This window comes from Elaeis guineensis, chromosome 8, assembly GCF_000442705.2.
Source record: "Elaeis guineensis isolate ETL-2024a chromosome 8, EG11, whole genome shotgun sequence".
NCBI classification, from domain to species: domain Eukaryota; kingdom Viridiplantae; phylum Streptophyta; class Magnoliopsida; order Arecales; family Arecaceae; genus Elaeis; species Elaeis guineensis.
Genome location: NC_026000.2, coordinates 13,478,037 through 13,550,125, shown reverse-complemented (window position 1 = coordinate 13,550,125; position 72,089 = coordinate 13,478,037). Strand labels below are relative to the sequence as shown.

Below are 72,089 nucleotides of genomic sequence, written 5' to 3'. Positions count from 1 at the left end.
GTATGATTTTATAGTAGTACAAGCCTTTATTGGTAATGAACGTCATCTTCTCCTCATCTTCTGATGCTATCCGGATCTGATTATAGTCAAAAAAGATGTCTATGAAGCTGAATAGCTCATGGTTTGACGTGGCATCAACCAATTGCTCAATTAGGGATAGTGGAAAGCTATCCTTCGGATAAGCTTTACTCAAGTCGGTGTAGTCGATGCATATCTGCCACTTACCACTAGCTTTCTTGACCATCACAGCATTCGTGAGCCAATCTAGATAGGTCATCTCATGGATGAAGTTGACTGCTATCAATCTATCGAGCTCCTTGTCGATGGCCTTCTATCGCTCAAGAGTGAAATTTCTTTTTTTTTGTCTCACCGACTTGTGCTTGGTGCCAATATTTAATCGATGAACAATCACATCAGGTGGAATGCTCGACATATCTGAGGCAGATCAGATGAAGACATTTGCATTTTTTCTCAAAAAGTTGATCATCTTCTTCCTCAATTCATCGCTTAAGGAAGATCCGATCTGAACAGTTCTGATCGGGTCCTCCTCATTGAGGGGCATCAAGGTGAGTCGCTCTGTGGGTTCTCCTCAATTTTTTTTCTTTCTTTAGTTCAGTCCATCATCGATGGAAAGAGCTTCAGCTAGCTTCTTTCCTTTGACTATGGTTAAATAGCATTGTCGGACCAGCTGTTGATCTTCTCTCATCTCATCATTTTTTTTTTGTCGGAAAGCGCACGAGCAAGTGGTACGTTGAGATGATTACTCAGAGCACTTCAGCCCAAATCATTCTAGGATAACATTGTAGGTGGAAAGAACTCAGACTATAAAAAAATTGAGTTGCACGGTCGATTGCCAAGGTGATCGTCTGACAGTAACAGAAAGTTTTATCTCCCCTTCTCTTTGATCGAGTCACCAGTGAAATCGGTTAAGGGAGCATTGATTGGTTTAAGTCGATCAATAGAAAGTCACATTTAAGAAAAATAATTGTAGAAAATTACGTCGGCTGTGCTTCCATTATCAATAAGACATCATTTTACATCATAATTGGCTATCGTCATTGATACAACAACAGTATTATTATGAGGAGTTTGGACTCCTTGCAGATCTCCCTCGGAGAAGATGATGTCATCGTTTAATCATCGATGTTTGAGGATGCTTTTCAAGTTGTCGGCTCTCCGAAGTTTTGGTCCTGTTGAGATCACATTGATCATGCCTGCCATAGGTTGAGTGTGAGCTTCCTCGTTGAGGTGCGACTGAGGTTGAAAGTCACCCGATAGCTACATAGGTCGGTCCTGTACGTACTTCCAGAGGTATCTCCATCGTATTAGGTCCTTTATCTCATTTTTCAATGCAATGTACCTCTCAATGTCATGGCCGTAGTCGCGATGGAACTGACAGTAGCACCTCCGATTACGAAACACTGCTCTTGTCTTCATCAGCTGGGGTCGTCGAAGGTAGTCCTCTCCCTCTATCTTCATAAGGATCTATACACAAGGAGTGGTTAGAGGGGTGTAGGAATTATACCTAAGATCGAAGTTCTTTGGCGTCGGGCTTGGCTGGGAAGGTAGGGCCTCCCTCTCAGTGCAGGCTCGATCGGATCCCATGGAGGCTCCTTCTTTCTTAGTCTTCTTCTTCGGATCCTTGCCCTCAGATCTGTTGAGAATTATGTCTTAAAGCCAATCGTTTAATAATTGTGCTAATTATAAATGTATATGAATTGATAAATAAAAAAAATTATTTAGATTTTTTATCACAAGGATATATCTTCTAACGAACTCCTATGTTGTGATGAAGTCCTTAGGGCTACTTTGATCGATAAAAAAAGATTTATCATGTAGTCCTTAAATTGATTTGCGATCAAACGATACGCTATTACTAGGATGATAGCAATATTAAGTGTAAGTCGTTGTGTGCCATATGTGTTGGTTGTCCTCATAACCAAATAATATGAAAATACTGGTATGGCATGTAGGTGAGATGTAGAAATACATCATCACTGAACATAACCAACTACAGAGTACTCTGCTGTCAAGGATAGCTCGCGAAGGATATGGGTATAAGTATCCCTCCGACCTGAGATCAGCACGATGACTTACAAACAACTCACTATACTTTGATGCCGGACTAACTAAGTTTTTAATTCAGTGATGAAAGATTTTTAGGTATAGTCAAGTACTTATCAAGTCGGTGGATGAGTCAAGATGGGATTGATTCCTCCGAATTAGTAAGAGATATGCATTAGTGTATTTCAATTTAGCAAAATCTGAGTCCGAATAATCCATGTGATGGATTTGAAAAAGATTAAAATATAATATGGATGACTTATTTAAGATTGATAGTTAAATTCTAGATCATCCTCGACCATAAGGATCAAAGGGATGAATTATATAGTAACCATACGCCAATAGATTCTTGAATGTTGCTTCACCTTCATTCGATCTATCTAGACATCGGGTCATCATTGCTAGATGGTTACATCGATTAATTCAGAAAGGTATTTCTGTGCTACCAACTTAGGTTCGAACCTATGGAGTCACACTCAAAAAAAATTTCTGACTGATCATATGGCTGACCAACGATTGAGAATCGTTCAAGGACTTAATTGTCAATTCGATTGATAGTTAACCTTATACAAAAATTATAATAAATTAATTCATCAAGTATTAATAAATTAATAAAAAATTAATTAGCAATTAGATTATTGATTAGCTCAATTTAATTGAGTAAAAAGAATTAAATAAAATCTAATTAAATTAGATTCAATTAGGTTTGATCCGATTAGATTATGAGATGATCTAATCGTTAAGGGAGAATTATCCCTGATTTGATCAGGACTTTGGTTCAAATAATTTTTAATTTGATTAGAATTTGATTAAAAATTTATGAATTTAATTAGATTGAATTTTATATATTTTATTTGGACTAAACCAGATGTGATTTGATTTGGATCCAAATAAGGAAACTTAGAGTCCTTATTGGAATAGGACTCTTCTCCCTGCACCAACTCAGATTGCATACCATATATCTCCACACACAAAATTATTTTGTGTGAGATTTTTTTATACCAAAGAGTTTTTTCTCTTTTCTATCTCATGTCTAAATCTGATTTGATTTTGATAAAAGAAAGATTCTGAAATTAGATTTCAAAATATTTTTTATCAGAAGAATCTGTTCTCATCTAGGTCAACCTCTCCACGCTAATAAATTTTTTTCTCCTTATATGTATGACATTTTGAGGAGATTTTTTATGAGAGATAGTTGGAGAATTGATTTATCATGAAAAAATATGAGAATGGGCATCCCATATTTTTTTAATATATTTTTGGATGTGGAATTGTGAAAGGAGGCAGAATCCTGTAAGAGTCTAGGATCATTAGGACTCTTCACCCTACCTCCTTACATACCTATAAAAGGGACTTTTGTGGTTTCTTTTATGTGTACAAGATACGAGAAGAGAGATCTTCACATGATAGAAATTTGGGCATAGTTCATAGTGTGAAAAATAGAGAGGAGGGTCCTCTCTCTTGGGGTGTGCACAAAAACCTAAATTTCATATTTTTGGTTCTAAAAGTTTGGGAGGAGAAAATAAATTAGAAAAAAATTATTTTCTTCTCTATCTTTTTTTTACCTCTTCATCTCCTCTAAAAGTCCATCTTCAATCTCTGAAAAGATTTTAGAGATTTGAAGAAAGGATCCAGATCAGTCAAGAAAAAAAATTTTCGTGAGAGCTAGCACTCTCAAGAAGATCGATCAGATCGGAGCTTCGAGTAGATTTCTCATAGAGACCGGATGCATGTGCGGCTGCGAGCAACAAGCAAAGGTTCTCTCCATCATATCTCTTAGTAGTGAAGATCATCGACCCGTGATCAGGTATGGAGTTCTGAAGTCATATTAGAAATAGATGTGATCTACTGCTTATATACATGCATGCTGATTTTATTTTCAAATTATTTCAAATTTTATATGCAACATAACATGTCATAGATTCTAAAGTAGATTGATTTGATGATTAGATCATATGTATATTAGATTAATTTGTTTAATCTAGTTATCTTTCACTGTAATTTTTTTGAAAAAATTTTGAAATACATGCATGAAATTGCCTATGCATCCCAACAGTAGTATCAGAGCCAAGTTCGTTATGACATAATTTATATGCATATTAAATCTAAATTTTAATTTTATTTAGATCTAATATATAATATTTTGATCTAAATTTAATTAATGATTGATCGCGCAAATTGACATAAGGTTGTCCTACTGTAGGGTTTATTCCTTACGGTGAAAAGATTGTCCTAGTTTGTGCTAATTCTTGATAAAATCTGATTTTATATCATGCATGTGATGTTTGTGATCTAATTTAGATATGATCTAAGATTATAATCAGATCTAATATAATTTAGACTAGATCTAAATTCATGCATATATGATATGTGATTAGATTAGATGATCTGATTTGCAAGTACTTGGATTGGATTGATCACCAGACCGTCCGGTCATAAGAGCAAGAAGGGTTTAAGGACCTTCTCTTCCTATTGGATGAGGTGCTCTTATGGTGTGTAGGGATACCATGTAATTAGATCCCATGAAGAAGAAAGCGAAAAAAGAAAATTTACTTTCTTGCAAAATCTTAGATCTTGAAACCTTAGGTATTGTTGTATGTGATGCAAGTTACGAAGAAATTAGTTACATCTAATCTTGTTTAATCAAAATTATTTTGATTTAAAATCATAAAAAATTTAGATTTAATCTAAAAGATTTTATGATTTACTTGTAAAAATTATTTTCAAAATCTTAACCATGTTGATGCAGAACTTAATTGAGAATTAAGGGTAGAATCGATTAGATCTAGAATTATGAATTTAACATCTAATGTCATTCGCATAAAACATGGAGGCATGGGTTAGCTCAAATCAGGTCCTCTTAATTGGGTTGGACCTAAGGTTAGAATCAAAGAGTTAATAGACTAACTAGAGAAATTGATTACATCTAACCAAATATTGAATTAGATTAAAATCAGGATTTCTCTAGAACCAATACAATAGTTGTAGATGGTCAAGTCTATGTCTTTGATTAGATGAAATAGATCTTGATTATGGCTCAATGGTTGAACCCGATTCATTAGGTTGATCAAATCGAAACTAATTAATCAATTAATATCTAAGATAAGTTCGATATTTCAATCGGTGGTTTTTAATTGAGAGCAGTTTATCTGATCATTTCGATGATGTCTAAGGCAAGCTTAGCAAACTCTCCTATCCATCTCACTTACCTGATCAATTTGGTGGATTATATCTTGATTAGACTGCTAAGTGATTCGAATTGACCCATGTCATTAAGGTTTATCAGTGTGATTGATCTAAGTGCCAGTTCAACCAGCATGGCCCTAATCCAATTCAATAACTTAGTGAAGTCAGTGGGAGGATTGTGGTTTACTGATTAATCTCTTCTCATCTCTTCTCTAAATTGATTAAATCTTCTAAATTATTAGATCCATAAAGTGAGCTAGTTATGGGGATAACTAGATCATTGTCTTCCATTAAGATGAATGATAATGGATCCATTATTTTTGATTGACATTGCAGACGCCATCTGTCTGGTGTTCTCTCTGAATAATGGAATTATTATTCATCATATGATGACTCTGTTGTACTATCTGATGATGGTTGGGTTGATCGAGCCATCTTCGGACTTGAACATTCATTAGTTAGAAATACTGAGTAGGTTCATGTTAATGCTTTGACCTAATCGAAACTTTCAGTGAAGATCCATCGCCTACTGAAATAAAATCTGAAGCAAAATTAATTACTAAAAATTATTTAAAAAAATAATTGATTGAGAACCTACCCATAGATGCATATAGATTGACCGAGCCATCCTCAGACTTGTATGCAGTCTGTGTGGATTCCAGTATCTGTTAAAGAATTAAAATAATTTCTCGGATTGGAGGTAGAGACTACCAATTTGACTAAAATAGTGGAAGAACCTTTAGACTAAAGTTCAAATCTTTAGGCTTAATCAATTCATAAATATAGAGGTCTTGTATTTTCTTTTCAGTTATGGCTAGATGTACGTTGCTCCATTCACTGTTTGACAATGACTAATTTATAGGATCCAACTTCGACAATTGGTATCGAAAGTTGCAAATAGTTCTAGAGCATGAATAGATCTTAAATATGATTATGGATCCAGCACCTGATGTTTTCTACATCCAACACACATGATGCAATCAAAGATACTTGTCAGAAGTGGTCAAATGATCATATCACTGTGTGGGATTTTTGATAGTAGTGAAGAACACAAATTTAGTTGTAAATTCGTTAATACTCAGTGGAAGAAAAGTTTTCAAAGATTGAAGGAGTTCTTTCGCACCTCTAAAGATATGTCTTCAGTTAAAAAATAATCCTTTGAGAAAAAAAAAGAAGATGCAAAAGAATCATGCTTGGGCTAATGAGCCCGAACTGACAAAAGAGTCTAAGATTAACTTAGTTTGGCAGTCTCTTGATCTGAATAGGCAAAGAAAAAAAAATCAGCAAAAGATTACTGAATAAGATACTTATATGATAACACCTTGTGATTTCTCTATCTATGACACTACTATCTGGATATTGGATATTAAAAGTCTATGCAAATTGTTGTAATGACTTCAGTTTAGTAGAAAGTTTGAAAACTATAAGAGATTTCTAAGTATTGAAGTTGAAAGTTATGTTCCAATCCTAGTTTTAGAAATTCTCGAGCTTATTTCTAACAATGTCATTTTAGTGATTGTCACTACTGTCTAATGATTTTGTGATATTATTATAAATGATGTCAAAATCATGTGAAAAATTAAAAAATAATATTTATAAATAGTCACAGTCTGTTAATGTATTGTACACAATCAAATAAACTTTCTAAAGTAGATAATGTCGTGAAAGCTTATCTTTGATAATTTAAGCTCGATCATATAAATAAGAATAAGATCAATAGAAGATAATTCTTGAGGTCAATGATTGTGAATTATTGTCAACCTGTCAATCCTATCTCCTTAATAAGATGATCAAGTAATTTTTTGTTGAAAAAGATGAACGAACCAATGTGTTCTGAATCTGATACATACTGATGTATTGAATCTACGAATATATTTGTCATAAATTTAGATTATTTAAAATATTCAAATAAATCCATAATAAGGTAGAGAAACAAACTGGGAGAGCATTGAAATTCTTTGATCAGACCAAAGAGGAGAATACCCTTTCGGTGAGTTTTTGACAAATCTAGAAGAGAATAAGGATTCTCTCTTATTGGAATCAATTTTGTTAGATATAGTTCGATCCATGATGGGATTTGCAAGTCTGCCAGTCTCCTTTTAAGATTATACTCTTAAGACTATTTATCATGTTCTAAATTGGATTTTGAACTAATCAATCGTAAGAACTCCATATGAAAAATGGACTAGGCGTAAGTCGATATTTTCTTATCTTAAGGTGTGAAAGTATTTATTTTATGTCAAGCATTTACAGACCGATTAGCTTGAATCTTGATCCTATATATATTATTCTATAGGATGACCCCAAAGAATCTAGGGGATATAACTTCTACCATGCTAAAGAACAAGAGTTGTTCGGTATTCCTTTTAGAAAGAAAGTACCTTGGTGAAGGTATTGATGCCTTTAATGTGAAACTTATGAAGTTCGACAGGTAGAAGAACCAACACAATCTAGTGAACCCATAGAATCAGATTTGAGATCAAACCTGAAATTCATTGTAAAGGCACCATTAAGGAGATCCGATAGAGTACCGCATCTGTCGAATAGATATTTTAATTTCAAGTTTCAGAACGTGATCCTGTTAAACTCAATAAGAACAACAAGGATCTGATCACCTACATAGATACCATGCAGAGGTTCGACTCTGAATAATGGCTTGGAGCCATAGATCCGAAATGGAGTCCATAAAAGTCAACGGTGCATGGGCACTCGTTGATCCACTCGAAGGGGTAATGCATATAGAGTGTAAGTGAATCTCCAATAGGATCAGAGTAGCGCAGATGAGAAAGTGGAGATCTACAAAGCTCATCTGGTTGTTTAAAAATATTATCAATATTATAGTATTGACCATAACAAGATATTTTTTCTTGTGGCAATGCTAAATATTTTAACATTAAAATGTGTAATTTGATAAGTGATCAAAATGCATGACTTTGTTGAGAACGAAGAAGAACCCTATAAATACAAATGGGTTAATAGTACTATGAGCGTATTTTTTGTCTTGTATGTGAATGAAATTTTCTTAATCGAGAATGATATTCTTTACATTACAAAAAATAAAGATTTTACTGTTATTATTATTCTCCATAAAGGACTTTGAGAAAAGCATCTCTCATCCTAGTGATGAAGATCTATAGAGATAGATCTAAGAGACTACTTGAGTTTTTCTAGTCCAACATACATAGGGTGTTTATGAGTAGAATTTGTTCTATCATATACACCATGTATGAGAACTGGATATGGTATACTTACTAGGATAGTGAGTGAATACCTGTAAGATCCGAATGAGAATCACTGGAATGTCATTCTTAAGTATTTGAGAAATACTAAGGACCGGAGACTCGATTATAGAGAATTTGACTTAAAACTTATGGAGTAGGACTCTAATTTTTAGTTGGATATAATAATAGCAAGAATATGTCGGAATACATTCTTATCCTAAATAATGGAGCAATCTGCTGAAAAAGTTTCAAGCAGAAAAATATAGCCAAATTCAAATTGCAAGGCAAAATGCATTGCAGCATTCGATGCTTACAAGGAAGCTATATGATTGTACAGGTTCACTGACAAGGTAGGAGAGGCACACCCTTCGATGATGGTCCTGCTGCATTGTGCAGCACTGGAGCCATAGCTCATGCCAAAGAGCCGAAGTCCCATTAGCTTACCAGGCATTCTGCATCGCTACCATCTTATTCAGAAAAATCTGTTAAGGTAACATCAATATTTAGAAGATCGACAAAAAAGAGAATGTGACCAATCCATTTACTAAAAGCCTCAATATCTAAGAGTTCTGAGATGATAAATCGAAGATGGGTATGTGATACTATACTGATTGGCTTTAGTCCAAGTAGGAGTTGTTGGGAATTGTGTCCTAAAGTTAATCGTTTGACGATTATGCTAATTATAAATATATATGAATTGATAAATAATAAAAATTATTTAATATTTTTCATCATAAGGATACATCTTCTAATGAACTCCTATATTGTGATGAAGTCCTTAAGACTACTTTGATCGATAAAGAAAGATTTATCGTGTAGTCCTTAAATTGATTTGCGACCAAACGATATGCTATTACTAGGACGATAGCGATATCAAGTGTAGGTCGTTGTGTGCCATATGCGTTGGTTGTCTTCGTAACCAAATGATATAGAGATACTGGTATGGCATGCAGGTGAGATGTAGGAGTACATCGTCACTGAACGTGATCAACTGCGTAGTACTTTGCGGTCAAGGATAGCTCACGAAGGGTATGGGTATAAGTATCCCTCCGACCTTAGATCACCACGGTGACTTGCAAGCAACTTACTATACTTTAGTGTCAGACAAACTGAGTTTTTAATTCAGTGATGAAAGATTTCTGGGTATAGTCAAGTACTTGTCAAGTCGGTACGTGAGTCAAGATGGGATTGAACCTTCCGAATTAGTAGGAGATATGCATCAGTATATTTCAATTTAGCAAAATCTAGGTCCGGATAATCTATGTGATGGATTTGAAAAAGATTAAAATATAATGTGAATAACTTATCTAGGATTGATAGTTAAATCTTAGGTCGTCCTCGAGCATTAGGATTAAAGGGATGAATTATACAGTAACCATACGTCAATAGGTTCTTGAATGTTGCTTCGCCATCATTCGACCTATCCAGATGTCGGGTCATCATTGCTAGATAGTTACATCGATTTGTTCAGAAAGGTATTCTTATGCTACTAGTTTAAGTTTGAACCTATGGGGCCACACTCAAAAGAAGTTTCTGACTGATCATGTGGTTGAACAATGATTGAGAATCATTCAAGGGCTTATTCGTCAATTCAATTGATGGTTAACCTTATGCAAAAATTATAATAAATTAATTCATCAAGTATTAGTGAATTAATGAAAGATTAATTAGCAATTAGATTACTGATTAGCTTAATTTGATTGAGCAAAGAGGATTAAATAAAATCTAATTGAATTGGATTCAATTAGATTTAACCCAATTAGATTATGAGATGATCTAATCGCTAAGGGAGAGTTGTCCCTGATTTGATCAGAACTTTGGTTCAATCAATTTTTAATTTGATTAAAATTTAATTTAAAATTTATAAACCTAATTATATTAAATTTTATATATTTTATTTGGGCTAAACCAGATGTGATTTGGTTTGGATCCAAATAAGAAAACTTAGAGTCTTTATTGGAATAGGACTCTTCTCCCTGCACCAACCCAGATTGCACATCATATATCTCCACACATAAAATTATTTTATGTGAGATTTTTTCACACCAAAGAGTCTTTTCCCTTGTCTATCTCATATCCAAATCTGATTTAGTTTTGATAAAAGAAAGGTTCTAAAATTAGATTTTAAAATGTTCCTTATCAAGAGAATCTATTCTCATCCAGATCAACCTCTCCACGCTAATAAATTTCTTTCTCCTTAGATGTATGATATTTTGAGGTAATTTTTTGTGATAGATTAGTTGGAGAACTAATTTACCATAAAAAAATATGAAAAAGAATGTCCCATATTTTTTTTGATATATTTTTGGATATAAAATTTTAAAGGGAGGCAGAATCTTATAAGAGTCCAGGATCATTAGGACTCTTCACCCTACCTCTTTACATACCTGTAAAAGGGGTTTTTGTGGTTTCTTTTAAGTGTGCAAGATATTAGAAGAGAGCTCTTCACATGGTAGAAGTTTGGCTATGGTTTATAGCGTAAAAAATAGAGAGGAGGGTCCTTTCTCTTGGGCTGTACGTAAAAATTTGAATTTCAGATTTTTGGTCTAAGGATTTGGGAGGAGAAAATAAATAAGAAAAAAATTATTTTCTTCTCCATCTTTCTTCACCTCTTCATCTCTTCTAGAAGTCCATCTTCAACCTCTGAAAAAATTTTAGAGATTTGAAGAAAAGATTCAGATCAACAAGAAGAAGGTCTTCATGAGAACTAGCACTCCCGAGAAGATCGATCAGATCGGAGCTTCGAGTGGATTTCCCATAGAGGCCGGACGTGTGTGCGGCTACGAGCAACAAGCAAGGATCCTCTCCATCATATCTCTTAGTAGCAAAAATCATCGATCTGTGATCAGGTATGGAGTTCTAAACCCATATTAGAAGTAGATGTGATCTACTGCTTATATGCATGCATGCTGATTTTGTCTTCGGATTATTTCAGATTTTATATGCAACATAACATGTCATAGATCTTAGAGTAAGTTGATTTGATGATTAAATCATATATATATTAGATTAATTAGATTAATCTAGTTATCTTTCACTATAATTTTTTCGAAAAAATTTCGAAATACATGCATGAAATCACCTACCCATCCCAACAAGATCGACGTCAGTCCTTCTCGTCCTCCTCAGCTCGGATGTACTTCTGTGCGAGCTCGAGAAGTTTGATAAACATCCAAGGAAGCATCTTACCCAGAGAATAGGTGAACTGAAAGCTGCATTATCTCCGCTTCATGGCCGTAATGGCCATCGATTCGTCGAGGTCCTGAACCTTCAGGGTGGCAATGTTGAAGCATGCTACAAAGTCTTATAGAGACTCTCCATCTTGCTGTCTGACGAAGAAAAGACTGTTAGATATCTGCGGTGCCTTCTGATTGGTACTGAAATGCACCAAGAAGAGCTATCCGAGCTGGTCGAGTAAATGGATACTCTCTGATTGAAGTTTGAAGTACCATATTCAAGCGATCTTCTTGAGGGTGACCGAAAAGACGATGCAAAGGAGGGTGTCGGATGCTCTCTGAAGACGCATGAGAACTTTGTAGCTCTCAAGGTTGTCGAGCAGATCAATGGAGCCATTGTACGGTTCCACCTGTGCAATCCTGAACCAACCTAGAATCAGTTTGTCTAGAATCCATCGAGAGAAGGATGGACGGGAGCTGACGTCGAGCTCACCGATAAGATCTCGATTGTTCGCTTGGAGCTGATTCAAGCGACGATCAAACTCCTTCAGCTTGAGGTCATATTCATCCAGCCGCTGCTAAGATTCATCGAGATGCTTGGAATTTTCGAGGGTAAAATCTTCCCCGAAAGAAAATCTTGACGGAGATCGTGGCCTCTTCCCCTTGTGTGAAGCTCGTCGAGGGGAGGGAGACTGGCAATCATCAGAAGCGGCACGTAAAGTGCATCGAGAGTCAGCTTGTGGCAACCATCGAACGAGTTGAGAAGCCGTCTGGTGGAATCATCGAGATGAGTGGCAGGATGGAGAATGGGGCAGGGACTCTGCCTAGAGGGTGCATCCCACTAAACCGAATCCTCTATCTGCCATTGTTGCTGTTCCTGCTGCTCCACAGTCTGCTGGAGACTATGGACAGCCTCCGTCAATGCTTTAACTTGCTGCACCAAGATGGCAAGTTGTTGCTGGTTTGCTGTTTCCTCCGATCGTGAGGCACTCGGCTCCCTGAAACTCGTCGGGAGTGCGTCACGCCGTGATGAGCATCGAGCGAAGCTAGGAGAAGCATTTTGCGCTTTCGTCTTGGCCATTATAACTCTTGGAAGGATGTTTCTCCTCCCTCCTACTTGGTGCGCCAAACTATTACAGCTTGTCTCTAATGGGGTAGTTGGATTGTCATGCCTGAGTGTCGAACGGTTGAGAACCGATGGAGAAGGATCGCTTGTCGGAGAGAAGGCATGGTCGAGAGGATCGAGAATGAGAGTGAGGGCTTACGGTGCACTGAACAGAAGTAGGGTTACCTCAGACTGGATGGAAAGAATGGTCGACGATGTTCGATGACAGTAGAGATACCTGCAAGAAAAGCCTACGTCGGAGTTGGCTCCAGTGAAGATCCTCCGACGCTCAAGTCAGTTCTCAGCTCAACAGATGGAGGAGCGAGTGAGGCAGAGTTTTGGGCTCTGAGTATTGGAATGTGCGTACCTCCTGAGGGTCTTTTCTTACCTTCATTTATAAAAAGAGCATGATGAAAGAGGAAAGGATAGAAATGTACTCTAATAATGTCCTGTCATATGAAGCCGCATGGGGGCATCCTTAAATGGTCTCGTCAGTGGGCATACCTTTTGTCCGATGCACTGGTGGTCGCGACTGTGGGCCTTATCATGCACACGTGACACAATTAATGATTTTGCGGTGTCTTATCATGATACAGAGCAGACCGCTTAGGGTACAACCTCAGGATGATGCGACTTGATATGACTCGATGTGACTGCATGGCCGTCGTACTTGACCACCAGCTGTTTGGCCAATGTCGATGTTCAAGTTGGCCACTAGCCGAAGAAAGATAAAAGAGATTGGAAGCAGTCCGAGGTGAATACCCTGCATGCCAGCAATTCCGAGCTCACCGAGTAGGATTGGAAAGTTAGATCGGTATATGACTGACAAGTATCAGTCACTGTTGGCAGCTGAAGAATCCGATCTCCAGATCAGGACTGTCGCGACAGACAAATACATTAGTTTCTCATCGATGCCACTAGAGAAACAGGTTGGTCGATGGCCGATGTAATCTTCAACTCGGACTGTCGTCACATCCAGGTAATGTTGAGGTCGAACTTTCACCGACTTCAATTTTTAGACAAGATCGACCTCCTGGTGAGACCAACTTTTTAGGAACCACAGTCTTCCAATGATGTTGGCTTTTATCGAGATAAGCCTCCTGTTGAGGTTGATTAAGTAACGAGGATCTATCCCAACAGAATATATTTTATTTATTTTTATGTAGCTAAACAATTTAAAACAGTCATTCAAAGGGCTTAAATCATCTGTTCTTGGTTTTATCATATATTTATATTATTTGAAAATGATCAGTATTTGATTTATATGGTATTTATAATATAATTTTATATTAACATTTTAAAAATATATGGAGTTGAAATTTAAAGTATTATTATAATTATGATATTTTAATTTCTTAATGATACTGTTTTATAATGATTCTCATAATTTGAAACTGTAATTATTACGAATGTTGATTTATTATAAATATTATTTTATTCATATAAAATTATGTTCAAAGATAGATTGCGCCAATAATGTTCCTGGCAACTTGTATCTTTCTCACTCCAGAATTAATTTTCTTATCTCCGTGCCACTTATTGCAGAGAAAGTAACATTTATAATGGTAGCCAACTAGTTTGTTTACTATCATTTTAAGTCTTCCGCTCCTTCCTCAAACATTATATATCATACACACATATGTGGAAAATCAAAGTACCATCCATCATTTAGCAATATTCTGGCTATCATATAACTATTATATTATTTTTAAATATTTATTTTCTTTGCACCAAATCAAATTTGAAATACAATCTTATATATCAATCCCTTGGTTATTGAACGAAGCAAAATTTGATTTACCTTTATCAATTGATCCTTATCAAAATTGTCATTGTAATAATTATAATAGTAAATATTTGTCCAATCCGCGAGTGATGAGCGAGAAGGGGAAAAATATTGTTAGGGTTTCCTCAGATCCCTCGTGTGGGGGAGAAGGGGGGCCTGGGGAAGAAGCGAAAGCTTCCGGACGATCTCGGCTTCACGGCGACTCATCTGGGCAGCCTCATGGACCAGAGACGGAGCCGATGCGAGCTGATATGGGAGGTCCGGCGGGAAGAAGCGGACCGATGGCGGATTCTGGGCGGACCTGGGCGCAGGTGCTGCAGGGTGCTCGGCGTTTTCGATGGGAGCCGACGAGAGCTACAGAGGTGAATATAGCTGCTTTGGAAGAGCGATTTTTCCGGGTGATCGCTTTCTCCTCTGATGAGGTTAGTCATGCCCGATCTAAACTTAAATCTGCTCTGTTAGCTAGGTTTTTGGGAAGGGGATTTCCCCTAGAGTTTATCCAAAGAGAGCTTAAGTTCAGGTGGAGTTTAAACGGGGATTTGCAAATCTCTTCCTTATCTGAAGGGATTTTGTTGTTCTGCTTGCAATCTGAGGAGGAGAAAGAGAGGGTTTTAATCAATGGACCATGGTCACTTGCTGGTCAATTGCTGGCTCTGGAAGAGTGAAGACCGAACTTTAAGCCCGTTCGGGATGGTGTTCGACAGTTCAGGATATGAATGCGCATGCCTGATCTACCGATGGAACTTTGGGAGAAAGGTAAAATCCTCAATATAGCAGCAGCTGCGGGCAAGCCTTTGTTCCTTGATGAGTGGACGGAAAAGACCACCCGTATGGGATTTGCCCGGGTCTGTGTGCTCATCGATACCTCCTGTCCAGGGACTAAAATCATGGTCGATGAAGATGTCTTATGGCAAGAGTTCATTTACGAGGAATTACCTGAGATCTGCTATATCTGTGGCAGAATAATCCATGACTCTGAGACCTGTAGTTGTCTGAAAGTTTTTGAACATCTCCGGTCAAAATCAATTTATGGTCCCTGGATTAGAGCAACTAGAGTGCCTGTTCAAAACCAGCAATCGGGCAACTCTAGAATATCACCGACTCCTCTGAATCATGGAGGGCAACGTCAACGACAACAGGGGCAACAAAAGAAACAATCAAACTCAGAGTCACCCCCAAAAGAAAAATCAACTGGAAATGTTGAACAAGAAACGGGGTCCCGTTTCGCCCCTCTTGTGCAGCACGAAGAAGAATCAACAGCACCAATGGAGTATAGCTCATCTTCGTCTGCAAAAGCTGATTCTGTTGTTTCTGGTCCTATGAAGGAAAAGAGGAAACGGTCTCCAACAAAAACATCTTCCAAGGGAAGCTCTCCTGCATCTGACTCTTCTCCACAATCGAAGGTGGTGCTAATTCGCGAAGGAGGGTCTCAACCCAGGCTTACAAGTTGTTATCTATACTCCTAAGCAAGCAAAAAATATGCCAAATGTACGGGAGGTATGGAGACCAGTAGGGGGTTCAGATGCAAAACGAGAAGGTAATGGAATTGGATGTTTCTCAATCATCTTCTTCAAAAGGAGAGATGCATCAAGCTGGGGATTCAGGTACATGTTACCTTTATGTATCTCATTTAAAACAAGTATTAAAGCATTCTATGCATGGAGGGAGTTCTACTTTAGAGCCAGAGAATGCATCTCTAGTTGAACTACCAATTAGACAATCTACTGGGCATTCAGGACCTTCTCTGGATGATACAGGAGGGTCTTTTCCTCGACCTAATCCCCAATGAAAGTTTTTATGTGGAACTTTCGGGGGCCTGCAAAGCCACCTTTTGTTAATTATCTTAAAAAATATGATGCGACAGTATCAACCTGATATTTGCTGTTTTTTGGAAACTCGTTTGTCTATAGAAGCTATTGACCGTGTTAGGAGGGTGATGGGTCCTTTATGGGGGATTTATATGATTCCTTCTAATGGACTCTCAGGAGGCATCATTATTGCATGGAAACTTGTCTTGGGGCAAGTTGACTTTTTGCACACAAATAGGCAAGTAGCCTTTGGAATTATTTCATCCGGCACTGGTCAAGCTTGAATGATAGCTGTGGTCTATGCTAGCACATGTGGCATAGAGAGACGAACTCTTTGGGATCAACTGATGTCAGCACTTTCAGAAGGTTTGCCTCTAATTATGATAGGGGATTTCAACTACATATTAAATAAGGAGGATAAAAAAGGGGGTAAGCACTTTCAGGTTAATCGAGACATCTGAGAATTTCATAATTATATTGGATTATCTGAGCTTGTGGATTTGGAGTACAATGGGGCTTCTTTTACCTGGTGCAATAATAGGCTTGGAGGAGCAAGAGTATGGGAAAGGTTGGATCGGGCATTTGCCAATCAAAGTTAGATTGATTTATTTTCAAATTCAAAAATTCAGCATCTAACTAGATTTGCCTCCGCTCATTGCCCTTTGTTATTGACCATATCTACTTATCATAGGAAGGGTCCAATCCCTTTCAGATTTGAAAAAACATGGTTGCGCTGTGATGGTATACGGCAAACCATTCTCAAGGCTTGGCAAAGTAATGTATCTGGTTTACCTCCCAATAAATTATCTAAACTATTATTCAAAACTAAATTAGTAATTAAAATATGGAAAAAGTCGCTTGGGAATATTTTTCTGAAAGGCCAGCAGTTAAATATTGATGATATTACAAGCTTCAAAAGAAAGAGGGAAGCTCGGATGGGCTATCAGAACAGGAACATATTCAATTATTCTGTTTGCTTAGGCAATACCACAAAAATCTGCATGCTCAAGAAATATTTAGGAGGCAAAAATCATGAATTACTTGGCTAAGGATGGGGATGCAAATACAAAGTTTTTCCACCGCTCTTCTATACTACGAAGGAGACAAAATAGAATTCATCATATTACTGATCATGCTGGGAATGATGTTTGCGAAGAGGATGACATAAGGCAGATTCTTTTCAATCATTTTCAGCAAAGATGGCAAAATCAGGAGGTTGAGGAGATAAATTTGGTGTCTACACCTATGTCAATGGTATCTGAAGCTCAAAATAATAATATAATTAAACCTGTGACTGAGGAAGAGGTGACAGCAATTGTAAGAGAGATGAGTTCAGATAAAGCCCCGGGACCTGATGGATTTCAAGCCTTATTCTTTCAAAACTTTTGGTATATAGTACACAAGGAGGTGGTGGAGGCTGCTATGTATGTATTAAATCAAGGAACTATGCCGGTTTGTTGGAAGATGACCTTTATTGCTCTAATTCCTCGAAAAATTAATCCATCCAATGTAACTGACTTTTGACCTATAAGTTTGTGTAACACTATTATAAAGTGGGGGCAAAGATTTTAGCCAATCGATTAAAGCCATTGCTGCCTAATTTGGTCTCATTCGAACAAGGAGCTTTTGTTCAAGGGAGGAGCATTGCAGAAAATATTTTAATTTGGCAAGAGGTTATGCATTCTCTTATGTCTGCACCGATGAAGAGAAGCTTAATGACAATTAGGATTGATATGGAAAAGGCGTATGATCGTCTTCATTGGAATTTTCTATTGTGAGTTTTACAGCATCCTGGTTTTCATCAGAAATTCATTGATTGGGTGACTTTATGTATATCTAATTTTCAACATGCTCTGCTAACCAATGGTACTCCAACTGATTTGATTTCTCCTGCTAGAGGACTTAGACAAGGATGTCCATTGTCCCTTTATCTATTTATTTTATGTTCTAATATCCTTTCTAAATTTATAAATTTTGCTGTGCAGCACCATCTTTTAAGAGTATATCAGCTAGGCAGATGATCTGCTTTTAATAGCTAGAGCAACAATTAGAGATGGGGTTTGTCTTCAAGCCATTCTTGATGCTTTTTGGAATCTGTCTGGTCAAGCTATAAACTTTTCAAAATCATCCACCCCATGGTTCATTGGTCGAGCTATATGTTTTGTGCTTCATGTGCAGGAAAAAAGGGGAACTTGGAAATATTTGGGGGTACCTTTGTCTTGCAATAAGTTGGAAAGGAACAACTTTACATATCTTCTCGAGGCATTGATAGCTGAACTAGATGGTTGGAAATGGAAAGCATTGTCCTTTGCTGGACGATTGACTCTTCTTCATTCGGTTTTGGTAGCTATGCCTAATTATTGTATGTCTGTTATTAGTTTGCCAAACTTCATTTTGGAAAAACTAGAAAGAGAATACAAAGCCTTCTTATGGGGTCATCCTGTTGAAAGAAGGGGCATGCATTTAGTCTCTTGGAAGGACATTTGTACTCCTAAGCAATTTGGGGGACTTGGCATTATTTCCTTATTCGACCGAAGAGAAGCATTATGTGGTAAATTGGATGCTCAACTAGTTTTGAACCCTAATTCTCTTTAGGCAAAAATAATATATGCAAAGTATAGATTCACTGGTACTTGTTTTCGATACAAAAAACCTAGCAAGTGCTCAAATATTGGGTCAAAAATTGTGGCGCAAGGTACAATGCTGAAATTCCAATTTATGTGGACGATAGGGGTTGGTGAGAAGATCACTGTATTGAATGATCCTTGGCTCTCACAGCTTCCTCTCCTTGCCTGGCCCACTTTTATTAATATGAACATTAATATAGATGATTGGAAAGTTCAAAATTTAATTACTGCAGAGAGAACTTGGGATGTTAATTTATTAGAGGATCTGTTCCCCAATGAAATGGTAAGCCATGTTCTGCCTATCCCTTTGCCAGTAGGCTCTTGGTCTGTTCAATTATGCTGGGCTTCTTCTAAACATAACAAAGTTGTTATGAAGGATCTGTAACGAATTAGGCGGCCCTTGCAACAGCAAAATTGCTCTTTTAATTGGCTTTGGAAAATGCAAGTTCCTATGAGAATAAAAACTTTCTGGTGGAAACTTGTGAGGTGTACACTGCTGTGTAAACAGCTTCTTTGTAACAGATGAGTGCTTCAACCGGATCAAATGTTTTGTGATCTCTGTGATACTCAAATTGAAGACTGTGCCCATATTATAATTAATTGTCCTTTCGCCCAAGGATTGTTGGCAACTTACGTAGTCTAAGTTTTCTGAAAATATTCACTTTTGTTCTCTATCAGAGCTACAGTTATTATTGTCTAATGCTCAGGTTGAGGGCTGTATCAAACAAATCCTCGTTTATACAGCATGGTTCATTTGGAAGGCCCGAAATGAAAGGTTATTTCAGCATACATTCATGACTCCTACAAATCTAGTTAGATGTGCCTTTATCAATTATTCATTGAACAGACAGCCAGCAAATGAAAATGCATTTGAGAACCAATCATGGAACTGGGAGGTCTCTAATCCTATTCAACATCATACTTGTCAACCTAAGCTTGTTTGTTGGGTTCCCCCACCCATGGGTGTTCTTAAATTAAATTTTGATGCCTCTGTTACTTCTACAAGTGCATCAATTGCTTATATCATTCGAGATTGCCATGGAGTCCTAATCCGGGCAGGAGGTAAAAGAATATCTCATACTATTGTTCCTTATGCTGAATTGATTGCTGCCTGGACTGGGGTGAAAGTGGCCTTAGTTGATATGAAAATCATGGACTTACTGGTGGAAGGGCTCTTCAACAGTCATTAAATGGCTGAATATGAAATCAAACAGCTCATCATTGGTGCCTCCTTGACATTCTCTCATGGAGGCCTAATTTTCATTCAATATGCTTTACACTTATATTTCAAGAGGCCAATCGAGTTGCGGATTTTCTTGCATCTATGGCGAGGCAAGGGTCTTTTGATATACAATCTCAAGATCCTATACCCCCTTTTCTTGGCTGATATACTGTGGGCTGACTTTTATGGCATCATATTTGAACGATGATGTGGCTGATTTTATACTTAATGAGCTATCAGCTCTTAAAAAGTACGGTTCCTTTGATCAGTGGCCCAATTCTGTTGGCACGCTGATATGGTGGAGGCTTTTAAGTTGCTTCAGCCCCGAGTTCAGTTCTTGCATTTGTCTATTATTTTGCACTTGCTGGTTCTGTTTATCTTCTAAGGCCCAGGTTTTATATATATATATATATATATATATATATATATATATATATATATATATATATATATATATTCTTCTTCAGGTACTTGTCCTATGGAGTCAAAACTGTGTTGGTCAAACAGCTGAGACACTACGGGACGTCAATCCTTCTAATCTGGCATCACTGCTTCAACTTTTCCGTATCTTTTTCTGCTTTTTTGTCTTATCCTGGTTCTCTGATCCAAGTTTTCACTTGTTCTTCTAGGCAATCTGATCTACTGTGTTTCATTAGTGTTTGCAAAGGCATCCATCGCTTTTCTTCTAAGCCTGGGCACTTTCCTAAATTATGCTTCACAATTCAAAGGTTCTGATGAGATCTATGGTACGTGATCTTACAAAGGCGGACTCTTACTCTTAAATACTGGCACAAGAAGCATGAATCCTGACGTGATCGATATCAAATGTTTATCTGCTGGCCTGTCTAAATTTCTAAATAATGTTTCTGACCTGATGGATACAGATGGGAAGGGTAAGAATGAAATCCACTCCACATGTTATTATGGTTGTCAACACTTAATCTTGCAGGTTGTGGCTGAGGAATCCTTTAATTTGGACGCTGGTGGAAAGGACTTTATTGGTCCTTGTGCCCGTTCAATCACACTTCCACATGATGTTTTAAAAATGGTTGCTTCTGATGGGGAATTATGTAGCTCTGTCTTCTATTTTCTGCAACTTCTTACAAGGCTACTGCTCTTTATTTTTCACCCTGACCCCGTATGATGTTATACTTGCTGATGGGAATGAATTTAACCACTCAGAGGCTGGAACATTGCAAAACAAATGTGTGAGATATTATTTGGTCTTCTTCAATGCAATATGGGGCTCTACCAGAGGGAGTATGTTTCTTTTTGAATCTTTTTTGTTCTTGCTTGCAAAAACTGTGACACATTCTTTTCCCTACTTACGAGTATTATTTGATAATACTTTGAAATCGAAGCTGATTCTACTTAACCCTCTGCTATATGGATTTCTTGAAAGCATGATATCCAGTCATATCAAGGACTCTTTGGTTTTCTATCCTACTTATTGTTATAAGTGGCACATGATTAATCTCCAATTTATAATGAAGGATGGATATGATCATATGTTCTTTTTTCAGCTAATTACAATCAGGGAGTTTCAGCATGATTTTTTACAGTCGTTGGATATTGATGGTTGCCTAATTTCAATGGATGTGAATCACAAACAGTTCTTTTCTCAAGATGGTTGCCACTTGTTAATCTTGTATGATGTTCTAATGTTGGAAGGTACTGATGGAATCCAGGATTCTAAAGCAGCTCTTAAATGGAAGTTGCTGGGAAGGATCTTATATTTTCTTGGCCCCAGTCATTCTCATTCCCAGATGATGTTTCAAAAATCATGGTTTCTGATGGGAATTACGGTAACTGGTTCTTCATTTTAAGTACCATTTTACAACGTCTTTACTCCCTTTCATCAATTAATATCCCATATGTTGTACCACCTACTGATGGGAATGAGTTTATTCAAGATTTGTTAATTGCTTTGGACAGAGATATTTTTCAAGGTTGTTTTATTTCTGTGTCTGCTATGTGCAATCTCAAATATGTAAGCTTCGTATTGTTAGAAGGTGGGCTGCCTTTCCCTCTCTATTTGGCATTTTACCATATTATGGTCTTCACCCGTGTTGCTGTAATTAGTTGGTCTGTCTATGTTTTTGGGTCAGGATGTAACTGTTTAGTTTTTAAATGTTCAAAGACTTTATAGAACCTTTTAAGATTTATGTTAATGAGGCTGCAGCTTCCTGTCTTATCAAACAAAAATATATATATATTTGTCAAGTCCATCCAGATTCATATCAATCTATTTCTAAAAGAATAGTTTATAATGGCCATTATTCATCATCATAGTTGAAAAAAAATAAATAACAAAAAAAATCCTTGCCTATTGATTGAGTTTACTAATTAGTGATCAAATGAGAAAAAATATTTTTGAAATGATACAAAAAGGTTAAGTTATTGTCATTTATTACTTGTCTGAGCAAAGTTAGATAACATTAACTATTTCTATAAAGATTATTTTATATATTAGCACACTAATCCAAAATCATCCTAATTTTGACCGCACGATGAAATATAGTGAAAAACAAGGATCGAAGGAATCTATTATCCCATTATAATGGGCTCTTACCAAAAAAAAAAAAAATTTAGTCACTTTAATGGCCATTTTTGGTCTTTATAATGGAAGGCAATGATTTTTCAGTCGGAGAAGAAATTAGTGGTGGAAAGTTGCATAATAGTTAGTTAGCCGTTGTTTTTGTTACGCTATTACATTGTAACAATAGCTAATTAATGACTATTCTTTATTATAAAATATTAACATATAAATCAACATGTCCCCACCAAAATCGGTATGATGGCTGAAATTTTTACAACATGCTGAAAATGTCATAACAATTAACAACCGTTGTCCTTTTCCTTGTGGATATCCCAATGGAGTGTCCGAAATCGTGGTACCGGCCTGAAACCATAATATAGTTATGAAGAGAGAGATAAAAAAAAAAAAAAAAAGCTTTGCCACCGCCACGCTGAACGGTGAAATGGACAGAGCATCATCGAGGAGCCAGTAAGGCCAATAGTGGAGCAAAGGCAACGGGAATTGTTTTTTTTTTTTTTTTAAGGTAAAAGCAGCGGGAATAATTTGCTATTGTAATATTGTAATATCTTTAAATTTTAAAAATAATTAAAAAATATTATTATAATATTGCATAACTGAATTGTTATAAATATAATTATAAATGAGTAAATTATAAAAATTTATCTTTTTTTTCTAAAAAATCTATACTTATTCTTTCTAAGATTTATTTTTTATCCAATACTTTAATTCATGACTTAATGGTACACTAGTCAAACTATTAACCTTAAATAATATCTAAATATAATGAAAGAAATTTAAAAAATAATCAAAATAGTTTTAAATAATATAATAGCTATCAAGAATGTAAGAAAATGCATGTATCCTCCTTCTCATTTGAGGACAATTTTAATTTTTCATATGGGTCAATGAGTTCACTAACATTGTTAAGTTAACTACATGTGAATGTAATTTTTACAAATTATTGAGTATATGTGTAATAAATATGAATTTTAAGAAAATTTTTATAATTTATTTATTTTAAATACGAGGGTGGGCATGTAGGCTGAAAATGACTTACATGTATCTATACTTACATCTGGTCCAATAGCCGCCATCGAAAAGGGACAAACAACTATACCATACAAAGTGCATGTTGTTTGGTAGACATCTATTTTTTGATGGTGGCCATAAAAAATTGCATGACACCCTGCGGTGCACTGCGTGCACCATGGGAGGGTCTTGATTGTATGGAGGAACCAGGAGAAATAACAATAAGGAGCTTGTGATCGTGGGGGCTTGACGTGGCAACGACAAGGCCGAGGTAACCAAGACCATTGTGCTCGTCATTCACCGTATAAGCTTCAGTGGCTCATGATATTAATACCATCATCCGCACCATGAATTGCTTTCGAGCCTCTTTCAATAATCTGGGCGCATGTATTGCCACCACCACCGCCATGAATTCTCGATTGGAGTCCAAACTGGCACGTCTTTGGAATGACGATCAAAGCTCCTAGGCTTTTTTTTTCTCTAACATCAATAAAAAAGTGCTTGATGGGGGGGGGGGGGGGGGGGGACGGAGGTTTGAAATAAAAAGTAGAATGAGTGACTCCTATTCTAACCATTTAGTCGAAGAGAATTCTATTCAGATTTCGATTTCAAGATAAAATGGGAATGGCTCAATTTATCTAAAACTCAATCTCCATTTTTTTCTATGGATTCAAATTTCGATTTCGATTCTGATTTCGATCATGAAGCGAACGCTTCAAAAAATTTGATCATTCCGATTTTCATTTCGATTTTAATTTTGATTTCGATCACGAATGAAGCATCCTCTGAAAACTTACAATGTTGCTGCTGAGGATTACATGTGAGATTTAGTTTAATATTAAATATTAAATAAATAGTAGATGAAATGATACAGATGATTGAGCTCAGTGGTTTCGGCTTTCAAGTTGGACTCGAATTCTCTGCTTTTTATAAGGTGAATTAGGTTCTGAGTTGTACATCAAAATCTTTTTTGGTTGGATACTCGCTGCTTGCATCTCTCCCACCAACAACTCCATAGGAAAGGTATCATGATAGAACTCCCAATGATGACTCTGGGTGAGAAGAGGAGCCTCAACGGCGATGTCTTTGAGACGAGAAAAGAGTTGAGAATGATACTGGGGTGAAGGTCTCAGGTAGAGAGAGAGAGTGATTGCAATTCAGGTGAGATTTTTTTTTTTGATAAAAAGATATTTAACCAGTTGGATTAGTAACCTATCACTTGATCGGAATTTAGTTCCACCATATTTAACACTTAAGGGGCATTTGGTGACCCTACTGGAATCACCACGGTAATTTAAGTCTTAAAATCATCCATGATCCAAATACTGGAGTGATCTAATCTCTAATGATTTAAGCATTATATTTGGTTGGCCATAGTGCAGTGATTAAAGATCCCAAATATGTATAACTAACTTGTTTAGTATGCCATGAGAATCCAAGATTATTGACTATATAATGCCAAAAATGCCTCTGATATATCTCATATGGAAAGAAAAAAAAAATGATATAGGAGAGATGGAAGAAAAAAAGTCTCAGATTATCGTAATTGGGTTAAGAAAATAAAATCACCGTTTCGAGTCACCCTCTTAACAAAATTTTGGGAATTGGGATTGAGGATTGGATAAAGAAAATTTTAGAAAAATATCTCATAAATTTTTCTTCTTCCTAATCACCATTGCAAAAAAAAAGAAAAGATTCCTTCTCTTCTCTGTGGATCCACCTCAACATGCATAAAGAATGTGCAAAAACATATCATGGCAAAAAAAAATAGGTTTCCTCTTTCAGAAAGTCTCTCAATTATAAGGGTATCTTAATTATATATTTTAATATAAGATCATCGTAATAAAGTGATATTGGATATCTGTCTTGAAGAATGGATTTTCTATTATCGTGTTGGATAATGATTTGAGAAGCGGAGGTGATTTGAAATTACTGTCATATAAGATCACCATAATGCAATCAAATATAGTGATCTTATCACTTCCACTCTCATCATCCTTAATTTTGGATGGATCACCCTATACCAAATGGTCCCTTACAAAGCCGATAGATCTTTTTTTGATCTGCACGCATGCATGTAGGTCTAGCATTGCTCTATAAATATTTAGCTTATAAAAATAATTCTTTAATGGAAAACATCATATTCATAGATGATAGGCTGTTAGCTACTTCACCTATTCAGATCTGGCATCAATTAGTATATTCAAGAACAAGTTATAAATGCTAAAAAAAATTATAAAAAGATGTCATATCAATGGAGGGCTCTCATTAGATGGATGAGAGTTTACATAATATGGATCACAATGACCTAGAATAACAATTCTTTGATAAATACATTCTAAAACTCATTATATCACTAAGTTACTAAATAGTAAATGAAATTAATTTATAGTACATGTGAGAAAAAGATGGTTGGAATTTAACATGATCGATAATTTCATAAATAGATTCTCGCCATATAAAAGAAAGAAAAAATTACAGCGATATCCCTTAAACTTTTATCCATTTATACTTAAATCCCAAAAGAAAAAAATTTCAAATAGACCCCAAACTTTAAAAATACTGCAAAGAACCTCAACTATTTGTCTTCATTAGATTATGTTATGACATGAGGATCACCTTAAAGGTTAAATCTTATGAAATATCATAAATATCAATCTCAGAGTTCGTTGGTTTTGGTACGAAGTAGAATGGAGGAAAAGAAGAGTTACGTGACTCTCATGTGACCATCCTCTTTTCTTTTTTTGGCCGTACTTTTTGTTCTCCATCCATGACATAAAAGTGGAAAATAAGAGGAAGGGAGTGAAAGAAGCATCAGATGAAAAAAAAAGAAACATACAGAAGGTAGAAAAGATAGCATAGATCAAAAGAAGAGAGGAGAATCTGAACCATAATGGCTTCGATCACTAGTAGTCATACCTCCATCCAATGCTCCAGACAAAACATCATAATATATTATGATTGTGGGTTAAGGGCATCCATGAAAACCTCATAAACCACTGCTAATCCTAGTCAAAGATTCTTTGGCTACTCCATTTGTTAGGTAACCCTCTTAATTCCTCTTTGATTTTTCATCACCCATAACTCATCCATTTCTTCAATTTTTTGATACAGAAAAGAAGAGGATGTGAGTTTTTTCAATAGATGATTCCTCACCATCATCACATATAAGAGCTCTCATGAACAAACTGATAAAAAAAAAAAAAGAACCTAGAGGCTGAGCTTTGTGTCTATAGAGGAAGAAAAATCTATTTGATATTTTTACTTGCTTTATGTATATTTGCTGGCGCTTTGTTTGCACTGAAGTGGAATACTAAGGACAAGGATGTGAAGTAATTCACTCTATAGATATAGCTATGAGGGAGTGGCAAACTATAATATTTGAAAACTCTTAGGGCCTAGTTTTCTTTTTGATAACTTTTGGGGGCTTAATGTCTATAATCAAAATTTTTGGAGTCTTTATGTAATGAGATTTATTAAGTCATGAAGGAATATATTTATTATTCAATACTTTAAATATCCTAATATGTTCCTTTTATGGTCAATAATGATACTGGATGATATGTTTGAGCAGATGTCACAATAGTGAATAATCTAGCTATGCAATAGGAAAAATGTACACATCATACAATCATTGATATCAAGTATTCATTTGTACACATCCATGTATATTGATCTCTCCCTAATAGTCAATATTTGAAGCACCATCTTGATCAATAAACAGAGGCTTTAGTCCCTCTTCCAAAGACTGCCGGAGAATTATATAGTACGGCTGTTTTATCTTTTGGTAGCTAAGCTTCTTTGTGAGATTTTCCAACTCTATATAACTTATTAAGTCAAAATCATAATTATCAAAGTAATTGATCGAGTTACCAATATGTTATATGCTGGGGAAGAAATGAAGATATCCCCCATGATGGATTTCTAGTATAAATAAGTCATTCATTCTGCGTACATATATAAAATCATTGTCAATATAATATTGTTATGTGATGACCATGTTATCTAACTTAATTAACATTCAATATTGTTGTCTAACTTATCTCAACATAGAACATTGTTTAAATATAACAATACAGTAAATAATACAGTGACTAATTGATTTTCACTAAGATAAACAATTAGTAAACAATCATTTTTTTCTAATATAGTATATCTCACTTTTAACTATTAATTCAAAAGTATCTCTACTCCTAATCCTTTAAAACCTCTTCCCTTTCTTAATATTATAGTCTAACAATTTTATTATCAGCATTTGCTCAAAAAGGATCATCTAAGTAACAAGATAGTGGGGGTTCAATTCTTTGGTGTTAGCTCCCTAAGGATGGAGTCAGTACAGAAAAGCTAATATCAAAAAATATATATAAAAAAATAGGTTCAATAATGCTAAAATCCTTTATTCTATAAAAATCTAGTATATTTTGAGTTTTTTAATTTAGTTTATTCATTAACTCTATATTTGGTTGTAGAGTAACACCAATAGAATATTTTTTCCTATAATTAAGTTATTCTATATATTAAATGATTCTTTTAAATTAGTTTAGTCTTTCATATCTAAGATCAATTTTGGTTAGAAAACATGGAAAAAAGAGGTAATATATTATCCCTATAATCAATATTTTTGTTTAATGATGTAATATATTTTTTCATATTTAAAGTCATAATATCTTGAATTCTTTTGACTATAACTATAGTAATACTTAACTCAGATAATAATGCTATTTTTATTACATAATGATTATTTTAAATAATATGCATTATGTAATGTTCATACCAACAAAAAAAATACAAATAATAAATTTCAAATTTTCACTCATAGTTATCATTTATGTTAAAAAATAATTTAAGATCAATATAAAATTAATAAATAGAAATTATAATATACAAAATATTAGAAATTGAATAAAAGTATATTAAACATGTATGAACTATATTAAATATAAAGTTAATAGTCTACATGAGTTTTACAGTGGCCCACTACAATTTAACTGCTCTAACAATCCACGGGGATATGGATTGCTACTTTCCTATGGTATCTAAGTTTTAGAATTTAGAATGGTGTAGTGGTTCTCTCCCTTTACCACTTCTAAATTCTTTAAGTCCACTATCTCTTTATACTAAGATAGCAAATGCCTTCTAATACATTTAAATTGTGGCCTCTAAAAAAAAGGTGCCAATTTTGATGGAGTAGAATCCCAAAAATTTTTGACAAAAATAATTTCATATAATCTCCAAGTCGGAACTGACTATAAAACCCAAGAAATCTATCACATTAACAAATACAAAAAATTTGGAAGTATGAAAACACAAGATATCCACTATTATCAAGCACAAACAAGTTTAAACGGCAACGAAATCCTTTTCAAATATAAACACAAAAAAATTTCAAAATCTACCTCTTCAAATCAGCGAATCCATTGAGAAAATCACACCAATGAATTAGTGGCTAGTAAGGATTCCGACTACATCGAATATCTCGATAGTCTCGAAGATGAAATTGGATGATCACCATTGATTAAGGCAGGGAAGGTAATGGAATTAGAAAAAGCTTCGATGGCTTTTTTTTTCTCTAAAAAACAATTCTTTCGGTTGGTTAAAAAAATTGAGGGTATTTTGGTCATTAATTTTTTCGTTAACACTATTAAAACAGAAACAAATGATTTGGGCTCCTTACAATATTTTTAAACTTTTGGAGTCTATTTAATTTTTTTTTTAAATTTAAATATAAATAGATTAAAATTTAAGAAATATCACTGTAATTTTTTTTAAAAGCACATATTAGGTGGGTGCCAATATGTTGGTAGCACATGGAACAAAGCTTTTTTTTTTTTTTTTTAACTTGAAGATTCTTCGCAAGAAAAGTATCTGATGAAAGCATTGACACACTTTTATAAAAAAAAAAAAAAAAAAAAAGAAAGAAAGCATTGACACATAATACATTTTTTTGCTAATTAAATAATAAAATTTTATTTCATCAACGTGATTAAATAGACACAACCAAACAAGAAGTTTGCTATTTAAGATGTGAATGAGCGTCTAACTCAATTGACCCATGCATCATGCCCAGCCATGCAAATGCGGGGATTATTTTCCATGTAATTAAATATGTTGTACATCTACTAAATCCGTTTAACACCATCTTAACAAACAATCTATTTATTGTTTTTTTCCAACGTGTCAAAATACTCACTCTTGTACGTTCCCACTCCACCGCCCAACTCCATGATAAATAATCTTTACACTTGAGTTGGCATCTTCCAGCAGTGGTGTGTGATGAGGTTGATCAACAAGGCGCACGGCCATTCAACCGAGAATAATAGGATCCTCTTTTCCTTTTTTTTTTTTTTATAAAATAAAAATTTTATTTATATCAATCCAGAAAAAATATACCCATATCCATCTGCAAATAAAATATATGAAAACCAATATACCATTGCTGAAAATAATTTTAACATAATTAACCATATATCATCATCCAAGTTACAATATTATAAGATTTTTTAAAAATTAATAAAATCTTTTTTCGCTGGAACCAATTGATCTCTTTCCATTTCAGTCTTAATACGCTACAAATTATCAATAACCGACGTTCGAAATTGACTCGCCATGCCTTCGTGTTAATCCATCAAAGAAAGGCATAAATTTCCTTTTACCAAAAAAAAGGGGTGTAAATTTCCTACCAAAAAAAATGGGGTTACCGAATTGAGCACAAGTGCCTTCGCTGTAGATGACGTTGCCAGTGTGATCCTACGTGTGGTTCATTCAAGCATATCTTGTACCATTAAAGTTTAAAACAAAAGAAAGATAAATTAGGCGTTGGCAACAACTATTTTTGTTGATTTTGGTCAGCATAACGTTAATTTGGAGCAGAATACTTTGGCTCCACCAGTACACATTGAGACAAGAAAGTGTCACATTCCTCTCACGTGTCACCCACCTGCTCTCACAAACGCTGCTGGCCCAGGTGGCCGGGTAGCGGTCATTTCCACGCCCCACAACAACCCCGAGCAAGGCGCATTTATTTTGCTTCGGCTTGTCGTCAGGGAAAAGCCAAACCGCCGGGCACTCCCGTAATTTCTCCTGATCTCCATGCCTTGTTTAATGACGAAAAGGCCTCGACCGTCTTAAAAGCCCCTTGGGGAGGACAGGACACGAGGAGAAGAACAAAAGATACCCCTTTCCAGATCGAAATCCAGACGGCCCAATCCCGTTTCCCCGGAGAGTCGCTCGCCCGAGGAGCCATGAAGAGGCGTTCGATCGACGGTTCCGACGGCGGGGGTCCCCCGATCGCCGCGGAAGAGGCGAACAAGAAGCAGAAGAGCGAGAAGGGGGCGGATGCGGAGGAGGAGGTGGTGGCGGCGGACCTGGGGGAGGACCTGGTTTTCGAGGTGCTGAAACGGGCGGACGCGAGGACGCTGGCGGCGGCGGCGTGCGTGAGCCGGCGGTGGCGGATGCTGGCGGGGGATGAGCGGCTCTGGGAGGCGGTCTGCGTCCGCCACTGGGCCAGCATCGGGTGCGGCAACCAGCAGCTCCGGTCGGTGGTGCTCGCCCTGGGGGGGTTCCGCCGTCTCCACTCCCTCTACCTTCTCCCCCTCCTTAAGCCTTCCCTCCGCCGCCCGGCCGCCCTTCCCTCACTACCTCTCCCCGCCACCGCCGGCGGCGGCGGCGGCGGCGGGGGGCGGCCGGTGCGGTGGGGGAAGGACGAGGTCCAGCTTTCCCTCTCCCTCTTCTCCATCGGCTACTTCGAGAAGATGAACCCCAACTGCAAGCGGGGCGGAGGCGGGTCTTGACGAAGACCGCGGTCCAGCCACCGGATCTCGTGGCCACCTCCATCCCTGTTTTAAACCCACCCCCTTTTTTTTAATTTCTTCTTCTTCTAATTTCTAATTTTCGATTTTTTTATTTTTATTTTAATTATCTGCTGTTGTTGTTGTGGTTTGCTCCAGAGGTGTGCTCGCTTTGTTTCTAAATTCTGTGTAAAACTTATGGACCGATGAATGGAACTTCTTCCACATTTTCTCTTCCATTGTGTGAATTTTACTGCCTGATTTGATTTGAGTTCTGGCCTTTGGGGAGGTGGGTTATCTGGGGAGAAGAATAATTGGGGGTACGGAAAGGGGAGCGGAAGATGCCGAAGGGCAGGTGGGAGTTAGTCCTGGGTTAAAGGCGGGCCTTCCCAACCTTGTTTTTTTTTTCTTTTAATTGGACAGTTTACTAAATGTGGATTGGTTTCCATCGTAGCTGTTGGATTTTTTCTGGTTGTAAGGACAGAGAGGGACAAGTTGATTTTTTCTGAAGTGCTTTCGGCGAGAGAGGGTTTGTGGAATTATCAATGTGAAGTATTTTGTTTTTTTGGTAAAAACAGAGATATAGCCATATTATTCAATGAACGTAGAAATGTATTTGGAGTTTCCCTCTGACTCTAGTATTGGATTATCTACTTCCAATTTGAGAGTTTTTGTTTTTTTTTTATTTGAAGGTGGGTTTAATTAATTCATTTGTATGCTAATTGCATCTTCATGGGATTTGATTGGTTATAGTTAGTCATAAATAGCGGAGCAGGTGTGCTCTTGACGCTGACGGGACAAATATTTAAGTGCCCGAGAGGTGCGAGTCGTTAGGCGAACAGAACTTTATGGGGCTGCGGGCACAAAGAAGAAAATATAAGATGGGCTTCATTTTTAGTCTTTCAAAAATCAAAATTTTTTTTATTAATAAATTCATCAATTTAATAATTAAAAATATTTTTTTAAAATTTTTAAGATATTTTTTATCAATATATACGATATCATCACACAAAAAAATACATCAAACAAATAAATCACCTAATAAGTCAATATATATAAATCGATAAATAATTTTTAGAATATAATATTTGTTGTTATATAGTATATAATCAAATAATATATACTTGATAAGTTAATCATCTAATGACTTGATATATATATTTAAATAAATTAATATAAAATTTTTAAAATATCATATTTATTAATACACATTTCATAGATGGACGAATGATACATACTCATCAAGCTTTTTTAATATACTTCCATTAGTGATCTAGCATACACTTTCAGTTAAAAAAAAGCATGTTGTGAAAATTATGTATCGATTTTTAGATATGTATATTAGATTATTACTGAGTAGTAGGTATGTATCAAATAAGTTTGCAGTGTATATCAAGAAATTAATAAGTATCATCTAGCCATGTATATATGTTAGAGAATATAATTTTTTAAAAATAATTTATTTTGAGATGTATATTGAGTTGCTAAATCACTAATTTATTAAGTGTATATCATTTTATCCGGATATTATATACCAATGAATACTATGTTATAGAAACTATATATTTATTTATCTAAATATGTGTATTGAGTTGCTAGATAATTAATTTGCTAAGTTTGTGTAACCTGATCATATACTGTGCATTAGTAAATAGCATATTGTAGAAATTATGTATCAATTTATTTAGATGTGTATATTGGTTTGCTAGATAATTAATTTGTTTAATGAATATTATCTAACCATGTAGTATATACTAGTAAAAAATATATTTTAAAAATAAAAAAAAATGAATATCATACATGATTTTTTTTATTTTTTTATCATAGAACTAATGATTCTATTAGTAGAAAAATTTTTTGACTTTGAACTTTTATTTAAAATGGGCAACGAATAAAACATGGCAAAAAAATGGTTTGCCAATATTTCTTTACTATCATCCGCCCCGCATGATTTTTGTTCATGTTCAAGAGTGTAGAACGAACAATTATGACTAATTCAATGACCAAAAAGAAAAAGAATTGCATACCCAAAAAAAATTTATGTTTATCATTAATTTGGAATCGTGAGAATATTTAATGGATCTTGTGATCATGCTAATCGGTGCTGCCTACCCAATATGAAGAGATATTAATCCAATTTTTTTTCATATTTTTTTAGATAAATGATGATTATGCTTTTAATGGCCCAAAGTTTTTTTTTTTCTCAAAAAAACAAAAACACTAATCCCGAAAGCTTTTATCAAGTGCACATAAAGATTTTCCATGAGAATATTCAAAAAAAAATATATCAATCATGATGCAAAAACCCTAAACATTTAAAAAATACACATTAATAAACCAATACAAGCTTTTTTTATCCAAAGTAACCAATCTGGTTAACCATTTACAAGAGAGTGATGGAATTGAATTAGCCAAGCTGATGCATGCCAAAAATGGATGCATAATTTACTGTAAAAAAAGTAAAATAGGTGCAGGGCTTCACATTACTTGGGCTGGCATTATCTATGCCCTGTAAGAGTTGCAGACGAAGAGAATCATTATTGAGGGAGACTCTGCTACCGTGATAGGTTGGATTCAGAGTGATACGATGCAGTCGGAGGTGCACCTACTTCTTCAAGATATTCAGACATATTTTCGTGACTTTATTGCGATCTCAGTTCAGTATGTCTTCTGAAAGACGAACAGTACTACTGATTGGATTGCCCCCTATATGGCTAAGCATATCGGTGACTGGATCTGACGTCAAGGTCAAATTTGCTCACGTCTAATATAGAATATTTTATTTTTGGATCTTTTGGGATGTACTCACACTAAATTGGTACGAGCACCCACTTGTATCAAAAAAAAAAAAAAAAAAACACGATCATACATATATTTCTTTGATATCGCATTAATGTCTTCATCTTACTAGTTATATTTTGCATGATCCCATATAAAAGTTCCAAATAAATTTTAAGTTAAAAAAACCTAGCGTACATCGCTGGTTATATTTCTCAATCTTGTAGTAGCTCATCCAATATAGTTTAGCTACTTTTTTGGATGACAATGAGGAGAGATAATTTTTGTATTTTGAAATCATGACCACCTCATCCAATATCACAGGTCAAAATGCAACAATCTTAATATTATGTCAAGCCTCGTCCTCACTACATCTAAGAGAAGAAAAATTCTTTAAATGATAAAAATTTGCTTCTTGCCTCTTGTGAACCCTCAAAAATGTAGATTTTGATATTAAAATGTTGGATTGATAGAAGTTTCTCAAATTTAGTGGTGGGCTCTTTTTGACCCTCAAAATGATGAATTTGGTATTGAAACTTTAGATTGATGAGGGTTGGGCAGCTCATGGGACTTCAAATATGAATTTAGAATGGAGTATAATGATCATTTGACAAATCATTTGTTACCCGCATGCAAAATCATTGCTCTTGACCATTAAACATGCCATATTTCGACAATTTTAGCCCAACTTTCATAAAATTTATAGTTATTATGGTTTTGTCTTCTTGAATCTCCCAAACTTCTGTAACTTTTGATGATGATTCCTTAGTAATTTGCTTTATAAGGAAAAGTTAGAAGCTAACTCCTTTTTTTTTTTTTTTTTTAATATATAAACTTCCCAACCTTCAAGAGCAAAAAGTCCCAGGCGATCCTTGGGAAGGCCTTGTTAAAAACATGGGAAGAAATAATTATGGCCCTTCGTTGGATCGCCATATAATGATTGGGGTCTAACAATATTTCATTTCAGTCCCCGGTGTATATATACGTAGCCGTTCCTGTTTCATATGCACTGTCCCCGTTTTTAATTTCGCTAAAGTTTTTCATGGCCATTAAAACAGGCCCCAATCATTAAATGACATTTTAATGGGCGGCACGAAGTTCCTTTCTTAGTTAATTTGTAGGGTCAAGTTTGTTTTCAGCTCTTTGTTCTCTTTGCTTACTGATGAACCATTCGAATCTTTACATGGTGGCAACGTATGCGTATCATTTTTTTCAACGCTAATACTCCTATTTATATTTCTTCTTGTTTCCAGTTTGGCTTAGGGAGAGTGCCGTGGATTGGTGTGTTGACGTGTTTAGGTGACGGTATTTTTTAGTGGGTATTGAAGATTCAAGCTTTCTTCCATGGAGATACTGCGTGGATACAGACATGGCAGCTGACCTATAATATACTTTTTTTTTTTTTCCTACTACCAAAAAAAGATTAATCCTAACCGTTCATTTCATAGGGTTGCAACTGGAAATTTAGGTTAACCGGTACATATCGTACGGCCCAGATTCCACCGCCAGCCTTCAAAACAAGATAATTATACAGATGACAAGGTCTGATCCGGAATGCCCTTCGGAGGAGGTTATCGCATCCGAATGCCGCGATACATTTCTTGATTTCTTCTCCTCGTCTCGTGAGGGGGACCCACGGGGAAGCCTCATCGACGAGACCGGCCACCGCAATTTCCATCGCTGCGCCGGTCTCGTCCTCGGCCTCTCGGTAGCCGCCGGCCCTCCCGGATGGGAAGAGCTCCCGTTCTCCTCGCTTTCCTTCTCCACCTCCTCTTTCTTCTCGGGAGGGTCCGGTGCGCCGCCGCCGCCGCCGCCGCCGCCGCCCTTGGGTGCAGCTCGCCGCCCTCCACTGACGGTGTTTGCGCTCGGCTGATTCGACCTTTGGGCTACCCTTGCTCTGAACACACTGTATTGTCTTCCTTCTTTCCCTCTTCTTTAAGTCCGCAAAATTAATCACGTTTTAGTGTCTTCCTTTTTTGTTCTTTTCTTTGTTTAATTTAAGAAAGGGCTTTTTCTTTCTGGATGCTTTTCTTTTGATATTTTTAGATTGCTAGTGCAAAAGAACGAGTTCTTAGCACGAATTTTAGTCTTCAAGAACCATTCAGGAAAGCTTGAATTGTTCCTCAAGGGGAAGTGATGATTAGTGTGTTTAAATATTGGCAAGGGCTATCTATTGTCAGGGAATTATGACGAATATTTAAAGAACATGGTAGTTGGATATTGTAGACTCTGTAATATACTCAGTTTAATCTATCTTATTAAGATGTGCTGATTGAAATGAGGTTTCATGAGCTGCTTGTTGTTTTTTGTTTGACGAATTTTAGAATTTCGATCTATAATTTGATATGTTTATAACCAGTTACGGGAAAGGACAGGTCAGGAATACAGTAACACGCAAGTAGGATTTTTGGACAAAAACGTATAGTAAAAATAGTGACAATGCTACTCATAAGAGACATAGATGTAGGATATTCAGGTGTTTTCAGAATTACGATTTAGGTAATACAGCTCTCCTGTCTCATGCTCGCCGTTAAACACTTTAAGCATCAAAGTCTTGGATGTGAAGGCATAGGTAATAAATATTCCAGTGATTTGTTAATATACTCGCTAAAAGAAAACTCATTGTTGTGCAGTCTGGATGCTGGTGATTGTCCACTTCTGCTGGATGAGTCTAAGTAGTTAGGTGGTCTAGTTGTGTTCTCTGCTGCTATTGCTGCCAGTGTAACATCACTACAGGTGGTCTTGTCTTAAAATTGTAATACTGGTGGAGGTCTTGAGAAATTGCACAAATGCAGCTTGCTAAAAAATCTTGGTATAATTCCTCTGTATGCGGTCGTGAATAGCAAACTATGGTCCAATAAGATTCATTTGATGATTGACACAGGTCATAAAGTAAGGGCCTTGATGGAAATATCTTGAATTTAATCTAGATGCTAATTATGGGGTTTGATTTAGTATAAGTAAAGATTATTAGTCTGCGAAGCTTGAAAATGACATCCATTCTCAAAAAGACAAAGTGTCAGAGGAGATCTGTGACATTTGTTGGGAAGGGGATGTCAGTTGACTTATAAATGTTTCCTTGTATCGAGACATTTCCCTTGGGGTTGAAATGGAAATATCTTGAAAAGCTTAACGAGGAAAATCTTCCATGGAGGAAATTAATGGAAGGAGAAAGAAATGTGTGGATCCATGTGTGTTTTGGGGGGTGAGGGGGGGGAAGATAAAGTAAAAAGCCTGGACTTTCTCTTCTTTGAAGATCTGAGGGAACCACGGAACGAATAGAAACATAAATAAAGGATGGAAAAAAATTTTGTTCTTCCATCTGGATAATTAGGTGATTGGATTCTTTTGCTTAAAAAAGTATTTGGCTGTGCTTTAAGTTTGGATATGTTAGTGTGAAGAGAATTTAGGAGATACAAGAGATCCTATTTTGTATGGATCTCTGCTCCAACAGGCCTCATGCTTGATGTATTTTAAGTTCCATAACATAATTTACATTATAGGAAAAAGAGGAAAGACTCAAGTGAAACTTTGGTGTGTGTCGTGGGAGGGACAAAGACAAGGAAGGACAAGGGCGATGGTTACCTTTTCCATCAAGTCTGCCTATTTGATGTGCATGGCGAGGGGGACAAATCAAGACTGCCTCTACATTTGTGAATTCTGTCATAAATGGAAATGTAGGTTTTTGCTTTTTGTTATCCATTATTATTTGACACCAAGTCTAGGCCTAAAAATATAATTCTAGAAAAAGAAGAAGCCTATTTGATGAAGAAACATATCAGTTCTGATCACAAAATAAAAGAAGAAAACTGAGTAACACTTTGTGACACCATCTGTAAATAGCAGAACATACTGTGCATGCAGACTGGAACCTTAATAAAATTGTTATGCTTATTTAGAGGAAGACGTAGCTTTGCCAAGAATTAAATATTCAACCTGTAAAGGTGCACACAGACCTACTAAAACTTTCTTTATGAACATCAGAAATCCGCTATTCATTACATACATGCCTAGAGTAAGGTGTGGGCCATTGCTAGAATGAGGTCTAGTAGACAAATATAAAAAGAACATAAAGAAAGCCAAAAAAAAGGTGGAACAATTGAGCAGGCTAAAAATGTATATATAATCAGATGTAGAATGTGATGCAAAGTTGCTGACAATTGGATCCCTGTGGAAGCTCAAGGTATAATCAGGAGATTATAAAAGGTCTTGAAGGATGTGGTCAACTATACAACAACATGCCGTCAAAAATAAGCCTAGGAGATCTTCTATTGAAGGAGCTAAAGATGAGAAAGGCCACGTGCTTCTTTATGTTAAACTGTTACAGGATGTGGAAAAGAAAGTTGGAATGTTATGCTGGACTAAAAATGTAAATTCTAATCAAATCTGGGATGTGATGCAAAAGGTGTTGACCATTGGATCATTTTGGTATCATGCGGAGACTCAAGGTGTATAAGTAATCAATATATCATAATGGGTCTTGAATGATGTCGTTGACTACGCAAACACATGCACAGTAAATTTTTTTTTTTAGAGGCGATCTTCCATCATAGGAACTAAATGTAAGAAAAATCATGTGATTCTTTATGCAAAATGTTAAAGATTGTGGAAAAGAAAGGAGATAGAGAAGAGAGGTATTATAGAATACGAGGGAGAAGAAAAAGGGACATTGCTAGCTTCCAGCTCATGCTTTAGTTAAAGCAACTTTTTAATCCCACTAAAATGCTGGCTTCTAGCTTATGCTTGTGCACCATTTAAAAGCAAAATTTTGTTCTTATTGCCATTGCAGGTGAATGTTGGATTAAGTTTTATGACTTGCACCTGATGTGTAAATTAAAAAATCTATCTCAAATTGCAGATTTCACTTGTGCCTAAGGTGCACTTGGAGAACTTGACCCAAGTTTCATCTTAGTTGCATTCAGTCTGGTACAAGTGTACGATGAACACAAAGTCATTGAAACCAATCAAACTTGACTAGGAATTGTTCCAATATTTGACTTAGAGTCATATTAGATGTATAAGACCAAAATTAATTTTGGCTAGACCTACTTTCATGTGGAACAAGTATATTAGTTGGTTGAGTTTGAGCATAAATCTGAAATAAAATGTTTTCAAACCTGTTTAAACCTATTTGCACCTTAGTTTCTACCCTGATGATAAAAAGAAGTATTTTTTCAGCATGTCGTTGCCAAATATGAAATGTCAGAATAATTATTTTATTTTTTAATTTAATGTGCTTTCGTGGAGGTGCTCTTTGGAATGACCATTTATGGAACTGGACGATGTCATTTGGGCCATGTCGTTGATTCACCTTATTGCTACAAAGGTCATTTGCAATAATTGCTTCACTTTTGAGTGCATTGATGGCATAGGCCAAGCGAGTAGTTGACAAAAGTACCCTTATGCATGTAAGACTACCTAGCGCAATAGATGGGGGTAAATGTGTCAGTTTCTGGGAGGATTTGTCCCATTATCATCCATGCGTTTTTTCCGTGCCACAATTATTCTAATAATTGCTTCATCTTTGAGTGCACTGATGGCATGGGCTACATGACAAAAGTAGCCCCATCCATCTAAGACCACTTACCTCAATATATGGGGCGTAAATGTGTCATTTACTTGCAGCAACTTACGAGGTTTCTTTGATAGAAGCATCATAGCTCTACCCATACATACCTATACATGCATGCATGCATATGCACACACACACACACACACACACATGCATATGTTTATTGTATATAATCAAATATCAAGAAGTTATTAACTAGTGTATGACATTGTTTTCCCACTTGTTCAATCTGGTCTACCTTGATACACCTGCTTTTCTTCATCTACTTGGAAAATGAAGCTCTGTGGCTTAAAACATGTCCTTGGCCCATATATATGTTACTTCTCTATGAAAATGCTCTTTTATACTCTATGATCTACACTTTAGGTACCATCTTCTCCCATTTCTGTGCCTAGCCTAATATTAAATCATTATACAATTTGTGGTTGGACAATGACAACCTAGCTATGTCATATCCTCATGCATGAATACTTGAACTGACTTTATGAATGTGCTGACCATTAGTAATTCTAGTTTAGGTTTTAATTGAATAAATGGATATCAAGTAAATTATGCTGCACTTTGGTTTAGTCATTTTGTGGTATAACTTCATGATTCATTATTTCTTTTATATCCATTCATTTGGTGTAGCTTTTCTTTTCATTGCCCACGTAGTTAACTAATGTATGTGGTTGTGAGATATTTTGTGCATTCTTTATGATGTGACCTCCAACATGATTATGCAATCAATGTTGTGAATACACTGTCTATTATAGTTCAATGATCATGGTATGACTCACAGATTGAAACAGAGGATGGCTACCTCTTATCTGTTCAACATATTCCACATGGGAGAAGAGCTTTAGGGAAAACATCTGGTCCTCCCGTTTTCCTTCAGCATGGCCTTTTTCAGGTATTGTTCATTGAATATTAGCCAATTTTTTTTGTTACATTAGATTGATTTTGATTATTATCAGGATATTCTCTTTTGCTGTGATTATTGTTGGATATTAACTGTTGTGTAATACTCTTGGATGCATCTTACAATGTAAATAGCCTGGAAATTAGAGAACTATTTCACAGCACATTATATTTATGCTGTATACATGAACATGTACAAAATCCAAACTTGGAAAGGGAGGAGACACATGGTTCATGAATTCTGTTGAAGAGTCGCTGGGGTTCATCCTTGCTGATAGTGGGTTTGATGTCTGGGTTGGCAATGTACGTGGTACGCGCTGGAGTTACGGCCATGTCACCTTATCTGAGAATGATAAGGTAATTATGAACGATGCTTTCATCATCTGCATAAGCATTTCTGATTTAGTCTCTGCTCCGATGTAGTTTATCATGAACCCATGCCTTTCTTTCTGTGTGAATGTCTGTGTACCTGGGCATTGTCAATTATGCATATGGATGCATTATTTGATGCTACAACCTGTGAGTGTTGGATTGTTTTGCAGGCATTTTGGGATTGGAGTTGGCAGGAACTAGCTCAGTATGACCTGCTGGCTATGATAGGATATGTATATTCAACAACAAATTCCAAAATTTTCTACGTAGGCCATTCGCAGGTATAGTTAGCCTTTGGTAGACATTATTCAATATTTTAATTTGGATGTGTTATATATTATTGAAACAGCACAAGCCCAAATATTTCTTGGAGTTCATTTTTTATTTGCCTTTGGCAGGGAACTATCATGGCTTTAGCTGCTTTTACCATGCCAAATGTGGTTAGAATGATTGAATCTGCTGCTCTTCTTTGTCCTATTTCATATTTAGATCATATCAGTTCAAGTTTTGTTCTTAGAGCAGTTGGCTTGCATCTTGATCAGGTAATCCATTGTATGCCTGAAAAGGTTGAGAATGTCTTAAAATCATAAAATTGACTTATCCCCTCATTCCATGACAGCTGCTTCTCACTATTGGCATTCATCAGCTTAATTTTAGAAGGTCTGTTTTTGCTCTTGCCTGAAAATGAAGTTTCTTTTCTCTAAGTTCTTCGGACTTTGTTGTGGTATTTTTTCTTTCTGGTGCATATTTTATTATGTGCAGTGATATGGGTATTCAAATACTGGATTCCGTATGTGATGGCCATATGGACTGCAACAACTTGCTAGCTGCAATAACAGGTTTGGCTATATGCTGTACACCTTATATCATTGAGGCTTCTGTATTTTCACTTGGTTGGTGGGCTCTTCCATGCTTTTTGACCTAAAAAACTAAGCATAGACGGATACCATAGAAGGGTATTCCTAAGAAAATTTTGTGCATCAAGTTCAGCTAAATACAGGCTTTTCAGTTTGACTAATTGTCGATAAGATTTTTGTGTTTATTTACATTACCTGCTAAAATTTTTTATGCACAACCATATGCTTTCACTGACAAAAAGGCATCCTTGGCAAGAGTAATATATTAGGCTCTGTAGAAAGTCCATGGAAGTTAGAATCCACCATAAGTGTTCGAAACGGGGAATCGAAGTATGTGCATCCTGCTGAAAATATTCATTCGAATAAGAATATTATGGACAGAGAAGGACAAGTAGAATATTATAAAAATAAATTAGATGTAAGTCAAATGGAAAAAAAAAAACCTAGACCATGGAATTACCTGCTTCATTGATTCTACAAATAATGCTAACCAGGAGATCCAGGACTTTAACAAAATGGTTTTGTAGTTAAATGGTGGTGATGACTGTTGCCTATCATCCTAAATCACTGAAATTTACTGGAAGCTACTGCTCCACATCAGTAGGGGTTTGCAAGTTATGGAAAATGGGACCGCATGAATGACCCCTATAGTTTTTGTTCTTGAAAGGAAAAGCTTATTCAAGGACTAAGTAACATCAGCGAGGTATAAAACTTTAAAAATGACGTAATGAAAAGAGATTTAAAATTCTAGATTTTGCTGCTAAATAATGTTTTAGAAGTTTGAGAAATCTTATATTAAGAATTCACATTTAGATGAGACTGGTGAGCATGGAGGTAGTTTGTATAGTGTTCCTGGGTGGCTATTCATAACATCTTCCAATTAATGACTGGATAAATTGTCCTAATTCTTATAACCACCATTATATCATTTTCTTTTCACTGGTATTGATAATTATCTTGTTTCTTTTCCGTGATTTTTAATACACTGCCTTTTCTGCACTCTCATCCATGTCGGTAAATTCCATTTTGGATGATATTCTTTATCCTGACTTATTTGCTGTACTGGAGTGTTGAATTGGGAGAGGCAATGATCTTTGCATGCAAGGATCTCATATGAATGGTAATATAACAAATTCATCTTTCAGGTGATTGCTGAGAACTGTTGTCAGGGTGGTTCAATAGGAAATATATGAGAACCATAGAATGCCGTACCATCCTATACCGACCGATACAGGGTGTATCATATCGTACCAGTCTCATACTGGTAAGCCATTTTGGAGCATATCGACATTATCGTATCATACCAAACTACGTACCGACATTACAGTGGGACCGAGATGGCGAACCTTTGGTGAAAACTATATTGTTGCCATGGAGGGTGCATCAGAGGTAGAGACAAATTGAAATTCAAGTCAATTGCATCACCTACCTCTTTTGCTGCCAATGCTGATTATGAGAAGATAGGAATGCTGGCAAAATATTTTAGCTAACACTGAGAGGATGTCAATGCTGATAATGAGATGACAGGAATGATGGCAAAATATAGTAAGCTAATACAAAGAGGATAGATCTTATTCTTCATGACAAAGAGGATATATCTTGATCAGATAATCCATTGTATGTTCTAGGTCACCTGAATCAGTAAGGAATTGGTAATGCATTGAGAACGGGAATCTCTTTCTTCGTAACAGTTATCGTGCCTGAATCCCAAAATTCATGCAAGGAACCTCAGGTGAGGGAGAAGCCTTTTAAAGGAAGTAACTAAAAAAGAAAGAAATATTGATCATCCCTACTAAATGATGTAACAAAAGATTCAGAAACCCTAAATTAGCAGTGAATAAAAAATGGTTTAGATATGCATGCCTTTAGTAGAACCTACTGGTAATGTTGTCAAAGGCATCTTCTTGAAAATGAACTTTAGGCTTCCCTGGTATTAAATGTTGGTATCAAATAAAATGCATTTTGTTCATGCCCTATGATTCCTTATGTTCAGATTTTCTACTTTTCACTAAGAGATCTTAATGTTTAAAGATAATATCTTGATGTTGAACACATGAAAATTTCATTATCTCATGATATAACTTTTTTGTATTGAGAAAAGATGTAATTAACTTCTCATTTTTACAGTGGATAATCAATCCCATATAAATATACAAAAGGATGATCTTCTTAAGAGATTAAATCTCGTATAAATCCCATAAAATAAGGGATAAGATCAAATTCTATGTAAATCCCATGAAATAAGGGATAAGATCAAATCCTGTGTAAATCCTATCAAATAAGAGATAATTCAATATGGTTACAGAGAATAAGGAAAGAGAGAAAGAATAGAGAACTATACAAATATCCTATAATTAGATGAGATATTTTAGAAAATTCTCAACACTCCCTCAAGCTGGTGAGTGTATGTCTTCCATTTTCAGCTTGCTAATAATTTTTTGAATTCTCGTTGTAGGTAGGCTCTTGGTTAGAACATCAGCTAACTGATTCTCTGATGACATATATGAGATACTAATCAATCGACTGTTCAACTTCTCCTTTATGAAGTGTCTGTCTATCTCAATGTATGTGGTTCGATCATGTTGAATCGGATTATGCGCAATATTGATGGTAGACTTGTTATCACAGTATAGCTTCATCGTTCCCTCTTTCTTGATCTTTAAGTCATCTAGGATTATTTTTACCCATGGTAGTTCATAAATTTCCGGAGCCATGGCTCTGAACTTAGCCTCAGCAATAGATCTTGCTATTACATTCTGTTTTTTACTCATCCAAGTCATCAGATTATCTCGTAAGAACGTGCAGTGTCCAGATGTTGACCTTCTGTCAACTTGTGATCCAGCATAATCAGCATCAGTATAGGACTCAAGACTATAGTTATCAGATTCGCAGTACGTTCGGAGTCATGGTACGGGGTCGGGTACGGGGTACGATATTTAGGAGTTTATAGGGTACGATGGGCGCAGGCTTCTCTGGTACGTTAGTTGGATTCGTGGTACGTTATGAAGATGTATTAGGTTCGCTTACACAAATATTACATAGAGCAATTATCTTTTCTATTTACTAAAATCAATTTATTGCAAAATTTAATCTAAAGAGAAGTCAGTCTTCGGTATATATCCAGAGAAATCAGTCTACAGAGAGTGAAGCCTTTATCTCCGGTAATCCAAACCTCTCTATGCATATCGACTTTATATAAAATTTTTTATTTATCTCATCCAAATCTAATAGCAATTTAGGTTCTCTCCTCTCTTTGGTTTTTTTTATGGTAAAAGTTTGTATACTGTTTGGATCGTCAACTTCAGTGAATTGGGATACATATCGCAGCGTTCCGGTATGTAAACATCCCGTCAATCGGGACGTGCGATTCGAAATGCGATTTTAGGGGGTTAGAGCGAATCTGGTAACTATGCTCAAGAGTAAGCTCTCCTTTTTTCTGAAATAAAATTTTTTTACTTGGTATAGCTTTAACATAGTGGAGGATTCTGTAAATTACTTGCAAGTGTTATTCTTTTGGGTCATGCATAAACTGGCTGACTACACTCACAGAGTAGGCTATGTTTGGTCTTATATGTGAGAGATAAATTAATCTCCCTACAAGTCTCTGATATCTCCCTTTATCAACTGAGCTATCCTATTTAGTTCTTCCTATCCTGTGATTATAATCAATAGGTGTACTTGCTGCTTTGCTGTAAAGATTTCTGATTTTTTTAAGAAATCCTAGTACATATTTTCGTTGAGAGATAAATATATCCTTTTTGGAGTAAGCCACTTCGATGCGTAGGAAGTATTTCAGTTTTTCGAGTTCTTTGATCTCAAATTCTTAAGCCAATCTTTTTCTAAGAGATTTTCTTTCAGCTGCATCATTTTCTGTTACAATGATATCATCCACATATACTAGTAACGCTGTAACTTCATCTTTACCTCAGTGTTTTATAAATAATGTGTGGTCTCCCTATCCCATTCTCAGTATTGCCTTTGTAAATCTCCAAAACCATGCTTTAGAAAATTGTTTAGGTCGTACAAATCCTTTTTTAAACGACAGATTTTATCAGCTTCAAAATCTCTATCAAACCCAGGTGGTGGCTCCATAAAGACCTCTTCTTTTAAATCTCCAGGTAGGAATGCATTCTTCACATCAAATTGCTACAAATTTCAATCAAACATAGCAGCAAGAGATAATAGAATTCTTACAATATTCATCTTTGCTACTGGTGTAAAAGTTTTCTTGTAGTCTATCCCATGGGTTTGTGTATATCCCTTTATAACTAATATTGTCTTGTACCTCTCAAGAAATCCATCTGCTTTGTATTTTAAAATGTAAACCCATTTGCATCCAACTGATTATTTCTCTTTTGGCCTAGTCATAACCTCTCAAGTCTTATTCTTCTCTAATACAGTCATTTCCTCTTTCATGGCTTGTGTCCAATTTTTGTCTTTTAATGCCTCTTGTATGGTTTTAGGGATATCAATTGAGTCTAAGGTAGTAAGAAAATTTTTATGTTGTAAAGAAAGGTGATGAAGAGAGACAAACTGTGAAATTGGATAGAGTGGATGTTGAACGCACTTTCTGGTGGCCTTTATTAAGGCAATTGAGAGATCTAGGTCTTGAGAAATAGGCTCTTCAGGAATAGATTCATTAAGAATAGAATCCGTGAGAGAAATTGGTTTATCTGGCTCTTGTTCATCTGGATTGGAGTCTTAGGTCTGCATTGATTTGGAGATCATCTTTTTTCTCCTTGAATACTACAGTAATTCAAGCTGCTTTTGTTGCTGATTTTCAGTGTCTCGTCCGGGCTCATATGAGGATGGTTCATGTGGAGGAGGCATCTCATATGAGGATGGTTCGTGTAGAGGAGGCACGGGTTGTAGACTTCCCGAGATTATCAAGGACAACCCATTCCGAACCATCCTTAGGCTTCTCCCCTTGAAGAGAGAAATGGAGTTTGGAAAAATAAAATTGATTCTCATTAAAGGTGACATCCATGGAGACACATTTTTTGGATAGGAGGATGATAACACTTATATCTTTTTTGTGTATTGGAATAGCTCACGAAAACACATTTTAGAGCTCTAGGATCAAGCTTTTTCCAATGTTGTTTATGAACATGGACATCGGAGACACACCCAAAGATGCGAAGAGGATGATTACTCGGGTCATGAAGCTCAGAATGAAAGACAATAGGTGAATGGGAGATTGATTATCAAGGACACATGAAGGGACTCTATTAATCAGGAAAGTTGCTGTAAGAACAGCATCTCCCTAAAGAAATTTCGGGCATTAGAATAGAAAAGAGGGACACGAGTGACATTTAGAAGATGTTGATTTTTTCTCTCTACTACATGTTGTTGGGGCGTGTCAACATAGGAGGATTCGTAAATGATTTCTTCTTTATGAAAGAAGGAAGCAAGAGTGAAACTAAAATAATCTCGAGCATTATCAGAATGAATCCTTTGTATGGATACTCTGAATTATGTCTTTATCATTTGGTGGAAAGATAGAATTATATAGCTAACCTCATATTTTTCCTTTATAAGATATATCCATGTGGTCCTAGTACAGTCATCAATGAATGACACAAACCATTTTGTCCCAATACGAGTAGGAATTCTAGATGGATCCCAAATATCTATGTATGAGGAGAAAAAGTTTGGAAGATCTATTAACACTCAAAAGGAATGACACACGATGATATTTAGCAAATTCACAAATATCACAATGAAAGCTTTGAACATCAATATTATTGAACAATGAAGGAAACATATTTTTCAGCAAAAAGAAAGACAGATGCCCAAAATGAAGATGCTGGATCTAGATTTCAGATTCATTGGAAGAAACCATCAGCCACGGTAACTGTTTAATTTTCTGGGCATGGTTTGTGGGTCTCAAATTGAGATGGGCTATGGGTCATATGATCCGTTGCTCCTGAGTCAAGTACCCAGGAGGAGGAATGAGGCAATGTATCGGCATTAGGAGAATTAGAAACAAGACACTTACCAGATTGAGTCAATGAACATGAACCAGATGAAGTAGATAGAGACTTTAGAAAATCTCATAATTTCTCAACCTCTTTGTTGAATTTCTGAAATTCAGCTTCTTTAGATTTTTCAGGTATAGGTCCCTTCTTGTTGGTGAAATTAGCTCAATTCCACTGTTGCCCTTTGAATCCTCCGGTTCTACTCAAGACTTGTACTTTGCCATGAAGTTTAAAGCAATTATCCCTTGTATGGCGAGGCTTTTTGCAGTAAGTACACCAAAGACCATCACGGTTGGACTGCTTGGAATGGTTGTCTGAAGCATGATCACCCGATTTTGCTCCAAAAGTATTTGGCTTGTGACTTCCATCCGAACTCTTGGTGGATACCAAGGCGGATCTTTTTGAATGGGGGTTCGAGCATTACACTTCGACTGCTTTCCTCAGTTCGAATGATAGAGAAGACCTTTAATTGTGGAAGTCGCTCCCTTCTTAGAATCTGAACACGAACTTGATCATATTCGACATTCAGTCCTGCAAGAAACTCGAAGAGACGATCTCATTCCACAAAACTTAGAAGGGTATTAATATCTTCATGGCAAGACATCTTGATGGCTTGATAGTGATCTAACTCAATCCACAAGGCATTCATAATATTACAATATTCAGTGATAGAAAGAGAATCTTGTTTGTTGTGGGAGATTTTGTTTTTGAGTTCATAAATGACGGCTGCATCCTGAACTTTGGAATACGTCTGTCGAACAGTGTCCCATATTTTTTTAGCAGACGAGAGAAACATGCAATTACAGCTGACTTCGGATTGCATTGAGTTCTAGAGCCATGACATGATCACGGAATCAGCTTCATCCCATGCAAGAAATTTTGGATATGAGGGATTTGGGTTAGGAGCAATTAAATGATTCAGCTTACCATGTCTTTTGAGAAAAGTTTTTCATCAACTATGATCATTGAAGATAATTCTTCCCATCAAAACGATAGGAAGGATTCATGGCCTGCAGTTCACCATTTAAAATGGGTTGAGTTGTCCTAAAGACAGGTCCGGAAGAGTTGGATGCTGTGGCCTCAGAAGCTTCAGATATTTTGATTAGGAGAAGGGATTAAATAACAGCAACAATAGAGAGACTGATTGACAACGGGAATACAGTTAGATTTGGCCGACAAAGAAAAGCTACGAACAACGACTTCTGCGATGAAGGCAAGAAATGATGAAAACGTTTGCGATGAAGGTAGACAAGGTCGACAGCAATGGGACTAACAATGATGAAGGCTGTGAACTTCAGTGATGAAGACAGATAGAAAAAGATGAAGCAGCGGCGGAAAAATAGACCCTACGGAAAGAGCTCCAATACCATGAGAAAAGATGTGATTAACTTCTCATTTTTACAATGGATAATCAATCCCATATAAATATACAAAAAGATGATTTTCTTAAGAGATCAAATCCTGTATAAACCCCATGAAATAAGGGATAAGATCAAATGCCGTGTAAATCCCATCAAATAAGGGATAATTAAATATGATTACAGAGAATAAGGAAAGAGAGGAAAAATAGAAAACTATATAAATATCCTTCAATCAGATGAGAGATTTTAGGGAATTCTCAACATGTATTAATAATTTGTATTTTCATGTGCAATCTAGGGAAATAGATAAATACTAGCTTCAATACAACTGTTTAGCCTACTTGGTAAATCGAGAAATTGACCTTGGTATGCATGCTTTTGTACAGGACAGTTGATATATATATATATATATATATATATATATATATATATATATATATATATATATATATATTTAGGTTATGGACCTATTATATGCCTATCCTAACAGGTCAGATGTCTCTGCTTCAGAAACCATCATCATCTCAGTTGGTTTCTAACATATCTTACTCAAGTTCATGTCTCTTTGAACTAATTGCTTTTATCAGGATCCATACTTCATTCCAAGAATAATATTTGTGAACCTTTTGCAATGGAGACTCACCTTTATAAAAGGATTTAAGACTCACCTCTATAAAAGGATTCAAGTCCCAGTGCTGGTGGGTATCTTGGCCAATTGCTAGCACTGCACATGCTGTGGTGTGCCGGCACACGTGCAGCACCATGCCAAAATAAAAAATAAAAAATAAAAAATAGTTAAATTAGAAGGTTTTAGAAAATAAATAAATTAATGTCTCATGCTGATCTGTGCTAGGTGGCAGTTGTGGCTTGGCACTATGTATGCCAGCACGTATCGTCTCATGCCCACACTTGAAATCTCGCCTTTATACTATGATGATGTTTTATGCTTGTTCCATTCCCAGTCTTTTTGCATACTTATTCTGTTTGTTGCCTTGTCTAATGTTTCCTTCTCTTTCAATGAATAATAGTCTACATGTTGCAATTTTTCTACTGATTAGTGGAAGGATTTCTGAACAAAGGAAGAATTTCTGAAGTGACTAAAAAAATATCCTTGCACTTCAAGGCCATTGGATGGCACCACAGGATTTACTCTTTTGCTTACCGAAGCATTTTTGCCAACATGTCCTTGATTGCGCAAGTTGTCTAGCAACTGCAGCAAATGCACTAGCAAATGCTTTAGCCTTTTTTGTATCTTGTTTATTAGTTCTGGATCCCCTTTATCTTTTTTATAAAGGTTAATCTCCATTTGATATCCTTTTAATATCCTTAAAACTTATTCTCTCTGTGTTCTACTCTTCTCAGATCCGCATTGCTCATAATTTTCCCATACTAAATGATTGAGAACCATGAAACAGTTCCAAACATTAATACTTGGATTATGTATGTTTGTTTAACATATTCTTGCTGGTCTACAAACTTAATGCCTGTTAATCAAGTTGTTAAATCTAAGGTTTTAAGTGTCAGCCCATGTCGGGTGGCACATACAATGATGGGCTAGTACTTGCACTTGATGGGGCAGTACCTGCATTAACTTTGGATTGGTACATACTCATTGAAATCCTCCTCTTATTTTTTATCATTAAAAAAGGTTTTCTAAATTCGTAGCTAGATGTGTGCCTCGGCACAGCATGGGGTGGCACATGTTGAACACTGTCCAACATGCCCGATGCCAACAGCACTTAGGTCCTTGGTTGAATCTTAGTTTATGATCTAGTTCTCATCCTTAATTCTATTTAGGACCCTCATATGCTGGAAGATTTTGACAGCATGTAAAGCTGGTATTTTATGTTGGTTGCAAGCAACATGTCCCCTCTTTGGTACCCTCATATTTCTATCACTTCTTCTATACCACGTTTCTATTGGTCTATATTGTAGTAGCATAAACCTGGTTGCTCTTACCCCTTGAGGTTGTTTCACTCTTTCTTTTTCTTTCTTTCTTTCTTGGATGATGAGTATTTCTTTGCTTTGCTTCGTTTATAATTAAACAAAGTCTTTGGGTCATGTTTAGTTCATGGAATTCCGTACCGAACTGAACCGTCCGGTACACCCCATACCATACCGGTACACCCCGTACCATACCGAACCGTCCGGTACACTCCGTACCATACCGTATTGTACCAGATGCATACCCGTACGTCGAACTGCTATGTACCGACATAGATGTACCGTAACGTACCACGTACTAACACTACAATAAATTTTATTGGTACGGGGTCCGGTACTGAGACGGAATTCTTTGGTTTATTTATTTTGAAATATAGCATGATAGGATGGGCCTTGGTGCAATGGATAGGTTACTCCATGCTTGAAACACGGAAACACCTTCCTGCACCTGAGGTAAGGCTGCATACATTTGACTGTCCCTAGATCTTGTAGTGGCAAGAATGCGGGAGCCTCATGCACTAAGGTGCCCTTTTTTGAACACACAACATGGATGAATATATTACCATTTTGTGCATGATGATTCATCCTGTGTTATCTCGGTCTACTTGGTGTCATTGGGCTGAGGTTTGTGGCTTCTTGAAAATCTTCATATTAGTGCAACTTATTTGGAATTCAGGGAATGTCGCTAGAATGGTGCACTCAAGTATATCTGATTTCTGGTATCTGCTTCTCATGGTTCACCGGAATGGTTCATATTGAGAATGCAATTTCACATATGCACATGCTCCTTCCACTTGCAAATCTTACCATTTTGGGTTTCCCTTTGTTAAGCCCGTTAGTCACAATCCCTCTTCTTATTGGGTGCACATACACTATGGATGGCTTTTTCCCTACCAATGAAGGTCATCACATCTTTGGGTTTTTCTAATCTTCTTCCTTCCTACAAAACTCTCTTAAAGCTGCTAATATGCTCTTTTTGCTTATGACAACATGAGGGCCCCTGTTTTTGTGATTGCTTTTGTTGGTCTTCACATGAGACGGATCATCTTCTCCAAGGAGTATTGTGTAACCTGTGTTATTTGACCTTTACTCATGATCTTTTAGTCATTATTGATCTTGATTCTAAACTTTCATTGACTCTTGTGACTTTCTTTTTTCTCATAAATCCTTCTCTTTCATACCTTCCCACGATGATCTGGTAACTTTTTGGATCTGTTGTGCCTGCTCTTTGTTGACCTTTCTGGTTGTTATCCATTCTTTATGATTACTCTGGTTCACTCTGGATCACATTCAATCACTCTGCTTGTTCAGCATTTCTTCAGTTTGCCACTTGTGAGAAGCATAATAAGGTTGGTTCTGAATTTTCTGGTGCGTGACTTTAAGCAGTCTCATGATTTCTCTCTTAATTTGCTTTCCCATCTGCTTTGTTGGATTGCTAAGAATCTTTCGAAGTAGTTTCCTTCAGCTTCAAGTATATGTTTTATTTTCATGTCATAGAAATTTATATGCAACAAGATGTTAAAGATGCATATGTGAATGAACTTTCTTAAGTTGGATCCTCTTTTTCTGAGAATTTGGCTTTTATTGTTGCTTGTATTATCTTTAAAACCAAAAAAATGTTGCTTATTGTAATCATTTTCCCCCATGTATCAACGAGTTTCTATTCAATTCTCTTGACAAAAAATGTACTGTAGGCTTCCTTCATCTAGTTGTGATACGTGGTTGCTTCTTGTTAGAACACACCTCTGACATGCCTACTCAAACAATGTGGAGCGTATTTTCCTTATTAATTTTATGCCTGGACATATTCTTCTATATGTTTTCTTGTTTTATCCCTTGCTATTGTTTTTTCCAGAGATAAAATAATCATCATGTATGGATTCATCAACATGGTGTTCCTTTTTGATCAATTAGCTGTTAAGAGTATCGTATTTATTATTTTGCAGGGGAAAATTGTTGCTTCAATGTATCTCGCATAGACTATTACCTGGAGTATGAACCTCATCCATCATCCACAAAAAACCTGAACCATCTTTTTCAAAGTATGTTTTTAATTTTCTTGCTGGATTTTAGTGCTAATACCTACTTTATGCATAAACTTGAAATATTGTACATGCTTTTAGAATTTTTCCTTTAGCTTCTTATAGCATGTTATGTTTATAATAGTTTGTATGGTTCTTGCAGTTGGGTGTTCTTTAAGTTTGTGGGCTGGTTGATGCAAATTTTGTTGAAGGGCTGTCAAATGGCAATGTTTCCTAAATATCTTAATAAGCAATAAATATGGATTCTCTAGGACAAGTATCGGAGAGCAAGAAGACTGCAGAATATAAAGTAACAGAATAAAGCTGAGATACTTCAATATAAGATTTGTGTACTGGCAACAAACTCATACATGAAAAATATAAACTGAAAATCGCAATCACAGATTCCAGGTTAAATAACCCATGCATTAACCCCAAGAAAACCTTTGATCTGATGAGAAGGAACCTAACGTGCCCATCCAAACAAATCTTAGCAAAACTGATTAAGAAAAAAAAAAAAAAAACCGATGTGAAAAGTTTCAAAATTCTTATATTTGTTAAACTGATGCTTTATTAACTTGTCCTCTTAGCGTTCTTTTGTTTAAGCTGAATTATGACTCGGAGCTGTTCCAATTATAATTCATTAAATGTATAAAGTAGTCTAACACATTGGAGGTTTGCTACTTGGCTGCATGAGCATAAATTGTGACCTAAAAGGTAGATATTCTCAGCTGCCTGCCAGCCTTGTAGATTTCATGGCAGGTCCCTCTTGCCTAAATTTTCCTTGACTAGAAATTCGACAGCATCTAGTTGATGGCCGGTCGTAAAATCTGTTCAATCCTTCCATGCAGACCTCTTAACTTAGATCTTGCTCTATAGCTTAATCCATGTATAAGGAGGTGCGGCTGATGTTGATTATAACACATATTGGACTTGTGTGAATTCTTGAATGATTTTCTTTGATTTCAGTTTGGTTCTAGCTATCATATTCATTGTGAATTTCTTTGTTATCTCTCAGTTGGAAACCATTTTATCAAGCTTTCTTGTTGCATGGAGTTTGTTCATGAATTGAGTGAATGATATAGATTTTTGCTGTGCATGTGATCCAAGATCCCTTTGGTCATTGATTGGCATGATCATGCTGGTCTATTTTGGTTGCAATTGAAATTTTTTACCATCTCTTCAACCACTGTCTTCATTGTCATTTTGCTTTGACTATATCTCGTGATAGGCATAGGATTACTTATTGGCCCTCCCAATACAATTTACATATTTAAATCACTGATGTTTCCATCACACAGATATTGCTGCTGACATGATATTTAGACTCTATCATGGGCTTTTGCCAGCTGTATAGAGGTGCTGCATTATGTCTGCATCATTTTGAAAGTAAAATAGCTCAGTCGTCCATCATGACAGTTAGTAGTGACCAAATTTTAATTTTTGAATGGACAATGCAAAATTTCCTTGTAGTAAGTATGCTGTTATTCCATTTCTTAAAGTTCATCCAATGATACGCCCATACCACTATGGCAGTGATCCGCTCAGGCACCTTTGCAAAGTATGACCACGGGTGGTTGCAGAACGTGATACATTACGGCCACTTGCATCCCCCAGCATTTGATCTGGCAAAAATACCAGACTCATTACCCATATGGATGGGCTATGGAGGTAGCGATGCATTGGCAGATGTTGCTGATGTTCGCCGCACTATCAACGAGTTGAGATCTAAGCCCGAGTTACTGTACATTGATAAGTATGGTCATATTGATTTCATCATGAGTGTAAAGGCAAAAGATGATGTTTATGGTAACTTAATAAGGTTCTTCAGATCTCAGGGATGGTCTAGCAGTTATTAGAATGTGTTGCCATCACTAGAGTGGTGATTTCTGTATAGTTTGAGTTTGTATATAATTCTTTTAGTTTAGCATGTTGTAGTAAATAACAGCATGAGAGGACTGCATCTTGTTGGAAATGTCTTGGAGAGGAACCGCCGCCTATGAATAAGACACCACACTAGGGGTTCATGTACAGCATTCGTGTGAGATAAAATACGTAGCCGTTGTTTGAACTCAAGTGCTCAATGTATATTGTGTAACTAGTTGCAACAATGCTGTGCTGTGGTTGGCCGGAAAAAGAAGTGTTAAAAATGAAAAAGAAAAGGAGTTGGGAGGTCTCCTTGCATGCCTGTAGACCTCTTATTTCTGGTAGCTTAATGTTAGTTAATTTCGTCTGGAAAATATTAAGTGAAATTGTATTCAGTGTTGATAGATGTTGCTATTAATTCTGTCCAAATTGTGAATGGACATTCTGTGAGAGAAAAAAAGTGGGACTCTATGAAGAAAAGGATTTGACATGTGAGGGTGGTGTTGGGGGTAGTGCAAAGAGGGTTCTGAGGGCAGAAATACATACATCAGAGGGGATTACGAGTCATGGAATGAGCTCCGCCACCTTCTGTCTGTCTTTAGAGAGTCGTTACAGGCAACACAGATATAAATGATGTGTGCTTAGGCAGTTTCTCTGACTGCAATTTAATTACCTGAAATGCAAGCTGTAATTAGAAATGCTGTAATTGAAATTGCAATTGCAAAAATTCTCTCGTTGGTTGTTTGCGATTGAAAACCCAAACACAATACAACCCTTTGCTTGTGTGATGCTGAAAGGGATATAATAAACGTACTAATGATTTGATAATGTTATTTCTGTGTAATAAGTATCGTATTATTTTTGATAATTATAATAGAATAATAATACTATTATTAAATTAATATTAGAATATCATAATGACAATTATCATAGTAATTATATCACTATAAAATAATTTGATATGATAATAATTAGATATCTTATTATAATCATAAATATACTTGTAAATATTATTAATAATAATTATTATCTAACATATAATAAAATAAGTATGATTATCATTTAAAGATAAATTTTCTACCAGATTAATGGTGACGAATATGTTTGCGATGACATTGCAATTTCACGAACACGTCATGAAACCAACTCCAAATGAAGTAGTCACTGGCAATTCATTTTAATGACAACCAAGAGCAGTTAGTTGCAGTTCAGAATGGCTCAAAATGGTTCTCAGGTAGTTCTATGGATCAAAGATTAAAGAAAGGATAGGAGAATCTATGAGCACTCTCTCGCTCTCACAACTTCAACCACAAAACTGCATATATTTGTGTCAATGTCAAGCATTCCTTTGATGTCAAGCACTTCCATTACCCATTGCTCCAATGATCAAGCCATCTAAAGCATGTTACTCGTCGCATTTGAATAAGAAAAGAAAATAAATGGATAAAAACTTTAAGAAGCTAAAATTGGGTCTGTCTAAGCAGATATATAATGATATCCAAACAAATATTCAGTGAGTAGAAGAGCTTCACCTATGCTCCTCAGGACCTATAGAATCAATTACTATGATATATCTTGAACATTTTTTTTTGGTAAAGTAAACAAATTTTTTTTTTTTTTTTTCCAATGGAGGCATCTAAACATATCCAGAACTCTCAAAGCTCTTGGCGGAAGCAGTTTAGATGTGCCACTCTTCTACACTGAATATCATCAACCAAGACGCACCAAGCAAAGATGGTAGAAAACACATGGGGCCTGCAAATTTTGCAAGTATCCAGAGTGGGTGGCCCACCTGCAGTAACATACATAAAACCTCGCGACCCTGTTGAAGGTGAAGTCGGTCTTAGTTTTCTGGCACGCAAAATTCTTTATGCACCGTATGTGGTGCAGAAAATTTGACGTGGAACATACCGTTTTATGTAATTGATTCATACGGTTATTATTTTTTAATATATATTTAATACTTACAATTTTATCTTTTGATTTAAAAATTTTAAATGATAAAAATATCTCTACTCTTTAGAAAAAATCATAACATCTTATGTCCATATCATGACATTCTGCGTGTCGAAAGTCATAATTTTGATGCAGGATTTCATAATATGCCACAGAATGTTATAATTTTTTTCAAAGAATATGAGTATTTTCATCATTCAAAATTTTCAAATGAAAAAGTGAAACTACAGACATTAAATATGCATTGGAAGATGGTTAGACAAAAACGCTCCTTTTATATTGTGACATCCTAGACTATATTATGACATCCTGTATGCAGAAAGTCATAATTTGATACAGGATGTCATAATATGCTATAGGATGTCATAATTTTCTAAGCTATATTATATCTTGCGTGTAGGAAGTCATAATATGCCACAATATGTCATAATTTTTTCAAAGAGCAGAGATATTTTCATCGTGTAAAATTTTTAAATAAAAAATAAAACTGCAGACATTAAATACACGTTAGAAAGCGGTGTTTACATGGATTGATCACATAAAATGGTGCGCTTCACGTTGGATTTTCTACGCCGCCTGCGGTGCACAAAAAATTTTTGTTTCTGATACAAATGTCTTGTTAGGCTGGTGCTTTATTGCATGGTTACATGACAAACACCCACGTGACATGAACCACTTGTCTTAGCAATTCACCTGTGACTAACTGTGTTGCAGTCTATCTCCGATGAGATAGTCGGACAGAAGTCGAGTTATTGCGCCTGAGTGTTGAACATCAGAAAACCTGCAAAACTAGTCTACTTGCCAAAAGTTGTCCGATAGAGGACCTTCCGATGCTTAAGTTAGCCGGAGAAAGGATACAGTCGAGAGAGATTAAGAACGAAAGCTCAAAAACTTATATTTAGCAAAAAATTGCTTACTTCGTCTCCGTAACTTACCACTTTATATAGAACTAGAAAAGTCGTTATTGTGTAACCCCCATCTCTGAATACTCGGGACGTAGGAGTTACAAAATTTAATGGGCGGTTACTTTATTAACTGCCATTAAGGCCAAATAATGGGCTACTTATGGGCAATTATTGTACTCCACATTTTCGTGTAGTTATTGCTCATGCCGAATATCCGTTTGATCCCTAGATATATGGCATTCAGATAGTCGCTATGGCACCGAGAAGGTCGTCGGCTAGGTGCCAACTTGCTGTCGGCCGTGCTCGAACCAAGCCGGTCAAATATCAACTATATGTCGAATCGTCGTCGGCCAATCGTCGACTATATGTCGGACCAAGTTGATAGAGTGCCGATTTAGTCAGATTCTGTCGCTCTTAATCGATTGAATGTCGACTAGACTAAGTTTTGTCGATCTAAGTCGGCTTAATCCATAACATGGCAATTAGTCGGCTGAATTCATAACCAAGTCGATGCAGAGACGAGGAAGTGGGGTAGTCTTCAGGTGCTTAATCGCACTTAGTTAGTGAGGAGGCGAGGAGGAAGGATGGTCAGCCAGGTGACGAGGATCTATCCCAATACTTGCCTCCCAACTCCAGAGTCTGATTCTGTAGCTTTACTTGGGTGAAAGGAGTTAACTGTCGTATAGATCCAAGTTGCTTTTTTCGACGATCTTCCTCTGAAAACTATGTCTAGCTATTTTGTTATTTCATTGAGTGAGCCATCATTTTGTCGTTTCGTAAAATGTGCGACAGCTCTGTCGCATCGCAGGTCATGCGGCAATAAATATCATGGATCGCTCAAGACGATCTTTCATAATGATTATGGAAGATCGGGTGATCGGACAATAATTCGTTGAGCGGCCCAAGTCTTCCACGTGTCAGATGGCCATTTGCTCGATTTGTTGTCATAAGGATCCGACTAATCTGAAACGATCTTAACGATGGTGCATTGAAAAGTCAGAAGGCTGGTTGATTGAGATTGCTGCCACACATTAAAATCTCTGAAGAGGTCGTGATTTTCTACGTCGATCATGACCATCGAGTGCATCTATAAATAGGGGTTGTCTTCCCTTCAGTTTTTTTTTTCCGTTTCCAGAATTTTTGTTTTCCAGCCCAGAGTTTTTGTTCCATAGTAGAGTTTAGGATTTGTCCCCTTGGGGTGGTTTGGGCTTCATCGTCATCAGTCGTCTCCTTTCTTGCCAGTTTCTCTATCGTCATTGATTTTCTCCTTCCTCGTCGATCTCCATCATCGCCAGTCCTTCATCATCATCGATTGTTCCTGAAGGTTAAACCTCCTTCTCTCCTTTCTTTAGGTTTCTACCTTGATTTTTCCACTTGAGAATAGCTTCCTCTAGTAAAGAGTCCAGAGACGAGAACATGGTAGGAGATCAGGATTCTCGGACTCCAACAGTCTGATGGGAGATCAAGGATGTTCCTCAAGATGACCCTGAAGATGCTTCTTCTCAGCAAAATCATTCTGATCCTCAAGAGCTGGATGAATAGCTAGCTTTCAAGAATCTTTTCAGACCTCTTGTCGAGAAGTCCGAATTGTCTGAGGTCAATATTGAACGGCTAAGGGATCACTATTATATCCCTAGTCGGTATCGACTAATAGCACCTGATGAGTAAGGTCAGATTGTTCGCCCTCCTGACAACTACATTGCCATTTATGAGGAGTTTCTTTGTTCGAAACTTCGATTTTCTCTCCATCCTTTTGTTGCAAATATCTTTGATTGGTACGACATAGTTCCTGCCTAGCTCATCCTCCATTCTTTTAGGATTTTATCTTCTTTTGTAGTACTTTATTATCTTCTTTGTTCTGAGCCACGAATCTCCCTCTTTCGTGCTCTTTTTATGTTGAAGAAACATCTTCGGGAATGGAGATGGTGGTTCTTCAGTCTTTGATATAAACATCAATTTATTATCAGACTTTCATCTTCTATTCATAGATGGAAGAATAAATTTTTCTATATAACTGCCGACCACCCTTGGGGCTTTGATTGAAACTGGACCACTCCCAATCTTTTCTCAAATAAAAATAGTGTGGTCCTGGAAGAAAATCGAAAACTATACGACCGACTATTTGGTGTCCAGATTTCTCACAGCGGAAGCTCCTCAAGGAGCAATCGTTGTACGACATCGGAATAAGTCTAACTAGCCATTTAGGTAGATTTCTTTCTGTAGATCTTCGAAGTTCTTTCTCTCTCTCTCTCTCTCTCTCTCTTTTTGTGCAGACTAACTAGTCATTTATTATTATCTTGTAGGCACGAGGATCTCGATCGAATTCCTCCGATGCACCTTTAGGAAGATGCCGGGATCTGGGCCAGGTGGACCTTCTCATGGTTCGTCAAAGAAGCCGAGAGAAGGATCTCCTCCTTGGGTGCCAAGGAGTACACAACCACCATCGCCGCCCCGACCAGTGCCGGGGCGATCTTCGCCACCACCTCCCATCGAAGTTGTCCCTGTCGATGATGATATTGTCATCGTCAAGGCCCCGACCAAGCTTATCGATGCAATCCAAGCCTTACCGGCTCAAGCCGAGTCGGGTGGCGACCGAGCAATTGGTCGGGGAGGTGCCGACAAGAGGAAGGCTCTGATGTCCCCAGCCTTCACTGCTGACTATGGTCTTTCAGATTCTTTTGGAGAGACCTTCATCACCCTCAGGATGCGCATCAAGATGACTGACCAAGTGCTTCAAGATCATCGACTCACCAAAGAGTTAATGAAGATGGTGATGTTGCCCGTCGATTGAGAAGTTAGAAAGGCCCACCTAGTCGTGGAGATCATTTCACGCTCCTATGTGTCGCTGATGTCGGTAAGTCTTCGATCATTTTTGCTCGATGTTGAATTATTTTTTTTACCAACTAATTGCATTTGCCGAGTAAGTAACGTAACAAAATTTTTCTTCTTTTTGCAGTTAGCTCACAATGCAACAATTTTGTATGAGTTGATCACCTTTGTGTGGCTCAACACCTAGCTTGAAGACAAAGTCTAGATTGCACATGCTCGGGCCGAAATCATCGAGGAACTTTTTCACACCGTTAAGAAGCAGGAGAAGAAGTACCAAGAGAAGATCGCTTTGCTGGAAGCCAAGTTGGTGGCTACCTGGGACAAGACCGCCAGTTTAGAATCCCAGCAGAAGAAAGACAAGGAGGAGTCAGACAAGCAGAGGAAAAAGATTGAGTCGATGGAAATTGCCCTCAACGAGGAGAAAGAAAAAAGGCAAGAGGCAGAAAAGACTACCCAGGAGCTGAGGAGAAATTATTGGCAATAGAAACTCAGGCTCAGGAGGCAGCTTCATGGGCATTGGTTGAGTTTTGAAAGTCTCAAGAATATGAGGATGAGCTTGCCAAAGGCTCCGCGGGTGCTTACCGATTCGGATTCAAAGACTGCAAGAAGGCCATAAGCCAAATGCAACCCAAGTTGGACCTCAGAGGGTTGCAATCGGAGAACCTCCCAGATGAGGAAGGCTCGAGAAGTGATAAAGAAGTAGGCACCACGAAAGACCATCCTTTGTCTTCTTAGATTTTGTTTTGTCTTTTGCCTTGTATCTTTATTGTTTTTTTCCTCAGCTTTGTACTGAACTCCCCTTTTTTTTCTAATAAAGTGATCTTTTGCTTTTCAATTCCGACTTGTGTTTGTGCCTGTTTGCATATCTTCCTTCTTTGCTTGTCTCTCTGTAAAATAACTAAGTAGTCAATAAGACTCAGTAAGATAGTCAGTAGGAAGTTGCAAATCCATAACCGAGTAAATAGACTTAGAAAATTTTTTTAAGTCAAGTAGTCGGTTATTGTAGAGCACTTCATCGAATTTGATTCTATTGAATAGTTGTGTTGCAACCTATCTCCGACGAGATAGTCAGTCGGGAGCCGAGTTGTTGCACCTGAATGGTGAACTATAGGAAAGCTACAAAAGAAGTCTACACATCAAAAGTTATCTAGTGGGAGATACTTCGATGCTTAAGTTAACCGAAGAAAGGGCATAGTCAAAGAGAGTCGAAAGTGAGAGCAAAAGCTTATAATAAGAAAAGCTTAAAGCTTCTCCAATCTCCTATTGCTTATTGGTATTTATAGGATAGGTAATGCCATTACTATGTAACTCTCATCCCCAAATATTCAGGACATGGGAGTTATGGCATTTAGCAGACGATTACCTTATTAACTACTGTTAAGATCGAGTAATAGACTGCTCATGGGTGATTATTGCGCTCCACGTTCGCATGTAGTTAATATTTTTGCTGGATAACCGTCGTCGATTCCTAAATATATGAAATTCAAGTAATCAACATGGCATCGAGGAAGTAGTCGGCTATATGCCGAATATCATCAGCTAATCATAGGTTGCATGTCGAACCAAGTCGGTTAGACACCGACTTGATTAGATCCATCGTCCTTAGTCGATGGTCAGGTCTTGTCGATCTTAATCAGTCCAACTCAGTTGGCGGAACATAGTCGGCTCAAATTAGTTAGCGGAGTATAATCGGCTTAATTTAGTTGATGGAACTTAATCAGTAAAACATAGTCGGCTAAGTGACGAGGATCTACACCAACACTTGCCCTCCAATTTCAGAGTCTGATTCTATAGCTTTTAATCGAGCGAGAGAAGTTAATTGTCGTATGGATCTGAGTTACTTTTTTTTTAATAATCTTCACTTATTGTTACCCCAAAGCTGTGCCCAACTGTTCTGTCATTTCATAGAACGAGTCGTCATTTTGTAGAACATCTTATCAAATTTGAAGCATAGTCATCGAATTGGAGCATAGTCACAAATCATTTCGTCGAATCAGAATATAGTCAGAGATTATTCCATCGAATCAAAATATAGTCGTAGATCATTCTATCGAATCGGAATATAGTCATAGATCATTCCATCGAATCGGAATATAGTCGTAGATCATTCCATCGAATCGAAATATAGTCGATCAGAGAAAGTTTTTCTAATTTATTTTAGACCATTTGATCCTTAGTTAGTTGGGTTAAAGCTGACTAATTACATCTTTGTTCGCTTTGGCTTGCTTGCATATCGTAGCTGATAGGCTTGTGGTCCTTAGACCATAGTTGGTATGCTTGCAGTAGCCGGACCTTACGGCTTATTGAATTATTTTACTTTTTCATTAATCGGATGTCAGCTGAATAACGTTTCGTCGGATACTAGCTGATGATGCAATCATATGGTCAGGTATTAATCGATCATGTTATTCGGTGGATTACCGAATATTTGAGCTAGTCGGCACAGATTTGTAGAAAAAAAATCTTTAATTCATAAGATAATCTTATTGGTAGTACATCTGTAGATTCTCGACACTCCAAGTTCGAGAAATTTTTGTGCTGTTCAAGTTTTCAATTTTATATGCCCCTGGTTGTAAAATTGTTGAGATTTTGTAGGGACCTTCTGAGTCATCTGCCCCCCATAGTCTCGGTTCTACTGAGATCATGTTGATCATGCCCGCAATAGGTTAAGCGTGAGTTTCTTCTGTGGGATGTGGTCGTGGTTGAGGATCAGAAGGCAGCTGCACATATTGGTCTTACAGGTATTTTTCAAGATATTCCCACCTTATTAAGGCCTCTAGCTTGTCCTTCAACTAGATGTACTGTTCCGTATCATGATTGTGATCATGATAGAACCGATAGTAGCACTCTATGTTATGAGATATCGATCGTGACTTCATCGACTGGGGTCATCGAAGCTAGCTATCCCCTTCTATCTCCATGAGAATCTGTGCACAAGGAGCAGTTGAAGGGGTGTAAGAGTCATACCTGCTACCGAAGTTTTTAGGCTTCGAACTTGATCAAGAAGGTGGAGCCTCTCTCTCAGTGCGGGTTTGATTGGATCCCACGAAGGTTCTTTCCTTCTTCATCTTTTTCTTCTGACCTTTGCTCCCGGATTGGTGCTGGTCAATTATGCCCTCTTCGGTGTGAATGTACTTCCATTCACGCTCGAAGAGCTCGACGAATGTCTGGGAGAGCATTTTGTCTAGAGAATAGGTGAACCTGAAACTTTACAAACCCCGCTTCATGGCTGTGATGGCCATCGACTCATTGAGATCCCAGACCTCTAAGGTGGCAGCATTGAAATACACTATAAAGTCTCATAGAGATTCTCCATCTTGCTTCATGACGGAGAAAAGGCTATCCGAGATTCATGGCATCTTTTGGTTGGTGTCGAAGTACATCACGAAAAGCTGTTCGAACTACTCAAACGAATAGATACTCTTGATTGAAGTGCGGAATACCATGTTCAGATAATTTTTTGGAGAGTAATCGAAAAGGTGATACAGAGAATGGCATCGGATGCCCCCTGAAAAAGTATGAGAGCTTTGTAGCTCTCAAGATGGTCGAATGGATCGGTGGAGCCATCGTACAACTTGATCTGCAGTATCTTGAACCGACTGGAAATCGACTCATCCAAAATTCATCGGGAGAAAGGCAGACGAGTGCTGATGTCGAGCTCATCGGTGGGATCTTGATTATTTGTTTGTAGCTTATCCATCCAGTGGTCCAGCTCTCTCAATTTGCGGTCGTACTCATCCAACTGTCTTTGAGATTTATCAAAATGTTGAGAATATCCTGAGATGGAACCTTCCCTAGAAGAACTTGATGGTGATCATGGCCTCTTCTCCTACCTGACACATCAAACTATTGCAGTCTGTCTCCGATGAGATAGTTGGTCGAGAGTTGAGTTGTTGCACCTAAACAGTGAACGACGAAAAATTGCAAAAAAAATCTACATGTCAGAAGTTGTTCGGCGGGGAACCCTTCGATATTTAAGTTAGTCGAAGAAGGGACACAGCCAAAGAGAGTCAAAAGCGAGAGCGAAAGCTTATAATAAGAAAAGTTTAAAGCTTCTCTATTCCTCTATTGCTTATCAGTATTTATAGGATAGGTGATGTCGTTACTGTATAATTCTCATCCCTGAATGTTCGGAACATGAAAGTTATTATATTTAATGGGCGATTACCTCATTAACTGCCGTTAAGATCGAGTAATGGGCCACTCATAGAAGCTCTATGTTTGCATGTAGTTAATGCTCTTGCTGGATAACCATCATCCATTCCTAAATATACAGAATTCAAGTAATCGACATGGCATCAAGGAAGTAATCAGCTATATGCCAAATATCATCAGCTAATCGCAGGTTGTATGTCGAACCAAGTCGGTTAGATGCCGACTTAATTAAGTCCATCGCTCTTAGTCGGTGGTCAAGTTCTGTCAATCTTAGTCAGTTGAACTCAGTTGGTGGAGTATAATTAGCTCAAATTAGTCGGCGGAGCATAATCGGCTCAGCTTAGTCGGCTGAACTTAGTCGGCTAAGTGACGAGGATCTACCCCAACAAGTTGTAGATTATTCCACCGAATCGAAACTTAGTCATTGATTATCTCAGACCATTCGATCCTTAATCAGTTGGGTGTAAACTGACTAACTACTTTATCATCCGCTTTGCCCACGCACATATCGTAGATTATAAGCTTGCGACCTTTAGGCCGTAGCTGGTAAGCTTGTGGCTGCCGAGCCTCATGGCCCATCTAATGTTAAATTCTTATTTCATTTTTTTATTAATCGAGTGTCAGTCAAATAATATTTCGTTGGATACTAGCTGACGATGCGATTATATGGTCGGATGTCAAGCGACTATTTTATTCAGTTAACTCCTGAATATTGAAACTAGTTGGCACAGAATCGTAGAAAAGAAAATCTTTCATTTATAAGGTAATCTTACTAATAATACATCCATAGATTCTCAATATTCCAAGTTAGAGGAACTTCCATGCCGTTTAAGTTTTCAATTTTGTATGCCTCTGGTCGTAGTATTACCAAAATTTTGTAGGGGCCCTTTTAATTCATAGATAATTTTTCTTGCTCGATTGGTTTACATACTTCGGCTCTTCTAAGGACAAGATCTCCTACTCAGAAGATCTTGGGCATAATTCAAAAATTAAAATATCGAGCTATCCTTTGTTGATAGGAAGCTATTCTTAGTTAAGCTTGTCTCCAAATTTCATTCAGCAAGTTTAGATCACCCGTCGTTTGTCCGAGTTGGTCAATTCATCGTAATACTCCATTCGAGTCGAAGGTAGACCGATTTTCATTGGGATCATAGTTTCTGTCTCGAATGCCAATTTAAAAGGAGTCTCTCTGGTTGGAATTCGATGAGTTGTTCGGTAAGATCACAAAACACTGTAGAGCTCATCAGCCCAATTTTATTTAGCTTGATCGATTCTCGTTTTCAAGCCTTGTAGTATTGTCTTGTTGTTCACCTCAGTTTCTCCATTAGATTGTGATGTCCGACTGAAGTGAGCTTATGAATGATGTGATACTTAAAGGCACAAAACTCTTCAAATTTGATGTTTTTGAATTGTCGGCCATTGTCAGTGTTTATTACTCAAGATAGACCAAATCGACAGATGATAAATTTTCATAAGAAGTCGTTAGTCTTCTTTTTCGTTATCTGTACCAATAGTTCAGCTTTCACTCACTTGGTGAAATAGTCGATGGCTATGATGACGAACCTTTTTTGTCCATTGGCAGGTAGAAAAGGATCAAGTATGTTGACTCTCCATTGATCGAAGGGCCACGATGCCGAAATGGTTGTAAGGTGACTTGATGAAAGTTTTTGGATATTGATGAACCTTTGATACTGATCGCACTTCTACACTAAGTTGGCAGCATCCTTTTGCATAGTTGACCAATAATATCCTTATCGAAGAATCTTGTAGGATAGCGACTTGCCCCCCAAGTGGTTACCACAAATACCTTAATGTATTTTTCAAAGAGCATAGTCGACTTCGAAAGGTCGAATATACTTGAGCAAGGACAAAGATGTCAATCTTCGATAAAGCTAATCGTCGATGATCATGTACTGAGCCATCAATCTCTTCATTTGATGTGCCTCAGCAGGATCAGCTGGCAAGATTCTGTTAGTCAAGAATTCGATGAATGGGTTGATCCAACTTGGTTCATGACCAACGTGTACTTGACGAACTTCTTCTTCAGAGTCGATGCTTGAATTTTTTAAATATTCAATAAAAATTTTCTCCAACTCATCGCAGTCAGAAGTAGTGAGTCGAGATAAGGAATCAGCTCAGACATTCTCCGAGTGGGAGATGTGGAAGACCTCAAAGTAGTTGACATTTGCTTGCAGAGATCTAAGCTTTTGTAGATACTTGAAAAAAAAAAGATCTTGGGCCTTATACTCTCCTCGATATTATCCGACGATCTATTATGAGTTAGTGAACACCTTCAGGCATTTTACATCAGGATCTTTGGCTATCTTTAGCCCTACAATTAATACTTCATACTCAACTTGATTATTAGAGGCTTTGAAACTAAACCAAAGGGCATACACAGTCACCATTTCGTTGATGTTGGTTAAAATGAGACCCGCGCTGCATCCTTGGATGTTTGAAATTTCATCTATATGTAGAATCCAAGCAAGCTTCGAAGTCTCTTCTTGAGACTGATCCTCGACTTGACTATCAATGGCTAGCATGCATTCGACAATGAAGTCAGCAAGTATTTGAGCCTTCATCGAGGATCATGGAACATAAGATAGATCAAACTCTCTGAGTTCGACCGCTCATTTGGCCATTCTCTCTGAAATGTCCGACCGTTGGAATAGAGTTCTTAAGGGGAGATCAATCAGGATCTTTACCGAATGGGTTTGGAAGTAGGGAAACAGTCATAGAATAGTCATAATAATTATGAAGATGACTTTTTCAATCCAGGAATACTTATGTTGGCTCCGTGCAAGACTCAACTTTGTAGTAGATGGGTGTTTGCACTATATTTTTTTCTCAGACCAACATCGAGCTAACAGTTTCAAAAGTCATAACGAAATACATGAAAAGTTCCTCGCCCGTATTTGACTTTGTCAGAAGTAGAGGAGAGCTTAAGTACTGCTTCAAGTCGTTGAAAGTCTTCTGGTACTCTTTTGTCCAAGTGAAGTCTTTCATCTGCCTGAGGATTTTGAGAAAGGAGAGGCACCGCTCTACGGACTTAGAGATAAATCAACTTAAAGATGCAATACGTCCTGTCAATTTTTGAATATTCTGTCGAGAAGTCGGAGGCTTCATATCGAGAATAGCCTTAATCTTCTCGGAATTGACCTCAATGCCCCACCTTATTACCATGAAACTGAGAAATTTTTTTGAAGTGATGCCGAAGGCGCATTTAGTCGAATTCAGTTTCATTTGATGCCTCTTCAAGACATCGAAAGCTTTCGCTAGGTCATCGATATAGAAAGAAGCTTTATTGCTTTTTACAAGCATATCGTCGATGTAAACTTTCACATTGCGATCGATTTGATTCTTGAAGATTTTATTAATCAGCCTTTGATATGTAGGTCCGATATTTTTGAGACCGAAAAGCATGACTTTGTAGCATTATAAGCCTTTATCGATAATAAACACTGTCTTTTCCTCATCCTCGGGCACCATCCAGATTTGATTGTATTCGGAGAAGGTATCCATAAAGTTCAACAACTGATGGACTGAAGTAGCGTCGACTAGTTGATCGATCAATGAAAGTGGAAAGCTATTTTTTGGACAAACTTTATTTAAGTCGGTGTAGTCGATGCATATTCTCTATTTGCCATTAGCTTTTTTGACCATTACGATGCTCACAAACCAATCAGGATAAGTTGCCTCACGAATGAAGTTGGCTGCTAGCAACTTATCAACTTCTTCGTCGATGGCTTTCTATCGCTCAGGAGTGAAACTTTTTTTCTTTTATCTCATCGACTTGTACTTGGTATCGATATATAGTCGGTGGACAATCACATCAGAAGTGATGCCCGACATGCCTGAGGCAAACCAGACAAAAACATCAGCATTCTTCCTTAAAAAGGTCACAAGCTTCTCCCACAGATCATCGCTTAATGAAGATCCGATTTGGATGGTTTTTGTCAAGTCTTCATCATTGAGGGGCACTGAGATGTGTTGCTTTGTGGGTTCTCTCTGACTTTCTTCTTCTCTCTGATCTAGTCCCTCGATAGGAAGAGCTTCAGTTGGCTTCTTTCTTTTGATCATAGTTAAGAATATTATCGGACCAACTATTGATCTTCTCTCATTTCACCAGCCCCATTCCTCATCGAAAAATGTACGAACAAGTGATATGTTAAAATAATTGCTCTGAGCGCATTTAGCTAAGATCATTCCAAGATAATATTATAGACGGAAGGAATCCGAACTATGAAGAAGTTGAGTCGTACGGTCGATTGCTGAGATTGTTGTCTGACAGTGATGGAGAGTGCTATCTCTCCTTCCACTATGATCGAGTCGTTAGTAAATCCGATTAGAGGCATATTGACTAGTTTTAGTAAGTTAGTAAAAAATTATATTTGGAAGAAAGCATCGTAGAATAATATGTCAGCAGAGCTTCTATCATCAACAAGACATCATTTTACATCGCAGTTAGCTATTGTCATAGATACAACAACAGCGTCATTATGAGAAGTTTGGACTCTTCGTAGATCTTTCTCAAAAAAAATGATGTCGTCGTTTCCTTGCTGACATTTGGAAGAGCTTTTCGAGTCGTCTGCCCTCCATAGTCTCGATCTTACCGAGATCATGTTAATCACGTCTGCCATCGATTGAGCATGAGTTTCTTTCCTGGGATCCGACTATGGTTGAGGATCAGCAGGTAGCTACACAGATCGGTCTGTAGGTATTTTCTGAGATATCCCCACCTAATCAAAGCTTTGATCTCATCCTTCAATTGGATGCACTGTTCGGTATCGTGAATGTAGTCAGCATGGAACCGATAGTTGCACTTCCTATTATGAGATGACAGTCGTGACTTCATCGATTAGGATCATCAAAGGTAGCTCTCCCCCTCTATCTCTATAAAAATCTGCACACGAGTAGTTAAATGGGTGTAAGAGTCATACTTGCTGCTAAAGTTTTTAGGTTTCAGACTTGATCGGGAAGATGGAGCCTCTCTCTCAATGTGGGCTTGGCTGGGTCCTACGGAGGTTCTTTCCTTCTTCATCTTCTTCTTTTGACCTTTGTCCTCGGATTGGTGTCGGTCAGTTGCACCTTTTTTGATGCAAATATACTTCTGCACGCACTCGAGGAGCTCGACGTATGTCTGAGGAAGCATTTTGTCCAGAAAATAAATGAACCTGGAGCTTCGTAATCCCCGCTTCATAACCGCTATGGCCGTTGACTCATTGAGGTCGCAGACCTACAAGGTGGCAATGTTGAAATGTGCCACAAAATCATGTAGAGATTCTCTCCGTCTTACTGTCTGACAGAGAAAAGACTGTCGGAGATTTGTGGTTGTTGTCCAGAGGTAGCAACCTAAGAGGAGGGATGAATTGGATTGTTTAAAAATTTTAATCAAATTACTTTCTAAACAAAGATGTGCTTTAATCTAAGCCTATCTTGAGTGTTTGTGAGGTGTATGCAATGTAGTAACGGAAATAGGATATAAAGACTGCAATACAAGAATTAAAACTATGCAAAGCAACTATTAAATGCAAGTAAAATAAACATGACAAGATACAACACAAACACAAAAAAATTTATAGTGGTTCGGAGCAATCCGCTCCTACATTCATTCTCTAAGCTTTTCTTGAGATTTTTACTATAATCTTTTCTTAATTACAGTATGTTTATTTTGCCAGACTCACAAACAAACCCAATTAGTTTTAATCTAGGTCAACCAATCAAAATATTTACATCATTAGTTTTTCAGACTCACTAACAACTCAATTGATTTTTTGGGCTCACCAACCAAATCTTATACTTGTCCAATTACAGACTTGGACGGGCCTGACCTCAAATTTCTTTTCCCTAAAGAAACTTTAAAAAAATAAAAATACAAAGATAAATAGAAAAATAAAATTTAAACTCTTTTGGATGCGAAGAAGAGGCTGAATGATTTGCTCTTTGGTGCTTTGTCTTCTCTTTTTTGAAGCTTGAGAGGATGTAGAAGTAGTAGAAGGTAGCTCCGAATACCCTCTGAAAACTGTGCTTGATTCCTCTCTTTTTTGTTCTCTAAAGATATGCAATAAAGCTTTCACAAATCTAAAAGTTTTCCTCTTTAAAACCCCTTAATCTCCCTTCCCAATTAATTCTTTAGCCTTAAATATCCTTGGAGATGGCTGGAGAGTGAGTTCTAGCCGTTGGAAGTTCTACAATGGCCGTTAGAGTAGAGAAATAGCTATTAAAAAATATTCAAAAAACTAACCGTTGTGGCTGTCAAAATCCATCAAGCTAGCTCGAACAGATCTCGAGTGGGCTCGAACAGAAGATCTCAAAAATCAACTTTCTGTCCTTCTGATAGAGTTGGCTCGGATCTTGCTTCGAGCTGGCTCGAACTACAGAAATCAAAATACCATTTTCTGGAGTACTAATAAAGCTAGCTCGAATCTTGCTTCGAGCTGGCTCGAGCTGTAGTTCATAAAATCTAGTTTCTATCACCCAGATAGATCTGGCTCGACCTCATTTCGAGCTGGCTCGACTGCGTGCCAAGCTAAAGTATTCCATGCCAGAACTGGCTCGATTCTTGGGTGGATTAGCTCTAAACTTTTCAACTTCATTTTCTTTATTGTTTCACCTTCTAAACTTGAATTTCTTGACTTCAATCTCTTCTAGATAATATTTTCATCCTCCAATATCATTTTCTTTATAATGAGCCATCTTTGTTTCATTTTCTTCAAACTCTACTAAGTCTAAATATGAATTTTCTCTCTTGAAGACTTTGACTTAGTGAATTTTATGAAAATCTTTTCTAGTGAATATTTTTTCAATTTTAACACCTGAAAAGACCTAGAAACATTCTTGAAATACATGATTAGATGTCAAAATTTGACAATCATCAAAATCAATCGCAGGTCAATAGTAGCATTCTTCTACTGATGCTAAAGTGCGTCATAAAAAACTATTCAAACTGCTTGAATGAATGGATACTTTTCGGTTGAAGTTCGGAGTACCAGGTCCAAGCAGTTTTTCAAAGGATAACCGAAAAAGCAATGCAGATGAGGGTGTC

At 36.9% G+C, this 72,089-nt stretch overlaps 3 protein-coding genes across 24 annotated transcripts; all 3 read left to right on the top strand.

Moving 5' to 3' along the window:
* The first annotated feature begins 14,325 nt into the window (after positions 1 to 14,325).
* LOC105050175 (uncharacterized) lies at positions 14,326 to 22,366 on the top strand. 22 transcript variants are annotated; one of them, XR_003801623.2, is made up of 5 exons: positions 14,439 to 16,142; positions 18,332 to 20,523; positions 20,663 to 21,088; positions 21,378 to 21,455; positions 21,719 to 22,366. XR_003801623.2 is itself a non-coding variant. In XM_010930095.4 (4 exons), the coding sequence occupies exons 1-4, from the start codon at positions 16,061 to 16,063 to the stop codon at positions 21,745 to 21,747; spliced, it is 306 nt and encodes a 101-aa protein (XP_010928397.1). In that variant the 5' UTR covers positions 14,437 to 16,060; the 3' UTR covers positions 21,748 to 22,366. The 22 variants fall into 22 exon arrangements, 5 of the variants coding, with proteins under 5 accessions (XP_010928397.1, XP_029121966.1, XP_010928396.1 ...); XM_010930095.4 differs by lacking the exon at positions 18,332 to 20,523 and having other exon boundaries at positions 14,437 to 16,142; positions 20,825 to 20,941; XR_012133850.1 differs by having other exon boundaries at positions 14,438 to 16,142; positions 18,332 to 18,404; positions 18,525 to 20,523; positions 20,663 to 22,366.
* Positions 22,367 to 30,904: 8,538 nt separating this feature from the next.
* On the top strand, positions 30,905 to 31,789 carry LOC105050174 (F-box protein GID2-like). The gene has a single exon (XM_029266131.2). The coding sequence runs from the start codon at positions 31,005 to 31,007 to the stop codon at positions 31,551 to 31,553; it is 549 nt and encodes a 182-aa protein (XP_029121964.1). The 5' UTR covers positions 30,905 to 31,004; the 3' UTR covers positions 31,554 to 31,789.
* A 4,082-nt stretch (positions 31,790 to 35,871) lies between these two features.
* LOC105050173 (triacylglycerol lipase 1) lies at positions 35,872 to 55,444 on the top strand. The gene is made up of 9 exons (XM_010930090.4): positions 35,872 to 36,236; positions 40,682 to 40,792; positions 41,017 to 41,157; positions 41,343 to 41,453; positions 41,571 to 41,714; positions 41,792 to 41,832; positions 41,935 to 42,011; positions 53,259 to 53,354; positions 54,870 to 55,444. The coding sequence occupies exons 1-9, from the start codon at positions 36,057 to 36,059 to the stop codon at positions 55,190 to 55,192; spliced, it is 1,224 nt and encodes a 407-aa protein (XP_010928392.1). The 5' UTR covers positions 35,872 to 36,056; the 3' UTR covers positions 55,193 to 55,444.
* Positions 55,445 to 72,089: the final 16,645 nt, after the last annotated feature.

Coding starts and splice junctions, on each gene's coding strand:
- LOC105050173 (XM_010930090.4), top strand. CDS start 36,057: ATGGGAAGAGCTCCCGTTCTCCTCGCTTTCCTTCTCCACCTCCTCTTT. Junction 41,158..41,342: donor CCTTATCTGAGAATGATAAG/GTAATTATGAAC, acceptor ATTGTTTTGCAG/GCATTTTGGGATTGGAGTTG. Junction 53,355..54,869: donor CCTGAACCATCTTTTTCAAA/GTATGTTTTTAA, acceptor CCACTATGGCAG/TGATCCGCTCAGGCACCTTT.
- LOC105050174 (XM_029266131.2), top strand. CDS start 31,005: ATGAAGAGGCGTTCGATCGACGGTTCCGACGGCGGGGGTCCCCCGATC.
- LOC105050175 (XM_029266132.2), top strand. CDS start 16,061: ATGCAAAACGAGAAGGTAATGGAATTGGATGTTTCTCAATCATCTTCT. Junction 16,143..20,824: donor GCATCAAGCTGGGGATTCAG/GTACATGTTACC, acceptor TTGTTCTTCTAG/GCAATCTGATCTACTGTGTT. Junction 20,942..21,377: donor AGGTTCTGATGAGATCTATG/GTACGTGATCTT, acceptor TTAACCACTCAG/AGGCTGGAACATTGCAAAAC.